Here is a 72,089-nt window from a genome sequence, read left to right on the forward strand (position 1 = left end):
TTAAGGCTGGTCTACACTGGCTCCAATTAAATGATTTCCAGTGTGGTTCACTTGGTAATGCCAATTCCCAAGGCAACATCATCATGACTAGTGACAGTTTACCTTATTTCCCTCTTCCTCATTGATTCTAATATTTTCTCCTTTATTGAATTTGTAGCTAAGAGCTACAGATTTAAATCTGTTTGGCTCTAAATTCCACTTTCTTTTCACAATACCACAATAATAAGAAGAACAATGATCTCACTAGTACTAGAAACCAACGTTTACTGAATATTTACTGGGTATAGGAACTGAACCATAAATTACCATAACAATAAATTATTTACCTATGTTATCTTATTTAATCCTAACAGCAAAGCTATTAATGGTAGATGACACTGTTGTAGATGAGGAAATAAGGCTTAGAGAAGTGAAGTAACCTGTGCAAAGGCACACGGCTAGGAGATGGCAGAGCCAGGATTCAAATGCACTTGTGTCTCTTTCAAGAGCCCACACCTCTTGCCAACACAAAGACTTTTTTTTTTTCCAGACTTCCCCTCCTTTAATGATTGGAACAATATGATTTACATTAGCTAATTGATAATTTAAATCTTGTGGCTTTTTGGTTTCTAAGTAAAAATAGCATCATAACAATATGGTAGCAGATTCTGGGCCATTCATTCATGTCATGGAAGCTTAGTGAATGCTGGTACAGAAAGACCAGGGCCAGGGAGCAGGTGTTCAGATAAACCAGACAGGCTTGATCCACCTGTGAGAGCTCTGCTGAGATGGGTAAGATCTCACAGGTGGGCTTTCTTCATTTGGTTCCCTTTGGCAACAGAACTTGAAAGAACCCATACATTTCTCTTTCATTGCAAATCCCTCTTATCTTAAAATTTTTGGTTCAAAATTTAGATATCCAAGAAGCATTCCATAATGACTGCAGCCACCTCCTTGTCCATACATTGACGATAGAGCAATGCTTATGTAATATCTATATGTAGCAACAATACAGGCAATATGAATTTTACAAATGTAAAAATTGCAAGCCAAAACCCAGGTGAGCAAAACTTACTTCATTTTTTATAACAGAACTTTGTTTCTGTTAGGAGTTGCCTTTCTAATAAGTGGTGTGAACTTGATCTTAGCCAATCAAGTTTTCTTTCCTTATCCTAGGGGTTGCATCTAACTTCTGAGAGAGGTGAATGGAGTTTCAAGGCATTGGATGGGGTGAAGATGGGGGACTGGGGGAAGCGTAGGTGTTTGTTCTGAGTTATCTTCTACCAGTACATTATCAGGTGAATTAACCATTCTAGCCTTTGGGAAGTCCTGTGCTGGTCAATGTTACTTCATCTCCCTGTGGGTATATGTACATCATTTCTGCTGTCAGGTCTTATCTCTGGATAAACTACCTGTATACAAGTCATTTGTTACCTGAGGCTCTGCTTTCCGGAGGAGCTAAGCTAAGACAAACCTTTAAAAATGAAAATTTCAAAGCTTGGGCAGGGTCTTTGTTTAGCTATGGGATCAGCATTGAGAGGTGTATGGTTTAATACTGGCTCTGTTTTTGGATTATAGGCTCAACAAGGCACAATTGGAAACGGGTGGTACTGGCAGTAGAATGAACAAACAGAACTTCTGTTTTCTTAGTGAGTTTTTGTGACATAGTAAGACTATGTAACAAATTACCCCAAAACTCAGTTGCTTACAATAAGCATTTATTCGTGTATTCACAAGTTGCCAAGATAACAAGTTCAGCTTATTTAGGCGGCATTTATCTGGGCAGCTCTGTTTCGTGCTGTGAGTTGGTTGGATTTGGTTCCAGAATGTGAGTCTGCTGCATATACATTTGTTCTGCAAACAGGCTGAAAGAGCAGTAGTTCCCTAAGCATGCTTTTCTCATAGCATGGGCTCGCTGAAAAGCAAGAGCCAAGCCAAACTGTTCAAGCCCATTTAAGGCTCTTGCTTGCATCCGTTCCATTAATATTCTACTGACAAAAGTGAATCACATGATCAAGGTCAATATTAATGGGCCAAGAAAGTACTGTCCACAGGGCAGACGGAATGGCGTGAATAACCATCATCATCATGTGTGCTAGTGCTATAGCCTTGCAAAATTATGAGGCAGTTTAGAAAACATTATTCTTCTTCCTTATGGGTTCAAATTTGTATTTAGGAATTAAGGTTTATCCTTGGGACAAAAGTGTATACTTGTGTTTGTACTTGAAGCTTGCACACGGTTAATCTAATAGCTACCAAACAGGCATTCAGAGGAAGACAGAGACATATCTTCAACCCTCCTGGTGGGACGATTTTAAAGATGGCTGAATGTGGAGGACGAAAGCTGGTTAGAACAATCCTTCAGGAATTCTTGAAAAAAATATGAGTATTTTAGTTTGACTGAATAATTACGACTTACTAGAAAGAAATGGAGTCTGAAGGAAACCAACACCGCTAGATAGGAAGGTCAGATTCTGAAATGGTGGGTGGAAATTACAGGGATGGGGATTTGAAGCAAGAGAGAAAAGTGGGTCTGAGGGCAGGATATCAAAGTTGGGAATTGGGGGCTTCTGGGAAGGATTTAATGCTTAGGTGCTATAATCTGGCCTATAAACAAAGTCATGTTTAGTGAACTCTTGCAAATCATCTCTCTCTTATAGTAGTAGTAAATCCGCTTAGGGTTTTTTTCTCAACACTTCAGTTAAGGCTCACTCATACAACTTTTTATGTTGTCAGAAAGTGAAAGATTGAGTTATAAACAAAAATGAAATATACCTATTCAAGTAGATTCTTAAGTTGCCTTTGAGAAAGCCCATTTTTCTAAAAAAGAATTAACATCTTCATGTAAACCTTCCACTGTTCTTTTTTGCAGTTTATTTGGGAAACACAATAAGAGGAGATCCTATTTTTGTTGGAAACATGAGCTTTTTTTCTTTTCGACTTAATGAGGAATCATTTATTCTTCTGATTTATAAGCATATTGTACATTTTCTGGTTAATACATCAAGTGTATAATGTGGGAGTTCCCTTAAGAATGCTAAGATCACACGTTAAACTCAGCTACACATTGTATTATTAGGCTATTAGACAAATGTCACTTTTAATATCACAACACATACATTTTTTTTTTTTTTTTTTTTACTGACAGAGGAACATTCCTTTCAAAAAATATTTTATTGGATGAAACTTTCTTATTCTCAGGAAAATTTTGGTTCTTTAATATATTATGCCTTTTAAAATTCTGTTTGATAAAAGCATTGGTACATTATAAATACCTGTAAAGAAAATATAGTTTAAAATTTTGAGGGGATTATATAAGTTTCCTCTTTTACATTTTCACAGAAATTAACACAGTCACTAAGAAAGACTAACAAAAATATTTTATGCCTAAACAATATATTCCAGGTTGGAAACATTCAAACATGACTTTATTTAAGTATTAAAGCTTCTCTAGAATGAACCTTTGGTGACAATCCAATGAGTTGGCTGGGGCTTTAACCAGGAAGAGAAACTATTAGAAGCATGAAAAAGAAAGCTTCATACAATTAGCACTAGCCTAAGAATGGGGAAAGGGTGAGTTTTCTGTTATTACTATTTATTGGCCTCTCTGGGCCTTAGCTTTGCTTTTTAGTTGAAAATTTATCTAATCACTCTCTGGTCCTTTTCAGCTTTAATACTTTTCCATGTGCTGCAATTTTCAAAATTCTATCCAACACTCTGTATCAAACAATATGTGAAACTTCCAAGGACAGAGTGATACTACAATTTTTTTAGGAGAACATCCTCAAAGCATCATGGATACTGTTCTAGAAATAACTGTATTCTGCACAAATTCATATAGAGTAGTCCAGGGGATGAAATTTTATCTTACTAACCACACTTCAAACTAAAGCGATAGACTAGTGTTCTCTTCCTGGTCTAGTTCATGTGTGGCCTGATGAAGTTCAAACTTTGTGGAAGAATTGCAGATAGCAAACCCAAAGAGAGAGTGCCAGCATCATGGGGGACCAGAGTCTTCGTGAGCATATAGAGAATGGGAAGCTAGGGGGGTGGCAGTTAATGAATTAGTACAGATGAGCATCCACATGAGGTGATAGTGAATGAATGCATCAAACTACATATCAGAGGTACTTTCGGGAGTCTGAAATAACATTTTGGGGACCAATAATTAAATCATGGCAAATTCTCATTATGATTGATTATCAGACAGATCCTGCCTGAAAGAAGTTGAGAATCTTTTTTTCCTAATGCATTTACACTTCATGCATGTTCATTTAGTGGAGGAGTGGGCAAAATAAAATGCTTCTCAAGTGCTGACAGTGAGGTGCCCCACGTAAGTGGCGTGGAGCAGGGTGCCTTGGGGACCTGGTACTCAAGTTTAGCTGTGCAGCTGCTACTCAGCTCCAGGCAACTGTTGCCATGAGGGAACATGGGCCTGAGAATCAGGCTTTATGTGAAATCTGACTATTCAGATTATCTGATTATTCAATAATCACTCACATTTTTAAAAACATTTTACATGCCAAATAAAATCTACCTGAGAGACAAATGTGGCCCATGGGCTGCCAGCTTGTGTCCTCTGAGTTGAAGCTTGGAAGCAATTTGGTGAGAATTTGGATACTGTCAGCTCTCAGATTGGGGAAGAACCGTTAGTGTCAAGGAATGAACACTCAGTTTCAAAGATCTAGAAAAACTTGTTCTTTTGAATACAATTTTGAAAACAAACAAAACCTCCCATTGGCTCTCCCTTTATGAATATTTCCCTGTTATTTTATTGGTTCTCTATGTTATGAGTGGTTTTCTGTTATTATTGCTAAAAAAAAAAAAAGATGACTAGCAATTTGGCAAGTCCCACATGTAAGTTTGTTCTAAGAAAGTAGTATAAATTAGTTCTCGCAGTACTTAATTTGTGGCTGAGAAAGGAGACAGGTGAGGAAAACCTTCAGAAGGGGAAATAGAGGAAGACCTAGAGCACACAGCATGGGTCTCAGTCACCTTTAGATACATACATGGCACACTAAGCAAAGAATAATGTCCTAAAAATGCTCCAACCAGAAAACGCAGATTTTACTGTCTGTTTCTGGATCTAAATAACCCAGCTTTTCCCCCAAATGACCAGATGATCACTCCTGAATAAGTACTACTCTGGAATAGAAAAGATAGGGTATGCATCTAATTGTGAACTCGTTTCATCAGAGACTTTCCAAAGCCTTCTTTGGCATCAAAGTTCAAAGAACTACAGAGCAAAGGCAGGGGACAAGCTATCAGAACAGCTTTCCTTCCTCTCATCCTTAGCGGGTTACTTTTCCAAATTAACCTATGGCCCTGGTTATTGTGAGAAATTAAATGAGAAGGCCCACAGAAGCATTTTAATGTGGTACGCGGACCACGTGCGAGCTGTGGCTCCGAAGGAACTGCCATTTTACTTGTGTAGGCAGGGAAGACGTGCTTTGAAAGCTCTGTGATCCATTCAAGAAGCTGGATTTCCTATTTGAGCTCATCCCTTCCAAATGTCCAGTTGGGGAAGTGAAAGAAAAGTACCACAAAGGATATTATAAGCATAAGACTCAATGACGGAAACAACCACTTCAGACACAGGCAAACGCTACGGGGAAGGAAGAAGCATGACTACTCCCAACTCAAGACCACAGACTTTTTTTTCTAATTTTCCTCCCTCAGAATGTCCACCAGAGCCTGCAGCAGCCGGTCGTCTCTGTGCCTGTAAGGTTTCGTGTTGTAGAAAACATCCACATAGTCATTGTACAGACTGTCCTCAGTGTGTTTAAGCTGGGAAGGTGTGTTCAGCTTTTTCAGGGCTTCGTAGAAATTTTCGTAAGGGATGCTGAGCTTTGTGCTTGGAGACTTCTTTGGTGATTGCTTTGGTGGTGAGGTTTTGCTGAATGCACTTTGTAGGAGCCGCAGCATGGCCTCCGACGGGGCTCCCTCCTCCTCCAGCTGGTCTCTTCTGTTGCTCACACTGCTGCCGCTGAGACTTTTGACAGTTGGGGCGTTCTCCTTCAGGCTGTCTTCTGCGGGATGATCCTGAAACACAGAATGCCACCAACAAAGGGAATTAGGCTCAGTATCGAGCGCCAGCCAGGCCAGCTGCCACACATGCCAACCGCCTGCTCCCGAGAGGCAGTTTGGTGGGTAGAGAGAGCACTAGGCTTGGAGTCACACTAACTCAGGTTTCAGTGCTCAGTTTTCCATTTACTGATGTGCTCTTGGCACCTTTTTAATCTCCCTGACTTTACCTATAACATGGGAATAAGAATACCTCCATTTCTGGTGGTTTTGAAGACTGAATGAGATTATGTATATACGAGTGTAAGTGGTCTCCTTCCCTATGACAAATGGAATGGAATTCATGCTAGAGAATTTAATAATTTTGAATTCATTAATTTTAATATCCAAATCCTAGATGAAAGAATAGGTGAATGAAACAATAGGGCTTCATCCTAGGGGGGAAATAAACACTTGACCACGCCCAGTCTCTTTCTTCCCCATCCATGTTTGACTCACTCCCTGCCTTAAAGTCAGGGGCAGCTTCACTCACTCTGTAGTCTACAATTCAAAAAAGGGCATGCCAAGAAGAACACAGCAGCACAGACCTCCCCCAAATCCGCCTTCTCCACCCCTCTTCTGTCATTCTGCACGGTGTTGTAGGACGTGTACACACGAGGCTGCTTCATGTGTTCTGGCTGAGAAGCGGTCCCGTGCAAAATAAGCTTCCAGTTCACGATCCTGCCTTCATTTTGCATTCTTCCGGACTGGGAAATAAGTACACATAATTTCAGAGTATGTTCTTTTTTTTTTTTTTCAGAGTATGTTCTGAGTGACGTAAAACAAGCTCCTTCAAAACAGCTGCAAAGGGTTTCATAGTTAAAATGTACTTTTAAAATTCTGTGCATTCCATGTGTAGAGCCTTGTGTACAAAGGAGTCAATCAATGGATTCACTCTTTCTATGAAAATTGACAGTTTACAGGCTGAAGGATTTAAACACTGATTAATTGCTTCATTTAATTAAAAAAGAACTCTTCTAAATGAACATCCTTTTCTGTATTGGGTGTGTTCTTGAAAAGTTGACTTGTAACTTCTAAGAATAGAATTATATTTACCAATTATCAACTTGCAGAAACATTCCACTGGGGAAAAAAATCAGCTTCTCTGGAGCATTATAAATAGCCTCCAGCATTAATCAGCCTGTAAAAACCATATATTTATGGGAACGGTAATACTTTTCAGAGGCTCAATAACTATGTTAAAAATAATGTGCTGAAATCTAAAATATCAACAAAAAAATCTAAAAGTGTAAAGTACAATTTGTAGACTTGATATAAAATAGAAAGCTACTTCTCAATAGCAGGAAGTATTTGTAAAGTTCCGTCATGTGACCCAGCAGGGCGGCATAGCAAAGCTGGTCTAGCATTTGACTATGTTTGTGAATACTGCTCATTCTGGTGGCTGAGTAGGTCACGTAGCTGGCTATATTCTGACAGGGGAACACTTGGATTGCCCCAGTCTGTCACAGTGTGTATCAGAATATCTTCTTTTCCTTATTCTATGGCCAGTGCCTAACATTTTTTATTTTTTTAAATCTATGCAGCCAAGTGGGCAGGACTTAAAACACTACACCTTTTCCTTACTTCTACTAAGGAGTGCCCAAAGTTCCTTAGGGCCCTGATGAACAATGACAACAACCTTCAAACTCCTTCAAAGTGTTTAAAAGTAAGCTTGTGTTTCTGCAGCCTTTCATTCATACTTACCATGTCTGTAATTCGCAAAGTCCAGGTGCCTACTGGGTTCTCTCCCCACGTATGCACAGACATGAAGTCCCAATTTTTAAAGCCATTAGGAGATGTATCCCGCTCTCTTTCAGCCAATAGAACTGTGTTGGTTCCTATTTTCATGCAACAAACATAAGTTAATGAAAGTCCTAACAGTTATGATAGTAGGACACACTCTCGCATCTGAAAATGAAAATGAAACCTGGAGAGACTCATCCTCCAAATTTTCTATTTGAGCATAAGACCAGGATAGAGATATTCACAATGAAAAAAAAATTATCCATAGTACTTTGCACATTGCCAGGAATATAATAAGTTCTCAATAAATATTGTGGAAAAATAAATGAGTGAGTATATTGATTAAGTTTTATTTGAATAAGGAGAACTCAGAAAACTACATTTACAAACTACATTAAAGAAGAGAGTCAAAGACCTAAAATACATTTTAATGGAACTATCATTTTGAAACTTAAGGGGGAATTTTGAAAATTTAATAGGTGCCTGAGTCTATAATCGAGTGTAGACATAAAAAATTAAGCTACATTAATTTAATAATCTCTTGTCATTAAAAAACTGGTAGTAGGAGTAACTCTAAATTTGCAAAACCAAGCTCTCTATAGATCAATAAATAATGTTTCTAATTGAAAGGGTCAAATGAACTATAGGGCCATCAATGAAAAAGCATCCCACCAATATTTCAGGTCAATTAACAGAGCCTACTCCAAACCTCTTAAGAAGTTCATACCCTGGAAGGTGATTATAGAGATAGAATATCTTTCCTCATACATCACCTGTAGAGATTGAATTTAGTCAGAGATTGAATCCTACTACAACATGAAAGAGTTTTGGGACAGCTTCTTTTGGTTGGATTATGGTTTGTGTTTACAAGTTCTTTCCCATCCAAGATCTCATCTGAATTAGTACCCTCTCAGGAAAGAGCAAATGTCCATATATCATATCATATTGCCTTAATCATATCATTATGGAAAATTTGTTAGTCTTCTCAACCCTCTTTCATGGATCAGAATTCTCAGTTTTTTAATTAGTCCTTTGGATGTGTCTGATTAATCTGTCAGCTTTATTAATTAATTATCAGAGTAGCTTTCACTAATGTGTTACCTGAGAGAAAAGAATGATAAATCAGTGACCTGGGTAAATGAACACAGTTTCAAAATGAGTAACTCCAGAAAGGTTTATTAACTGGCATTATTTGAATAGACCTCATTCTCTGCTTATCAAAGGACCAGTGGGAATGAGCAGGACAAAGTGCTGATAAAAAAAAAAAACAAAAAACAAAACCATATTTTTTTAAGACCTGAAAATATCTATTGGGAGATTTAGTCCTATAAATAAACAAAAACTCTAATTGATCTGAAATAATTCAATTTACACTTAAAACTTTTAAATAAATGGTTAAGAAGAAATTTTTGAAGTTTAAAGAAAATTTTACCAGCAGCAGAAGTGAGTGTGACATGAAGGTCTCCTCTTCGGGAATATTCAATTGTTGCTTCAAATTGTACATGTTCCAGGGACTTGATTGCATTTTCCTGTCCTTCACAAGCTCTTGTTGGGATTTCGATGATGACTTCCCCGTTTGCTTTCAGGGCTCTAAATATATTAAAGAATCATCAGTGAATAAAGTGTATCTCTTCTTCCTTGCAGTTTATGCAAATATGTACACATCAGTCCTGACTAGATACTCAACTAAACTGTTGTCTCTCCCTATTATGAGTGGAACCCAGTTCAAGATTAGCTATAATATAAAATGATTTTTAATCCATAGACAATGGTAAGGTTTTTACAGAAATAGAAAAAAAAGTTTTCTACAGTTTTTATGAAACCACAAAAGACCACAAATAGCCAAATCAATCCTGAGAAAGAAGAACAAAACTGGAGGCATCATAATTCCTGATTTCAAAATATATTAGAAAGGTACAATAATCAAAACATATGGCGCTGGCATAAAGACAGACATATAGGCCAATGGAACAGAATAGAAAACCCAGTTAAGTGTTCTGACCACAAGAAAAAGATAAGAAAATATGAATGGTAAAGAGCACAGACACTTGAATATAATGCTATTTTCTATGGAGTCAGATTCAGACAGGTTTGCCTGGAACCCATCACAAAGTGGTCTATTACTGCAATAGACCCTTTTAAGAAGATCTTCTGAAGAAATGATTTTATCTTCCTAATGCATGCCCCCCAAGCCTCCCATGCTTGGGTATTTTGTGTGAATGGATCTTCAGTATAATCATGGTTGCCACAATAGCATCAACAAAACAGTCATAGCAGATTCTGCTTCTGTGGCCAGATGTGGTTGGCCAGATATGGCCTATGTAAAAGCAATATGATAAAGGATCTTTCATGAAAGAAAAGCCATGATCACATAGCACTGTGGCATGAACTAAGGCGCTTGAGGAAAGAGATTTTAGATAATGCTGGTTGGCCAGAACTGTATTTCATCAATTCTAAAATGCATTTTTTAAACGCTTTAATATCTTTAAATTTGAGATGATTCTTAAAATTGATGAGTGATAATAGTATAATTAGCAATGGTTTTTCTTAGTGGTATATAAAACAGTGGTGCATCTTAAACTCACTGCTAGATGGTAGGTAGGCTATGAGAGGAAAGTGCAAATACGTAATGTTATTTGCAGATCTTTGATCTCTCAATAATTCCTCATGGAGGCACAGGGAACATGGCACATGCTACCTCCATCTACTTCAGAAGGGTGGGTGAGAAAAGTGATAGACATCATATCACATAGTGCCGTGGGCACACATTTGTTCATCATTCCTGAGACACTCACCTGGGCTCAAAGTCCTTGTCCTTTACAACACACTCTTTCTTCTCAGGCACACTCTTCCAGGTTCTTGGATCAGCTAAATCCACCAGAGCTTTGGCATTTAGCAACCCGAATCCAAATCGACTGTTCACCATCAAGCCAGCTCCATTCTTTTTCCATCCAGGGTTATTGGCCAACGGGTCATACTCAGAGGTCCACACCACCAAATGCTGCATATCTCGCCAGGTGAGATTTGGACTGGAGGGAAAGTGACCCAAAATATCTTTCAGGTACAAAATGAAGTTTCTTTGCACAAGCAAGTGCTAAAAATAAGCATCTCTATTCAGAGATTATGAAGTCCCTTTTGTAACTGTACTTATATAATTTTAGTGTTTATTACTATTGGTATGTCTTCCATTCAAAATTCAAAATGCAGCACTTAAAACTTCTCCCCATACTATGTAAGTTAAGCTCTTACTATGAGTAAAACTTTGTCTTCAGGATTGTAGAAGTGCAGGATTTGGCCCATGATTTCTAATTACTTAAATTTAAGTGGAGCAAAAATTAAAAATGACAGCATATCCCCTTTGTGTCTTCCAGTCTCCTGCTGCCCATTAACAGCCTCGGCCCTTTCAGCATTCTGTACCCACAGATAAGGCCTTGACTTCCTTCTTAAGAAGACTCAGATTTTAAAGACATGGGCTGGCCATCTACTCAGATACTCTTTGCCTCTTTTCTTTATATACCAAAAGTGTTGAGAAACTCTTAGCTGCTTGAGATCACTCTTAACCAGGCACTATGCTGAATATTGTGGGGATGATATTCAAGGAGGTGGTTTTTGTTTTTCAGGAGCTTAATCCAGTACAAGAACTAAGTCTTTTTATAACTATAATATATCTCTCAAATGCTGCGTTCATGACATAATGCATTGTAGGAATTTGGAGGAGAGTGAATTCTTTGGAGATGGGAAGACCTAGAGGGCTTTGCTGGGAGGATGTGTTTGAACAGAACTTTGAAGAGTGGGTAGAAAGTGAAGAAGTGGAGTGAGAGAAACGAGGATGAAGGAGTGGGGCAAAACCTGCGAGGGGGGAACTACAGGATGTGGTCAAAGTACAGTGAGTGGTCTGGTTTGCCGGAGCAGGGAGAGCTGATGGGGAGCACTGAGCCGGAAGGTGAGGGCTTTGACTGCCAGGAAAAGCTTATACTTCATCCTTTGGGCAACGGGGAATCGCCGAGGATTTTTGAGCAAGGAAATGCTTTAATCACAAGTCTTAATAAAATTAATTTAGCAACAATATAAAGATAAGTCAGAGATGTGTGGGGTTGTTGGGTCTACTGTAATGCTGATATAGCCTTTCCTGATCACCCTATTTAAAATTTCAATTCTCCCCACATATTCCTGAGCCCTCTTTTCCTTGTATCTGCCTACCTTTTCCTTTATATAGCACTTAACAACTTTGAACATGCTGGGCACCTCATTTGTTTTGTATATTAATAACGCTTGTCTCACCTGCTAGAATTAGCTATGAGAAGGGCTGAGATTTTAATCAGTCTTGTTTTTGATGTGTACCTAGCACTCAGAAATATTCTAGGCACAGAATATGTGCTGAGTAAATACTGAATGTGCCTAAGTGTCAACTAGCCCTAATACAATTTTAAAACTTATTGCTGTTAGTCATTAGTCTTTCAAGATCTCAAGATTTTCCTTAGCTTTGAGACCTACACTGTTTCTGTCAAAGCCAATCAAGCATTATTTAATACATAAATGCCCGAGTGTTTAGTCCTCAAGGTTTCTATCTTAGGTTGTGAAACAACCTTCAGAGGAATCTGGCTCAATTCGCTATTTCCTCCTTAGACCCAATACTATACTGGTTAAATTGTCCTGGGTGACAAGAAAGAGGCAATGTGCATTCCTACACACTGAGGAGCCTGGCTCCTGGTGAACAGCCCAGGCCTCCTCACAGGCATTGCAAAGGCTACGGGCAGGCCTCGCAGGGAAGCTCGCCCACGCCAGCCTGGGGGCACAGGATGGGCATCATGGTCTCTCCGGGGAGCTGGAGTCCAGCACTCAGGACTCCTTGGTCAAGCTCTTCCCATATTTACATTCCTAGCACCCCCAGGCCTTCATTCTTAAGTCTCCTTATCTGAGACCTGGGGCAGAGGTCTTCTTCAGGCTCTTCGGCTGAGGCTTCCTCACTGGGGAGTGGGGTAAACCTTGAAGGCAGTTTTTCCCCATTCGGACTCAGTACCCAGTACTTCTCCACTCCTAACTTTAACCCAAGCCCTACCCCAGAGTCCATAAAACTACCAGAGCCCTTTGTTGGGCTCATCCTCAACAGTGGGATGACCCCCATGAATGTGCTGCTCCACCTGACCCCTGACTGGGGCGTCATTCCACGGTGGGGGGGGGAAATGGACCGCAAGTCAGCATTTTCTCTGGGTTTAGACTCTGGCTTATGCCATCACAATAAGCAATCAAAGGCTTAACTCTTTCATTTTTGGTTTGTTGCTTTCATTGGCTGCTCTGACACTTAGCAGCTCAGCAGGCTTTCTCAGCTTAGTTGAGCTCCTGTCAACATACCACTTAACCCCAGAGAGTGACTTAGACTCCCGTTCAATGTTTCTCATGGGCTCCAAAGTGCTTGCACCATAACCACCTCATATGCTTGTAAATATTGAAAATTCCTCAGTTCCATCCTAAACCTACTGAGTGAAAATATCTCAGGGTAGGGCATGATTTTATATCTATATTTGAAAAAACTGTCTAGCTAGTTCTATGTTATAGCTAAAATAATGAGTTGAAGGAAAGAATACAAGCAGATATCTAAGACAATTAGAAGTCATTTGAAATCATGGGAGTCAGAACAGGGAGCAGTAGAAGGCACATTAAACTATATTCTACTACCAAAGACCTGTGTGACCTTATGCAAGTCACATTATCTCCCTTGACTCATCGATAAGAATTGAGGGTTGAATATAATAATCTCCAGAATTCCTTACTATTCAGACCTCCTGTCTACCCAATATCATAAATACCTCATTGCAGATCTTGTTTCCACATTGGCCATCCCACATTCAGGGACAATTAATTAGCTGAGCAGAAATGGTTATTTTCTTAATGTGGAAACATTCTGTCCTATAAAGCAGTTTATTGAAAGTCTTGCTTCCTTTCAGAGTTTTAAAGGAAATTTTAGGTAAATGCCTCTTATGAAGACGGTCAATGGGCAACACACCACTTTCCTATTTGGACTGTGAGTGTGAGCATGTGTATGGAGGTGGGATAAGGAAGTGGATTAAGGAGGCATAAGGCAGGGTCCTGATAATCACGGTAATCGTACGCAAAGCATAGAGACTTCCTCTAGTTCGATAGCAGAGCATTTATTTTACATTTAGTTGCAGGTTTTCTTGTTTTTTGTTTTCCTTGACTGATTCTTTGCAAAATATTCAAAGGAGCTTCATTGTCATGCAATCTGGAAATTGAAGCCTATTTTCTTAACAGAGTTATTCTTCATTTGTGTGATTGCATTTCATAAACGAAACGGGGCTGCTAATAATAATAGTGCATCTCATTCCTGACAGCCTTCCTCTGTTAATTAGTGCTCAACAGCATCCACAATAATTAAAAAAAAATTTTAAATGGCATTGGGTTGCTAATCAAGCCTGTGTTTATAGAAAATAAGGGTTGCGCAAATAAACATTGATATTAAGCATTGCTTCTAATGAGGAGATTGTAAGTAAAATAATCTAGAAACAAAATTCTAAAGTGAGAAAGTCTTAGAGGCTACATAGTTCAGCCTCTAATCACACCTACATCAGCCCAGTGTGTTGAAAATTTTCTAACCTGGAGACTTTCCAACATTTCACAACCCACTGAGTCAAGGATTTTTTTGATGTGATTTACCCAAAGGTTTCATGCATCATTGAAAGTTTACTTCCCTTCCTCCAGCCTTTAATGAAAACAGAAGACTAGTTCATCTGTTTGTTTAATATCTCCAAAGATGTAAAGGGATTCAATGTTTCACTACAGAATTTTTGCTCTCTATTAAAAATTATTGATTCCTTTGCTCTCTCCGTAGAAAACTGAGGTTATTGTCTGCCATCTTTCTTATGTATACTAACATAATAATGGTGCCACAGGCATTGATCCAAGAGACTCCTGTTTTGTTAATGCCTATTAAGCACTTGGATGGGCATCTTCACAATCACAGCTGGATGAGGTTGCAGGAAAAAAACGTTGTAAATTAGCTCTTTATAGCAGTTGTTTCTCAAAATTTGGGTAAGGTAACTATTAGCATTAAAACTGCCTAGGATACTTGTTAAAAATGGGGATTCCTAGGCCAAATACCAGAAACTTCTGCATCTGAGTTGCTGGCAATAAAGCCTGGGACTCTGCATACTAAATAAACTCCCAAGGTGATTATTATGGATGCTGGTGTTTGAGAAACACTCTTCTTGGTCAAGTAGTTCCCCTGTCACATTTGAATGAGAAACCCTTCTTTCTCTTTCCCTCTCCTCTTTCCATTCCCCTGTGCTCCAGCTACATGGTCTTTAATGCAGCACAGTAAGTAGCTAGCTTGTGACAAGAAGCCTTTTATGAGGAACTCATAAACACCTGAGAGTTAGGATGTTCCTTTATCAGCCTCAATCTGGACCTCTCACCACCAACCTCAGCAATTCATGTTGGATGATCTATATATGCTGACACCTTCAATTTCAATTTGGAGAATCTTAAATAAGGAAGACGTTTGAAAAAGAATAATCTGATCTGCCCCTTCCAATTTATAGATGGTAAATAATTGAGCCCTCGATTGGGATTAATTTGCCTACGAGTAAACTCACAGAGTTAGTCATATGCCTAGAACTGGAAGCCAGGTGTTCTTTGTACTTTTCGCTGCTTAGATTATTTTTCCTCATATTTGGTTTGGAGTTCCTGACGCCAATCTTAGCTCGTGCCCATAGACTTTGCCCGCTATCTATTCCCTTCCTGTTACAAGTGAAATCAGATTCTAAACACAGTTCTTCTGTTGAGCCCCGGGGTTTCAAGTCTCTCTGTTTCTAATTGAGCACCTGGATTTGCTCTTCCCTTCCAGACATCCCAGCTTGTCCAAGGAGGTAGGGTCTTGGTATGAGCCTTCCTAGGCCCATCTTGCTTAGCCACTGTGGCCATCTCATAGCTGAGATCCAGGGACTGAACCATAACTCCACAGGTGGCCCCAGGGCTCTTAGAGCTACTCTGAACTCTTTTGGACAAAGACTCAGCAACCAGGACTCTTCCACCTATGGCAGGAGTCAAGGTGTTCTACGCTTCTGTTACTGTAAACCTTTCCTACTGAATATAACTTGAGGATACTGCTTTGTTCCCTCTCTGAAGAATATGGTGTTCTTCTAGGATGTCATCCTTATTAGGAAGGATAGCAGTTTACAAGTTTAATCGCTTCCTCTATCATGCAACCATAGCACCTGCCTTGACATTTAAATATTTCTTTCCACACAACATTAGAAACTAGAAATGAGGAACAATAAAAGTTGTGGATATACAATGTAAACCAATTAGATGTTTTCCCTCTGTATTAAGTATTGGACTATTGGGTACCTATTATGAGGAAAAAATGTTGTTCCATCCCTTTTTAACATCAGACACAAAAATAAATTCCAGGGGAATTTAGGACTTCAGTATGGTAAAGGAAGCATAATAAAAGACATATAAAATAAACATTTATCTAATTTTGGGGTTGTAAAGATTTTCCTGAGTATAAAAACTAAGGAACAAGCCTTAAAGAAAGAAGACTGACAAATTGTATACATATTAACTTCATTACATTAAAAATTACATAGAAATAAAATGACAAGGTAAATGTCAAACTAACCAGGCATTAATAGCTTTTCTGAACTAAGACCATAAAACAAAATCAAGGTCATAAACAAGCTATCACACATGATAAAATGGCCAAAGGATATAAAGTGCTGAGCTTCGTTAGTAATTAAATAAAAGCATATGAAGACAAGATAACATTTTCATGTATCAAAATAGCAAACATTTTAAAAGGTAATAAAAGTCGCTTTAATAAAGGTGTAGGAAACTGGCACTTTCACACATATACTACTAGTGGAAATATAAAATGTTACAGTCTTTCTAGATAGTAACTTGGCAATATATATCTCAACCATTAAGACATACTTGCCCTTTAACCCAGAAATTCTATTCTGAATGTTTATCCTAAGGAAATTATCAGAGATGACAACCAATATTTATGGACAAGGGTATTTAAGCATGATTAAATATAAATAACATATTCATTTATATAATGGAATACTATGAAAAGATAAAAATCCTGGTTTTGATTCTCATGTCCCCTGACATGTTATAGCAGCTCTAAGACTGGGCTTATATAACCCGAATAAGGATGTTTTATAAACTTATCTTTCCTAATACCACCCACAGGAAATTATCTGAACAAAGTATTTCCTGGTGGGAATAAACAGAAGTGAGAAAGTCTTGCAGCTGAGTCAGAGGAGAATTGAGAGGAAAGCATGAGATTTTAAAGGTCAAGGAACATTGATTTAGACATAAGAAAGTGCTCTTAACATATAACAGGGTGCATTAAAAAATTACAAAATAATGCGTGGATTAAGATCCCAATTTTGTAAGATATGCGTGCATTAAATCTACATTGAGATGTTAACAGGAAGAGAGCTTGCTTTTATTCTTTTTTGTGGTTTTCTATCGTAACCATGTATTCAGCGAACAATACATACAGGTCATTAACAAGGAGAAGCAGCCTTAGTAAAGGAGATCAGAAGCTTTCTGGGCCTTACTTTGCTTCCAGCGCCAGAGCGAAGATGCCAGCGGCCAGGGGTGCCGAGGCCGAGGTACCCGTGTGGGTCTCCGTGCAGTCATTGTGCAGGTCAGCGCTCGTCTGGGTGGCACCAGGAAGGAAAGAAACGTGGGAGAACATGTGAAGCGTGCGCTTCTGTCCCCGGGGGTTACCCATACCGAGCACTGCATCTGCTGTGATCAGGAAACTGAGCTGATTCGATTCCCCTGCTTCCTCCTCTAAACCACAGGCGGATGCATGCCATCTGCTGATATTTTAGCTCACTCTCCTCTACATGCAACTTGTCTGTAATTCTGGCATCAGGATGCCTTTTCTGGGGATGCAGTACTCCCACTATGAATATTTTCTCCTCTGAGATTCCCAATCGAAATGCTGTCTGTGACAAAGGGGACTGTTTCAGAATCACTGTGAATCAAGCCGGCCCATTAATCATCGGGTCCATTGTGTTTGGTCTGGCATATTTAGAAACTCTGCCTCATGCAAAATCCCTTTTTGCCTTCGTATTGACATTTGACTCTCTCCAGCACAAGAACATAAAGTCATTCTAATTTGGGCCACTTGAACTACCTGCACAAAATTGGTGTAGTGTGTGGTCTGCATTCACTGTTGATATAATTGGATGCCCATGAGTTAATGTCTACATTTGCACATTGGTGAAAATGTGAGGTTTTCAAGTGGAATATGTACTAGACTTAGACCTGGGTCCAAATTCTAAAACTGCTATTCAATAGACGTGTCCCATGGGCAAGTCACTTGGTTTCCCCGTCTGTACAATGAGGTTGACATTTCCTGACTCCTACTCTGAGGCTGAAATGAGATCCTGTCTGCGAAAGCATTTTTTACACAATATTATTGCATGCAAAGAATTACCCAGACTCATTTTAGCTTAATTGAAGAGGTTGCCAAGACAAAGGGAAGAAACCCGAAAGACTTCCAGTCAGTCTGCCCTAAGGACCGCAGTGCTGCTGGTTGAACAAGTAGTTGGGCCAAAGGATCGCTAACAAGACACCCACTCAGGCTCCCGCACTGTGGTTTTAAGCTAGAGATTTCAATGTGTGGGAGAGAGGTGTAAAAAAATAATTTGTTCTATTATCACCTCCTTTGGCTTCCCACTTGGAGTCGCTGAGTTTCTCAGATTATGGTGGCTTTGCTCGTCAGAGGGTTGAGGAAGCAAGGTTGCCCTTTTTACCTGTTGACGCAAATGAACCCCCAGAGATGACTGCGCTGACGAAGAGGTTTGCGTAAGACAAGGCTATGTTAGCACAGCCATCTCAAATAGAATTCACCAGCTGTCCCTCCTAGGGCTGATTTACCTAAGGAGGGATCTTTGCAAAGATAGAAATGCTCCCTCCTACTTCAGCGCAGACTAGTTCACTGAGGTACAGTCTATGAAAGAGTGACTCTGAAATGCATTACAGGCCATTTTCTCAAAAGCAACAGTGGACGACAGCTTAGGGCTGGCTCTGAACACAAGTGGAAAACATGTCTGATATGCCACATTCAAAAGCTATAAAATATGTCTGTCATAAAGAACCCCTGGGTAGACCATCACTGTCTTATTATTTGTGTAATTGAAGATATGGGCATGAAAGGGAGGCCAGTGCTTTTAAGTAGAGACCACAGTTGTACTATCTAAATTGGAGTAGATTGGTAAAGCAGGCAGAGCTCTAGGATACTGATCCTGTTTGAAGAAGGCAGCAGTTCTAAGAATTTTGTTGAGATGCTGTTAATATGAATTTTACAAACACTTTAAGGTCTAATTATAATGGGGTCACCCACAGTCTAATTGGATCGCAACCTGTTATTTCATTGAGATTAAGATCTACATATTTTAGCTTGTTGGTTCTTTCTGTGTCAGGAGTTAAATTGGGGGCTTTACAATTTTAAATTAAAAGTGCCCTCTGTTCTCAAGGCCCCAGAATGGTCCTTCCTCACCATGCCCTTGAAGGGAAATCCAGTAATTGCCCTTGGCAGTCTGACTCATGGACGTGAAGGCACAGCCAAGCGTGGGCTGGAGATGCTCTCTGAGCATCTAACTTTCCTGAGCTGCTTATTTGGATGCTGAGAAGTTCACCTCAGGGGAAATTTAAGCTCTTATTTTCCTGCAGGTCGTTTGTTCTTAGGAGACATAGCTGGTGTGCGCTCTGTATTTTTATCATCTGCTAAAGGGCAAGCCAGACCATATCCCTGCTATTAAAAGATCAATAAGTACAGGGTGATAAAGCCCCTACAACCCCGAAATCTCCTTTAAGGCTCTTTTCAGGGAGGCATCACACAAGCCAAATCGACAATTGGAGTCTCGGCCCAATGTAATGACAGATTGGTGGCTTCTCGGGGCTGAGTTTAAAAATGACTGAGAGGCAACATCCTCTTGGCAGAGGCATCATTATCCCTTTGAGAGAAAACTTCCCAGTAGATGCCAGCCTTTTTAGTGAGTAAAACATGAGTCTCCCCAGCTGAGACACGAAGCTTAAACAAATCGATTTTACCAAAGGTACTGACCAAAGGATACTTTTGAATGCAAGCTACGCTCTTCTACCTAAGCAGAGAGCATTAAACAAAAGCAACAACATACGATTCTCTGGTCGGTGTAATCGCCGCTGCTGTAGGAGGTGGCCAGGGTGGAGGAGCACTTCTCAGCGTACCAGGGGGACAGGCCCTGCTGCGAGGCGCTGCTGATGGAGATGGTGTAGATGCTGTCTGTGTACCCATCACAGTCGCAGTTATCTCCCTGACGCCCCCCGTTCCCAGAAGCCCAGACGAAGATGGAGCCTTTTCCTTGTCTCCCCTAAAGGAAAAGCCAGAGGATATCACATCCATCATCATCTAGTGCGGTCACTGTCACCCCTCCCCCCACAATGAAATCCCCAACAGACACATGCATGGAGTTCTCAGAGACCGTGATCTATAGTCTCTTTCAACTCTAGGTCCTCCAGCATCAATACTGGAAGTCTCACAGGACTTCCTATTACAAGCCACAGGGTTCTGGCTCTGCCAGCCCTCCTTTATCTGGGCCCTCAATGGGATGGGGCTGAGCGAGTGCTTTTCTTTCCTTCTTTTTCTTTATTATGTGGCTTCATAGTCTGGCCATTGGAACGCGCTCATATTCTTTCACTCTTCCCTTGGCTTATAGCACTACCCTTGAATCTTTGAACTTCCTCTCTTTCTTTCTGCTTGAGTCTTCTGGCTGACTGATAGAATGGCAAAATCAGGCATTATTCAGATCTGCTTTGCAGCTGCCTTAAAAGGGACTCGTCAATTGAATGGAACTCGTCAAGGCTACTCTTTCTCCGATTTTTCAATTTGTGCTCTCCAAAGTTTCTTCTTTTGTTTCATCCTGTGCGGAACAAGGCCTTAGAATCTTGGCAGCAGTGCAGTAAACCCAAGCGACAGAGCAGCACAACCAAGGCACCCGTGTTCACCAGGCATGTGCAGAGCTATATTTATGAGTCCATTTTCAGAGCATTTGAAAGAAGCATAGGTAGTAGTTTACCTCGTGTAAAAATTTAAAAACAGCAGGAACATGAGAAAGTACATATCCAAGCATTCCGTAAGTAAATATCTTAATAGTAATAAATCTTTGTTGAATGTCAGATCCAAATAGGGAAAAAAATATCTCTGAAACTTTAACTTCCATCCCTCTGAAGAATGATATGGCTCTCTAAATGCATTTCAAGTCATAAGCAACTACAAGAAATTCACAACCATTCCTTTCCATATAAGCTAAAATTTCTTCCTTCTCCTCATACCCAAAAGGTCAGGTTCCATTTCAGGTAGGTCTATGTTAAGCATCTTACCTGTTGAACACCATATTCAAAAGCCTTCTGGGCTAGTCGACCAGGCCCCTCCACAGTTTTCCCATCATCATTAGGGCCCCAGCTCGCACTGTAAATATCCACATGTCCAGGATTGAAGCCAATGGAACTCGCTTCAATAGCATCGGTCACAATGCCATCCAGCATTCTTATGCCTGAACACCAACCCAAACAAACACATAAGTTGATGTCAGTATGTACATGTAGAAAGGCACAATGCTCTTAATATGCATTTTTTAAAAGACTCTGAAAAGAGTCAAAAACAGGGTAATCACTGGATATCCCATGACCCAGCTGCTAGCAGCACAAAGAAAGGTAAAGTCACTGCCTCTAGAAGCTTTCTTATCTGCCTTTTAGAGATAACTTGTATGCACTGTGCAGTGGCCATGGTTGTTGTGGATTACAAAATGTCTGCCTTCTCTCCACTCTGCCAATAACCTGAAGTTGACAGGAGAGCTTTTAGAAAGAGGCATCAAACAGCCCCGTCCTGACAGACCTGCCCATGACTCTGCCACAAATAGCTGTGGCCCAACCTGTGCCATATAAATGACTCTGTAGCAGAAACCACGCAGCTTGCAAAGGTCTGCCCACAATAGGAAGCTAACAAATAAGGAAAGAACTCTTGTTTCTAAGCACTGATTAAAAATAACCCAGAGGCCATTCTATTATGTGTTTGCTAAGAAACATTTTCAAGGAACATGCTTCCTTTTCTTCTCAATAATCTCAAGGATGAAATCATTGCCATGGATTTCACTCCTGAGGGGGATTCATTTTTCATCAGGAGGAGGCAGACGCGGTAGCTCTTTGTGCCTTCCAACAGGCTGTCGCCCATCATCAGGCTCAGGAAGGCAAAAGCGGTTCACACAGATCCAGGCAGTAACCTGGTTATTACTGGCTTCAGGCTAATAATGCAATGGATTACATAGCCTTAGATTTTCACACTATCATTTACTGTGGAGTATAGGTAAAAGAACATGTAATTGACATGATCAGTGAAAGTCATATTTGGGCTGGCCGAGTGGCGCGATGGTTAAGAGCTGGCTTGGGACGCCAGAGGGCCCCGGTTCGGATCCCACATATGAGGGCCAGTGACACTGCCCTCCACAGCTAAGATGCTGAACAACAGCTCAACCTGGAGCTGGGCTGCCCTGAGTCACCCGCGACGGCGTAGGCTGCAGCCCCTGTGGCAGTAGGTTGCCATGGGCTACCGTGTGTAGCCAGCAGCCAGTGTGAGCGGCCAGCAAGCCGCAGGGAGCGGCCGTCCAGAAGCAGGCGACTGATCTGCCTTGCTTGGAAAGAGCGCAATGATGGTGCCAACTTGGGCCAGTGAGGCAACGTCCTCCACAACTAGACTGAAGAACAAAAAATGAGCAACTTTTCTGTTCCCCTTCCCCCAATTCCCCAATAAAAATATTTTAAAAATAAAAGTAAAGAAAGTCATATTTGTTTTAAAAATGCATTTGAGAAAAAGAATCCCAGCTTTTTAACTTACTAGGTGCATGATCATGGGGCAAATCACTTAACCTCCTTGTGCCTCAGTTTCTTTAACTATAAAATGGGGATAACATCTCACATGCATTGAGGAGATAATATATGCCGCTACTTTTCTGCAGGCCTTAAACTTATGAACTCATCTATCCTTAGGACAACCATTTGAGGTGGGTTCTGTAATTCTCCCTATTTTATAGGTGGAAGGACTGAGGCCAGAGAGGGACCATGACTTGCCCAAGGCCACATAGCTTGACACTGGGGAGCCAGGACTGGAATCCCAGATCCAATACCCAAATGAATACACTGCCTATAATGTGTTGTAGAGTAAGTGATGGACATATAGTAGGTGCTTAAAAATGAAGGTTATTATAAAAAAATGCACTTGGGGCTAGGCTATCAAAGGATGGAGTAATGAAAAGAAAAAAAGCAAACAATCATGTAGACTTGGAATGAGAAGCCTTGTGTTTTACTTCCACACTGCCAGTTTCCTGGAGAATCTTGCTTCTGATACCTCCTCTATAAAATGAAGGGACCAGATGATTCTCTCACAAATTAGCTACTTAGCTGATCAAGACTTAAAGAGTGAATTCTTCTTCTAGGTGATTATACAATTTGTGCTTCTGCCTTCATTTTCTTTAAATTAACATGGCACTTTGCTGATGCTAGCATCAAAGTAATTAGGAATGACAAAATCTAAGAGAGTGCTATGTTAGTGTGAGGCATTATATATGCCAGGATGTATATTTATTTGATTTTTTTTTTTTTTTAGCTGAGCCTTCTTGCCACCTGTTGGCAGTTCAGCAGCAGCTCAGCTTGGGCTGGGCATCGAACTGCTGTTGCACAGACCTCACACTCTTGAGAGAGCTCTTAACCAACTGAGCCACTTGGCCGGCCCCTATTTATTTGGTTTTAAAAGAGGAATACAGTGTCTGTGAGCCCCTACAAATCCACTCTCCACCCTTCTCCATGGGAACAAGGACCGTATCAGTGGGCTATCTTATCTTCCCATGGGGCTCAGCCAGCTTATGACAGCAGCAAGGGGTAGGGATGAGGGGAGAGTGAGGTACTCATTCTGCTTGATCCTCCCTGCCTAGAAATAGTTCCGTTGTTGTGCTCAGGGCAATAGCCCCTCTCCAGTGGTTCTCGCCTATGGCCACAGCTTTCTCACTCCAGTTTCCACTGACTCCTTCTCCTTGATCCTCTAGACATCTACCCACATTCGTTAGCCTTTGTTGGTTTCCTTTTAACTCTTGTAAATAGTTCTTTTATTAAATGGCCATGATGGAACTTACCATGTTTCCCCATTAAGCCAATGACTAAAAAAAAACTAGGGATTCTAAATATTTGCTATTAAAGATAACCTTTGGCTTCTTTATGTAACAAATATATTCTTTTTATTTTTAAAAGCTGTTCCTTGCTATGAAATGAAGAACTACCGAATTGAGACTGAGAGGCAGGGAAAGTCTGCCTAAATTTACCTCCTCCTTCTGCTTCCTGGGCACTCAGTAACAAGCCTTTCTAAATCAGGACACAGAGAAAATTCGATAGGGCTGCAAAGCTGTTCAACTTTTCCATTTTCCCCCCACAGAGACGTATGGGCTATATTCAGCTATCATTTTCTAGAAATCCAGATCCATTGATTTGCTTGCAAATCACACTCCAGTCCTGCTGCCCATTTTGCATGGAGTTCATTTCTTCCAATGGTTGTTGAAAAGCCCCACTCCCCATCTCATTTATACCAGGTGACACTAGACTCATATCAGAAGTGCAAAACCACAGGAACAGCCCTCTGCGTTACCTCCGACCTTGGAATTGTATGCAACTCCGACCCCACACTTGCGATTATTTGCTTGCATGGCAATTTCTCCTGCACATCTGGTCCCATGTCTGAGGATTAAAAAGATAGAAATTATAAAACATAAATGAAGACAAACATTTGCTTTGTACATGAATCCATGGTACATGGATACATTAACTTTTTGTCGCCTTGTTCTTGGTTTCCTTCCCATCAGCATTCGATAAAGTTGTAGGTATCAGATGAAGGACACAGGTACAGGAGCTAGAGTTCAGACTCTAGCTTTTTCCACTAGTTAGTGGTATGACCTTGGGTAAGTTAGTTGTCCTCAAAGGGTTCTGACATCACCTGAGATGTTGTGTATAGAGTACTTAGAACAGTGGTTGATATATAGTAAGCACCCAGTACGTGTTAGCTATGGATATGATGATGAGCAACTCCGAATCTTGCAGAAACTGTTTCCAAATTAATGGCTTCTGCTCCATATTTTCTGGTAGTGAAGTGGCTCCTTGCTACCCCTCTAGTGACTTCCTTGGATTAGGTTATCCTGGACCGCAGTAGTAGGACACAATAGAAGAGTCCCTTTTCCCAAGTTCCTCTCCTCCTCTAACCGTACACCGCACTAAAACATCTGAGGGTTTTCTGGTACCAAGAGGAGGTGGAGATTTTAAGAAGACACTACAGGCTAATTGGGAAACCAGGGTGCTTCTGCACCTCCGATTAGAGCCAGTGGCCTGAACAAGGTTGCTTTTGCAGTCTGGTAATCTATGATTTCAGAGTATTTGGTGGGGGAGGGGGGAATCCAGCTCTAAAACAGACCAAGGTCCACCCTCAAAGCATTAATTCTGAAATTCTGGGGATAATAATTGTCTTTTCCCACCACCACCCTGACCTCCGGAGGGCCTGTAAGTCAAGAAAACTTGAATGTAAATGTGTTTATTTAATGACTTTATTCCATGATGGAAGCATCTGGGGCATTGTGAAGGCTGTTGGAGGAGCTGTTGACTAGATATGCTGACATAGAAAAAAAGAGAGGAAGGATTAGCTCTGAGCAAGTCTGTCAACCAGCTACTCTTAGACACCTCCACCCTAGACATCTATTAATGTAGCCTGGTAAGGAATATAAAAATCCAGAAGTGACTGGGTCACCCAAAATCATTCCGTTTCACTTATTCTTTTTCCTAAAGCACCAAAGATGATTTCCTGGTCTCCTTCCACTAAATGATGTTCTTGTTTCTTCCAAATATTGGATAGGAATCCTAAGTCAGAACAATATAATTATCTTTAATTCAAGGTCTTCCCTAGAGCAGCAGACATCTGATTCTTTTTTGTCTCCTAGAATTTCCCCCTTTTGGGAAGTGGCCCTCCCTCACTCCTTGTGATTCTCTCTATCATGAGGCTCCTTCTCCCAGACAGCTTTCAAGGATTAATGAAGATTCTGGGGAAGAGAATTATATTCTTTCTCTAGTCTTGAGCTTTAAGCTCCATGTGAGCCATGTGGATCTTGCTGCCAGGCAAGATTCTACTGATAGTGAAGCTAAGTTGAGGCGAGCATCACTGGTAGGTGGAGATATAGTGGCTGGTATCTTGATGACATATTATTTGAGCTCCTGATCTTGCAATGCTTGAAGCTAGACCATGCCTTGGGTGATGTTTTTGTTTTTTTTTTAAATCCCCATTTTACTTAATCTTTGAGTTAGGATTCTCTCACTCGGAACTGAAGCTATCCTGACCATTTTCTGAGAACTGTATGCACATTAAATACATAGAAGGCAGCTTCTTGAATGGATTAGTCCTCTTTGCCTTTCTAGAAGGAAAAATTCAGTTTTCATCCTCTGGGAAATGTACTCCTCCCCTAAGTCACCACTGCCTGTATTTCCATTTACACAGGATGGGAGACAGGGCTTAGGATAGCAAAATCTTCAGCCTGACCCAACAGAATCAACCCATGGGAAAACATCTCCAGCATTGTACTTCTGTCCTAAAAATAATGCAATGTGACACGACCTATTATCGCTCCTTATATACTAAGGACTGTTTTCTTGAAAGGTACAGCAGGATCATCCTACAAATAGGGGTTGATATTTTTTCCTTCTCTTAGCCTCACTTTCCACCTCCACACCTTGAGAAAAAGGGAAGACTTCATCAAAGCGGTTCTATGTAATTTTTTATAGACCTGTAGCTTTTTTATTTCCTTAAATCAGACTCTGAGATAAAAGAACCTTCTATTATCCTAGAACAATGGTAGTAACTGGCATTTAAACAAATTGATTTTTAAAAAATTATTCCACAAGATAGTTTAAAGACTTCTATTATGCTGGTTAAAATATCCTTGTCACACATGTTATTTAACTAGAAAAATAATCTGTAATTGGTATTGAAATACTGAATATAGATTCATGCCAGCTTAATAGTGAGTTACCTGCTGCACTTTTAAGGTTTTATTATTTAGTGATTCCTCTTTTGATTTGCAGATGAGAATTCAAATGTAGGTTCTATTAATGTCATTTACATAGTAATAAAGAACAGTAGAAACACAGATAGTTTGGAGCCATAATGCCCTGGAATTGGGAGAAAATAGGTCTCCAACTGCTCTAAGGACAAAATAAAATGGGACCATTCATTTTCTAAAGTTGAGGGATTTATTTTTGACAACATGGTTGAAGGATAACTCTATTGTTTATTATACCTTTGATAAATGATAGGGATGCCACCTTTTTGGTTGATAGTCCAGAGGACCCTAACAGTTGCTTATAGTGTAATATTTAAATAGCAGATTCTGAACTGGCTCAGAAAATTGACTTGTCTCTGCCTCTGCTCCTATCGCATGATATTATTCTTGTCATGCTGATTTCTCACTGAAAGGAGGTCTACCTTAGTCCTAAATGAGAAGCCTTGATCATCATCATCATTCATGTCATCATCATCATCATCGTCGTCTCATCATCATAGCAAACACTTACGTTTTCAATGTACCAGGCAGTATCCAAGCCAATTTGTATATAAGCTCATTTAATCCTCATATAACCCAAATGAAGTATAATCTCCTATTATCCCTTTTTAATAGATGATAAAACTGAGGCACAAAGAAGTTAAATAATTAAGTCAAGGTAGCTCAGCTACTAAGTGGCAGATCTAATACGTGACCTAAATCTAGCTGCAAAGTCTGCACTCTTCACGGTTTGGCTATGCCACAGTAGCTCTATGCTATGTGGCAGGTCCATGGCAGGCTGTGCTCTGAAGCTCAGCGTTTTCGGGCATAAAATAAGTATGATTATATGGGCGGCTTCCTTGGGGGCGTTTGGAGATCTGTGAGTTGGGAGAATTATATTGTAAATACTGTGATGTGAGAGTCCCCATTTTCATTAGCAGGGAAACTCTAGAGAATATCATTTCACCAAGTATTCACCTATCAATCATGCAGCCACCACGTAAGTGTTAACCTATGTTGGATCCTGGGGCCAGACCCAGGGTACACTGCCTAGGAAAGAGGCTAGCAGTCTCCTCGTGAGGCTGTCAGCAGATTTCTCTCTTACTCTTGACCAAGGGAGTGAGATGGGAGTTGTCATTTTTACTTAATTCCAAGAAAGGTGCCCCTTTCTTCCAAGCATTTATTGCCATTTCCTTAGGAAGTGCCTTTCAGGAGGGTAGAGAACAGGTGTCTTGTCACTCATTTTAGGAGACCCAATGAAAAATAGAGGCAAAGAGAGGTGATTTCCTCAAGGTCACCCTCTATACGGGTAATCAGCAAGGCCATGACTATCAGCCAGGCTAACATAACACGGTCATGCTCCAAAAGAACAGAAGTTCCTTCTGGTCCCTCACAGCCCTGACTAAGAGATATGGCTGAAAGTTGATCTGGGGGACCCTGCTGTAAGTTCCTGAGATATCCCACTTTCCTTCAAGGAAACTCCCTCATAGCTCCTGTTCCATTGTTACTGGAATGTTCTAACTTCTAGGGGATGTTTGCAGTTAACCCCTTTAAGAAATAAGCCCTAGAGGAAGTAAGTGGTATTGAAAAAAGCAGTAACTTGGAAGCCTCTCTTAGCCTCCCCTTCTCCTCAAGAAATAAATATACACCCAGAAATTGAGGCCAAGTCCAAGAGCCCCAGACTCCCTTCCTAGGGTTTGTTGGCCTTCTGGAGGGGCACCATCCAGAGAAACAACTTTAGGTCAATATTACTGCATTGAGCACATGGAGATTCTGAGAGAGAATAAAGAAGAAAGGGAGAGGGACAGTGAGAATGAGAGAGAGAAGGAAAGAGGGAGAAAGAGAAAACTTAATTGTCCAAGAGAGAGAAAGCCATCCAGAGAAAAGGGAAGCACTTTATGTGGCATCCACAAAGAGCTTTTCATTACTTGCTCTTTCTAGCCCCACTAGGGCTCGCAGCAAGCCCTAATTTTGCCTTGACTTTGATCTATTTTGGTGCAAGTCTCTTCTGGGTGGAGCAAATACAGAGGAAAAGCGTGCATGTCTCCTCGAAGTCTACAAGAGATATCATTATGCACACAGAGGAGTTCTCCTATGGGCATAGGCACTTGAGGCTATGTGCCTAGAGAGGGAAGCATTTTGGGGTTAGGAAAGAGGGTTAAACTGTCTCTGGCCTCTGGGTCTTTATTTGGCTTCTTGCTTTGGCAGGTCTGGCTCTTGGCCTCCCTCATCACCCTGTGGCTGCTATAGAAAGTTAATTCAGGACTCACAAGATTTCCTCTTTCTCTTTCCTTTAGCTTTAGAATATCCACCAGGAACTCTGGAACATGCTACTAACTAGTACAATTCCCCAGAGACTGTGTTGAATTTGAGCACGAGGCCTCAGGGTACCTTTCTCTTGTCTGATGTCTGGCCATGCTCTTCTAAAGGAACCGGCGAGCATGGTTATGGCCACCACAGGAAGGTATGAGGATTCATTATCTTGGTCATCTCTATTTCTTTTCATGCTAACATCGAGCATGCTGCTAATAGTCAAAGATTCATAGAGGAATTGGGGGTGGGGGTGGCCTCAAGATTTTTACTCTTTATATACCAAATATTCTTTCTAAAGCTATATCTATGCAGTAACAGTCTTACAATATAAGAAGAAAGTTTAATGGAAATATGGTTCTATAAGCCAAAGGGAAGATAAAAAAAAGATGCTTCAGTTTCTATTTTAAAAGCAACAAAAAATATTGTGGTATGGATGGTGTGCCTGAACATTTTCTGAGAGCTCAAATAAAAGCATTTTAAAGTATTTATTCCCCCCAGAATCCTCATTTACTTACTTGTTCTCATTTGTGGGATCATATCGGGGAAATGGATCATGGTCATTATCATTAAAATCATAGCTAGCCTCTGGGTCCTAAAGAAACAACAAAAATAACACGGTAGCATCATTTAAAAAGCAGCACTTCCTAAGCCTTCTACCCCTATTCCATTCCCATGCTGGCTGATAGCTTGAAAGTCTGCATTTCGGAGTTTCCGGGCCAGTGGCTAATCATTTATTAAACCCATAAACCAGGTAGAGACAGAAAAGCAAGCCAGCAAACAATTCTCAGTGAATGTTACCAAACTGATAGCTCACAGAAGCTCATAGAACATTAGAACCAGGAGGGATCAGTTTAGTTAGTTCAACCACCTCATTTTTCAGATGAGAAAATTGAGGCCCAGTGAAATTGAATGACTTGACGAAGTGATGCAGAGCTAGTTAGCGACACCTTAACACTCATCTCTCTAACGAGTATAGGTGTAAAGAAGTGGCTGTGGGATGGGCCATAGGTCCACAGTGATGTGCTTCAGCCTCCCCATTTGTACTAAATAAACGTGGAATTTAATTAAAGAGAGTGTACTTGAAATTCAAGATAAGCTTCCAGGTCCTACCCTCTTTCCAACCAGATCACTATACTGAAACATCTTCCACGTAGGAATTCTATCTCCACTGCTGCCACTTCTCTGTATTTTCCATATCTTTTAATAATTCCTACTTTCCAATAATCTTTTTTTTATCTCTTCTTCCCTTTTCCTTTGCACTTTAGCTGAGGAATGTTGGATGAATGGGAAGGATGAGAGAAAGATAAGGGACAATCTTAAAGGTGAAACACTGATCTAAAGACCTATTATTATATATTATATTAGATATTAGATATTATTAGATATTATAGAAAGCTTCATAAACAATTAAGTAAATGTTTTTCATTTACTTATTTCCCATTTCTAATAAGCCTTTCTTTCTTCAGCTTGTCATTTTTTGCACTGTGTAGTGTACACTTGGACTTGGCATGAAAGGAATCACACTCACGTAACTTCACAATGTGAGAGATACTGACCCATGAGGGATTTGAGGAGGAAGACCGTGAGAATGACATCAGGCATCAGGCTTGATTGTATTGCTTTAACACTGCCAATATCACATAGCAGAGGATCTGAATGGCTTTTAATAATTTAGTTGGTGTAGGTGCCCTTACCCTCCCCTACTGCACATGTGTTTGTACAGTCCTTACTGCCATTAAATTCTTCCCATGACAATTGATACAAGAAAGTTCATATAGGCTGGCAGGGGAGTTGAGGGAATTTGCAAAGTCTTGGTCCATCATTGCCAGGGCCAACATCAGAGCAGCCTCCTGCTTGAGGAAGGGAGAGCCCTAACTGTGTGTCCACGTAGACAGCCCTCTAAGTCATAAGTCATGAGAAGGCCCAGACTCACGTAATTGGCATAGATGTCTGTGTGATTCCACTCCAAGCCATCATCCAGTACAGTGATAACAACTCCTTTGCCTGTGATGCCTTTTTGCCAAACAGGTATCACATGGAGATCCAGCTTGGGCAGGGAGGCCATCATCCTTGTGTCTTGCTGGTAAGGAAAAACAAAGAAGCATTGGTGAAATCCTGATTTGAGTGTTGCAGAATGAGAGTTGTCACTACAGTCTGGAGACCCATCTTTCTTTTTCCTGGGGCCACTGTACTCCTTAGAAGAAGGCAATTAGGTGAAGTAAACAAAGCTGAGGGTAGGGCCAAGCGAATCCTGAGTGCTGCTCTTTTCCCAGTTGTTCTAATGGAAGATAACTCAAAACAATGACTCTCTTTGAGCTATATGGCATTGAAGAAGCTTGTCTGTAAGTTTCTTTCATTTATAATGACATGCTCGAGCTTTCTATCTACCTAAGCTTCGTTTGATGTCCTGTGTTTCCGTCTCCCCCCAAATCCTAAGCCTCAGTTGCCACAATGAACCCACTTTATATCATCTGGTTCAGTCATTTGTGGATATTTTTTATAACTTTTCTAAAATAACTTTTCTTGTAACTTTTTCTAAAAGCAGAACCTGGAATGCCCAGGAGGCTGTGGTCTCACCAGAACTTGCAATGTAATTGCCTATTTACAAATACGAGTGATTTAGGAAGCAAGTATCTGTGAGAGGAGATTTGGGGTTTTCTTTTCCAGAAAACCTTTCCGATAGTTACAGTGTCGGGGGAGAAGAGCTAGACAGCAAGAAACACCGAGATGAGCACATTCCCAAGCATTGGCCATGAATGCTGGTTTGAAACCCCTACCTTCCAAGACATGATGCTTCTACACTTACTCCAGATATGCTTAGGAAGACAAAAAGACAGCAAGCCCTCCTCTCACAGCAGCTAAAGGCCTGTGTTTCACTCTTACCTAGTAAAACCAAAGATCCACATCCTGGAAGGTCACATCAGCCCCAGTCTCTAGGTAACATAGCTCTCTGCCGAATTCTCCATCATTAAAAAAAAAAAAATCTATCGTGCAGATGTAACAAAATAAATAACCAAGGCCCCACACAGTCCTTCTGTACGTACTCACCAAGTACCACTGCTGACTCCACATTGGATCATTGAAGAGATTTCGTGCTGAGTCTCTTACAGTTGAACGTTTACGTCTCTCTTTTTCATACTGCTGTTCAGCCCATATCACCTGCAAAGAGTTTTACAGCAAGGAAATCAACAAATAGCCACTTCTGTGTAATCATCTTCCCTCTAACTGGATCCAGTACCCTCCCATCAGAGTTCAAGCAGTGCCACAGTGTTTTCGTTTGACTACAGATCAAACTGGCAGCTCAGTAAGAAGAAGGGATTGCCCACTGTGGGGGATGAACGTTTCCTCTATTACAGTAAAATGTGCTTTTAGGGGGGAGGAGAAGCAGTCAGTGAAGGGATAATTCCCTCGAATTGTTTACACTGTGATTACAGTGGAAGTAAAAGTTCAGCCTGCTTTCATCAGCAAACGGACCATAACATCCATTTTTATGTTGAGGTTCTGGGGCTCTGCAGCTGAAAATTTGTCCATTTTCATGGAATGAGTCAACAAGCTAAGATATCCCAGAGACTGCTGTTCTGGTGTTGTTACAGCTTAATTCCCTTTCTTCACACATAAAAGGTAGAAACTGCAAATGTTACACAAGGTAAGAAAGGTGCTATGTCTTTGCAAATCTGGAACTCTGGCTGCGCTGTGCCTCAGCTTCTTGCTTAAGAGTATTTAATCTGAGAAACAGATCCAGGGTGATGAATGAGCCCTACTGACCACAAACACTTACCACTAATTTGGTCTCATGCATTATGCAAAGAGATTTGACAGGACAAAAATTTCCTGCCCCGTATGGATGGCATAATTCTATGATTATACTTGAGGCTCTGAGAGGGTGAGGGGCTACCTTGTGGTTATATTCATTATGAAAGAATACCCTGCTCTTATTTTGCTGGGCAACATAACTATTTCCTACCCCAAGCATATCCTCTCTGTTGTATAAGTGATAGTCCAGTGTGTGGTCGGATGTTGTTACTGTGAGAATACTTATGAGTCAGACCCAGAAATAAAAACTGAAAAATAATTTGCAGCTAACGGATGAAACCATCCACTAAGACTGCTGCTGTGAATCTTTCAATTGGAAACTATACTGCAAACCTATTATAAATATTGGGAAGGACTTGAGAACTAGAAATTAGTCACTATAATTTATTTTTAAAGTGCCTGTGTTTTCAAGCTTAATTGTTTTGGCTTAAAATACCCTCAATGCTTGGAATATATTGCCTGCATCTGAGTCGGTCTTTGAAAGCTGGCTGCTAGGGAACAAGTACTAATTTTTGAGGGAGAGAGTAACTTACAGTTGGAGGTTTCATTAACAGTCTTATAGCGGATTGCTGCATTCAGAGGGCTAATTTGAAAGGATATTATTCTCCATCAAAAAAAAAAAGCAATAAAATGGCAATCCAAAGCAATTAAAAAAATGGAATATAAGAAGAGGCACTCTGCCATCTGATCAGATAAACATCCAACTGCTGGAAATAGTGTTACGATCAGTGTCATTGACTCCAAATCCCATCGTAATCTCTGGGATTTTGGAGCAGACCAAATGGAACAGAACAAATTGGTGGTATCTTTCTATTATATATATAATAGGTATCATGTACTTAATTGTAAATAACCCTTTTGATTTGGAGAGAGCATTAAAGATCACCTAATCCAACCTTCCACTGCAAGCTTCTCTGGGTTCTAGGATTTTTCCTTTAATTAAATTATTCTGGGGATAATTTTTATAGGATCATACAGACTTGCTTTTTTATGAAGTTATATTAGAGAGTAAATTCTTAGCCCTTCTTCTTCATTATGCCTTGCGATTTCTCCTCCAAATCAACTATTTGGAATTGGGGCATCTGTTCATTTTAGTGAGATTCTTGGAGTAATAATAATAGCTAAGTATAAGCCACTCTGTCCAACTTTCTGCTGTGAAGATGAGAAGGGAGGTCAGTTTGACTTCCTTGTGCATTAAGATCAGGTATGCATTTAGAAAACAATGAAATCTCTCTTTTGTTTTGTCCAAGGACTAAGCCTAGCCAGGGTCTGGAAAGTTGTCCTGCTTTTCAGAGCCCACAGACAATAAGCCATCTGTCTTGGGATGACAAAGGGAAGACTTCACTAGACAAGAAACTTTTAATGTAGTGTTCAGGGCCTCTGATTTGGTCTCCCACATCTACCCATTAACTTGAGTAAAAGCTAGCAATCGGTATGCATGAGCTGTGGGTTACTGTCAGTGGTCCTGACACAGCATTCTTTGTCTGAGCATGGGTTGCTTTTTTTACATCTGAACACTAGTAACCATCAAGCCCAGTCATTCGCTATCCTCATATTCTGTTTTATTCTTTTTAAAAATTCTATTAGTTGCAGAACAAATGAAATAGCAAATTATTTCATAGCGTTTATGAATTCCATGTATTTTCAGCAGTCCTATCACCTTTCTGTCCCTTATACTTTTTTTTCTGGGACGTTGAAAGGATGTGTTCTATCTCTCACAAAGCTCCCATAATTCTCTCGATTGTCCTAGGCAACAAAAATCATGATACAAATATCAGGCAAGCCAGGGTAAATTTCCATCAGTATGGCACATTTTCAAGGAAAGGCAACATTGTGTACACAAAATGCAATACTCCCAATGTAGTCAACATTTCTATTGATATGTTTGCTGACCTTGAAAACAGACTTCAAAAAGCAATAGGTACATTACATATACATTCAAATTGTCCCCACACTATTTATCTATATTTATTCTAGACATTTCCTGCCATTGCCTCATTGTTGAATATGTATACAAGCCAGGATAAAAAAGAGATCAAACACTTTAGATCAAACAATACAATACTTATGAAAACATTTGCCTCATAAAGACATGGATTTAAAGCTCCCTCATAACACTAGTTTCCTATATAACCAAACTAAATAGGAATGGCAGAATGTTTTTTTCTTTTTCAATTAGACTGAAATGTTATTAAAAGCAAGGTTCATATATTTCTTTGGCATCCCCACATCAGATATTAAAGTTCTTGGTACATAATAGGCATAAAATAAAAGGCTGTTGATTGATTGTATTGTCAAACATTTTCATTAATGCCGTCACTTTATTTCAATATTCACTTTCATGATCTTAGGCCACATTTCTGAGCTACTGTTGTATATGAGGTCTGAAAATTAAGTTCACGAGCTCATCCTAGAAACCGTGCTACAGATCTCATTGCTGAATATCACTATAGTCACCTTTGAAGTACTCCCCTTTGGGAAGCTATGCACCAATGCCAGTGCCTAGTCCACTCTTCGAAGCAATTTTGGAATTCTTTTTCTAGAATGGCCATCAGAGCTGTCATCATATTACCCTTGATGTCCTGAATGTCAGCAAAATGTCTTCCTTTCAATATTTCCTTTATCTCCAGGTAAAGAAAGAAGACATTGGGGGCCAGATCAGGTGAGTAGGGAGGGTATTCCAATACAGTTATTTGTTTACCGGCTACAAACTCCCTCACAGACAGTGCCGTGTAAGCTGGTGCATTGTTGTGATGCAAGAGCCATGAACTGTTGGCAAAAAGTTCAAGTCATCTAACTTTTTCACACAGCCTTTTCAGCACTTCCAAATATTAAACTTGGTTAACTGTCCAGTTGATACAAACTCATAATGAATAATCGACATCAAAAAAGGTTAGCAAAATCCGTGCAACAAGTTCGCAAACTTAATTGTCAGACCAGTACATAAATATCATTTATTTATAGTATGTTACATGCTAGATATATTATATAATAATAAATATATATATATATAGTTTAGTTAACCAATCCAATCCAATCACTATTATGTGCAGTTATAACCCTATGGAACTAACAAGAAACACTATAGATAAATGTGTTCACAGTAAAGAAGAATCGCATTTACATGTGCTTTTGCTCTTGGCAATCATAAAGAAAGCGGATAAGTCAGGTTACTGGTGCGAAGACAGAGGCACAACACTTACACGATCATCATCAGATAATCTCTTAGTGATATGAAGGGCACTCCTTCGAGACCTTCGAGGATGGTTTTTATGTTTGAATAAGTAGTGATTTTCAAGTGATCCAATCTATAAGAGAAAAAATTAAAATAACAATCCACTTTCCAAAAGAAGTATATATGGGTTGAATCCCAACTAAATTAGATACAGACATTTATTAAATCCATTCCTGGTACTTAAAGTTCACTTTTTTCTTCATGAGGAAGGTACAGGTAGAGCCTTCCCTCTCTTGTCAGTGTGTTGAGTGAGATGAGCCTCATGAGATTATCGCTTGGGCTCCCACTCTACTTGGCAGCTGGTGATGCTTCTGTTTCATACATTTCAGAAGAACTACATTTGTTTTTCTACATGTCAATATTGTGTAGGTAGACATTCCTTTTTTAAAACCTATTTGATCAAATTTATAATTGTGAAACAATAATTTGCGGAAAGCAAGAAAACACTTTGGGTACAATATAGGGTCAGTGCCACACTCAGCTAAAACAATTTGTTGTTGTTATAAAATGTAAGCATTGAATCCATTCTGATAATTGTTATAAGCTAGTAGTGCTCACTTCACTTTCCACTAGTTCAGGGGTTGGCAAACTTTTGACACAGAAGAGCAGCCAGGGCTCAGCAAACTGCATGTGGCTCACGAGCCACAGGCTCTGAAGTAAAATTGAAAATGAAAATAAAACTATCATAGTTTCATTTATAAAATTTTTAAAGGATATTATTCATATAATGGTGATTATATAAAAATATATTTATGGCTCGTGAATAATTTTTAAATTGTTGTGAGGGACAGGGTTGGCTCTTCCAGGGGTCGGCAAACTTTTGAGACTGAATGTACCCAAAGAGCGGTATGTGGCTCACAAGCCACAGTTTGCCGACCCCTGCACTAGTTTAAGGCTTTGGAGGAAAAGTCAGCACACCACATAAAAGACAGGTGCTCTATCTCAGAGGGTGTAAACTTTTCTGGGTGACTAGCAAAACCTTTGGTCCATTTAGAACTATGTTCATTATTCTTTTAAGCTAGTGTCCCTTTATTCAAAATTTTTCCTAATTTGAAGCTTCCAGATTCTCTAGATACCTTGTGTTTTTTTTAATTAAGAGAAACAATTGACAATGGGTTGTTTCAGAAGAATTGCATTCTTTACCTTGGTGGTTAGGGAGTAGATCTGTTTTAAGCTTTAGACGAAGAAAGAACAGTAGCCATAAGAAAAGATCACCAATGCATAGCTCTATTTCTATTATCAACTGGCTTTGCTTTTGGTTGCCCAACCCCCAATCCTAGCTTTATCCTGAGGCTTTAAGGAACTCAAGATAGTGATGCTAAATTAGTGTAAACCAAGGGAGAAATAAGCAGACCCAGGAAAGCATTATCAGTCTTTTACGAAGAATTGTTATTTTTAAAATATTTGTTAGTAATGCCATTTTAACTAGAAAAAGATAGAGAAAAATGTAGTATATGCAAATCATGTGTAAATATAGACGGTTTTCCCTACTATTTTTTAAAGTTTCTTGTGACTATGCCATCCTTCCACTAGATCCTATCAAGAACACTGACATATTGTTTTTTAGTTTGCGGATTTATGATTTTGAAAGGCAATTCCCATAATGAATGATCCAGTTTTGGATGTATTCCTGGGGCTAATAAGTGAGAAAAGGAAGAGGGATGTTTTTGCTCTCTCCTCCAATCTCCTTCCATATGGTTGCCAGTGCTATTTAGCGATCCAAAGGATATAGGATTAAGCCCCCAGTTCCCCTCTCCCACCATAGTACACAACAGATTTCCATGATGCCCAAAGTACACAACAGTACAATTCCACTCACTGCTCACTCTCTGTAGCTCCCCACAATTCCTTGCAGTTTCCAACTTACTATACTAAGCAGCTTTCTTTGTATCTCCCTGGTCTTCCACAAGCTGTTTCCTATGCCTGGAGTGCCCTCTCAAATCGCATCATGTTCTCCTGGCAACCTTTGACTCTTCCTAAACCCTGTGCAAACGTTTCCTCCGTCATGCTGTTTTCTTTCGCCCCTCCCCAAATTCCCTTCCATTTTCAATCCTTCAATCGACAAATCTTGAGACACCGGATACAACTTCTATTACTGCCAATTGCATGCAATTGCAATCATTTGTTTCTAAACCAGTCTCCTCCAGATTCTTGAGTCTTTGAAAGTTTCTTTTTTTTTCTCCTTCTGTTAGTTCTCAGCCCCCTAACACGGAGCCTGGCACGCAACAAGGTCTGAGCAAAAGCAAAAGTCTTGGTCTGCTCCTGGGACACGGAGAAGTCAATCTGTATTGACTTTCCTGCTTGGCATTTCAAAGGCAATTGTGGCTCATAAAGTTGGAGAAAGAAGCCTCTGGCAAAGGAAGGCGTATTCCCCAGCGTATTATATCTACGGAATCGCCGACGCCCACGCCGATTACTCATCTGTGACTTCAGCCGCGTCTCTACCACCACCTCCCGAAAAAACACGCGCCAAAATGTTTCACAACTCCCTCCTGCCCCGCTTCAATGCACACCAACTTTCAAGCAAGGGGTGAGGGCTTGATTCTAAATCAAGGAAAAGGAAAGCTTAGATTAAAACTCACCTCCTGGAGTTCCCCCGGTATGGCACAGCTAGGCAGCGCCCCACCCCCAACTACCCCCCTGGCAATGCCTTAAAGTCCCCTACCTCGGTCTCAACTATTAAACCCGGCTCGCACTTGAACAGGCAACAATTTCCATCACAAACTGAAACCCCAAGGGAAGCTATTACGCATTTGGCTGAGAAACAAGAAAGAAAGAAATCCTTTCCCCAGTCAGTTCTGCAGTTTGACCCTTCAGGGGGGACTGACCAAGCAAAGTTGTGAAGCTAGGACTTTGCAAGTTTCTGATGAAAACCTGGGGCTCCAGGTAGAGGCGTGGATAGTTGGTTTATGTATTTTTCCCACCTCTTGTCCCACCGGCTCCCCAGGCCACTCCACGGACCCCCCCAGCCCCTGGGTCCCTCGACCCGGCCAATGGCGCTCTCCCAACACCCTGGGCATGCCCCCAACGGTTGCCCACCGACATCCCCCAAGCCTGCTTAGACCCTTACATCAGAATTTGGATCTGATGCTGCCATATTGAAAAGAAGGAAACAGCCGGCTCTTGACGCAGACTGGCTGAATCCCAGGGGACAGAGCGCACTGCCTCTCCCGGGGGCGCCTGGTTGGTAAGAGCCTGCATGCATCTCAAGTTCGGTGAATAAGCGTGGAAGGATTTTTCTTCCAAACCGCGCGGGAACGGGTTTCAATTCCGGAGCGGACAACAGCAAGAATAAGCTCTACCCAGCTGCAGCGGCTTCGTTCTGCCTGGCTGCGCCCAGCCCAAACAATAAATAATGCAAGCCTCCTCTCTCTCCAAGCGCGTCAGGGGCGAGATCTGAAGCTCCTGCCCTTTGCCACCGAGCTCAGGAGAATGCGACCTGGGGCTCACATTTGGGAGATCGCGCTCCAGTCCCGCCAGTCCCCTTGGGCCCCAGAAAGTTTCTTGAAAGTGCAAACTCTTACCTGACCCAAAAGGTCATAGCCCAGCTCCTCGGCTATGGCCGAAGCCGCCTCTGGTCCCCCGGGGATCTCCGCCGCCCATTCGTTCACAAACTGCCTCTTCGCTTTTACACTGTTCAATGCACACCAAGTGCAAAAGAGAGCGAAAGCAGTACATTGCAGAGTCCAGGCTCTTCGCTCCATGGCTCACACACTTGCTTGCACAGAAGTGGGAAGGAGAAGCGGAAAAGAAGCAAGATAGGAGAAAAGCAAGAAAGACTCGCCCTTTCCACCTTCGAGCTCCGGACAGCTAGCTCCTCGCTCCCGGTTGCTCAGCAAGGAGATAGCAGGCACACGAGGAGAGGCTGGGCGGCGGCGAGCGCTGAGTGCAGCGCTTTGGTCGCCCGGCTGAGTGGAGCCCCAGCCCTTCCCAGCCGGAATGGAAATGAGTGTTTACACGTCAAATCGACGAAAGCCATCTCTTGACGTCAGATCTACCTGGACTAAGATCTGGATGGTATTCCCAGCAGGGTGGAGAAGCGGCTAAAATAAGCGGGGAGGGATTAAGAAAAGGAAGGAACAGATTGCTGGGATCAGTTAACTCTGTTGCTGTCTGATCTTAAATTCTGTAGCTGTGAGAAACACCTTCACTTCTCAAAGAGAAGTGCCCCGTTTGAATATAACCATCAAGAACCAAAGGCTGGCAGTGCAGCACACTTCCCCTCCTTTCTTTCCGTTTTCCTTATCTCTTGTGTGTGGAAAGGAGGGAAAAGGATTCTTATAATGGCCCTGTGGATATCAGCACCGGCTGTGAAGAACAGGGCTCTTAAGTCTTTCAGATCAAATGGAGGCTGGGAGGGCAGAGGGAAGCTTCTACTCCCCAGAAACTGATCTAAATTACCTAAGAAAAGGAGCACGCCTGGAATACAGTGTTAAAGCAATACTTTTTTAAAAAATGTATTTTTAACCATTCAAACCACCTGAGTTAACAAGTTTATTTCCTTCTCTTCTGTGCTTCTCAACCTCAGTAAAACATATCTAAAATTCTGTTCCAGATATTGCAGAGCCCAGTATCTCCCACTTTACAGTGCTTATCAGAAAAATGATTAATCACAGGATTTTTTTAAACAGAAAAATACTTTTTTATTCATGAACAAGGGCGGGGGGCTAGGGACTCAAATGCTATTGTGTTGATTTGGGGAGAGAAAGAACAGTTTTCATTAACTCTGAACTTTCCATTTTCCCTTCAGTAGAGCTCTTCACTTTGGTGTTGAACTGAAGCTGTGCTATTACGTTCCTTTAAAATGCACAAGGTCTCTTTGTGGAAGAATGCTTTTCCGTGGGAAGAGAATAAACAGACGTCTAAATGACACCCTCCCCCTTCTCCCCCTTCTCCCCTCCCCAAGGGAAATGAGGTTAGTCTACCGTGGCGGAGCCTGTTCGGATCCTGAGGGTTGAAGCTGGCGGGAAATGCCCGGGTGTGTAGAATTCAGCACCGGGGAATGGACAGCGCCACACGCACCTGTGGTGGGAGCTGCCCTTCCTTCTGCAGCCAAACGACCGGGGCCGCTCTCCTGCAACTGGCCAGAGCCAAGCTGTTTTTCTTTCGTCCTGAGCCTTCCCCCCCTTCTAAAATAGAAAATAGGAAATTGACCGCAAGGGAGAAGCGTGGTTAGGTTTGTGACTACGTATATCGAGCTCGTGGGAAACGGGTTGGACACAGCCCAAAAGTAAAATTGCAGGAGGTTAAAAGTCTCATCTGCAAAAGGCTTTTTTTTTTTTTCATTTTTTAAGCTCCCAACCGCCGGGGGGCGCAGCCTATTCTAGAGAAAGAAAAGAAAAGGTATAAGACTAAGAAGCCATATGAGTTTGTGGAGAAAGAAAGCGAAAGATATCCTTTACAGGGAGCATATGAAATTACACTGGGTGGAGGAGGAAGCTGAGTGCTAATTCTTCATTTGCCTCCATGTTTGCAGACATGAGGACTACGTTAATAATTTCTTTAAACAGAGAGCTTCTCGCCAAAAGCAAATGTCAATATTCATAAGCCCCACGATGCATTTAAGTGTACTACGACAACAGAACTCTCACATGAGATGTTGTGGATGGGACTCAGATTCAGAGCTCTTCTGTCTGCTCTGTAAATTCACATCGTGTGAGTGTAGATGGCTGGGTGAGCTGTCTTTTCCCTTCATGCCTTAGCCTGAGTTGTGGCCTCAAGCTCTCTAGGGTGTTTCATTCTCTCAGCAGGAGATGCTAACTGAATGCTAGTAAGGCAGAAGAAACTTGTGGCAAATGTTTAGTAGTGGTGGGTATGGTTGGAGCAGGAATATGTTTGCTCCTTTCTGATTATTGTTCAAGTAAATCAGTTCAGCAGAGTGTTGGCAGTGAGGCTAGTGTCTCATTAATGAGACATTTGTCTTAAATGGAGCACTGTACAAGCCTGGAATAAACATTTGGTTGGTGTACTTACAGGGCAAACTACATTCTCAAAGTAAGATAATAGTCCCATCCAAACAATATATATCAGTTATTTATTCAGAAATTGTCCAAGTTTTATCTGATGGACCTTATTTGCACAATATCTGGGATGCAGAAGAAATGAATGCCTGCTAAGGCTAGGGGGGCAAATATATGTATAATTCATCTTCACGTTGTCATATAAAGGGCTAGTTCTGCTGTGTTAATCATAGGAAGAACCCCCAGGCTCGTCAGTGTTGTATTTTATATCATCAATTAGAAGAGCAAATAATCACCCTTAAGTTCATTTTAATAGTATTGTATTTGTCTGATTAATTTATACAGAAAACAGGATAGTTCAGAAACTGAAGAGGACTGTATTTCTATTATGAATTATCAAGTGAATGTGATGTCTTTCATGACTGCTCCCAACTGCCCAGTGGTACAATTAATTATATATTAAGTTGTCTTGGAGACTAATAGAAGCAAGGCTAGTAAGAGCAGGAAGCAAGAATATGTTCAGAGATCTAAAGATCTTGAGGTCAAGAAAAAGAATGTTTCTAGCCCTTCAAAATAACATTCCAAGACTTTCATAAAATATAGGAGAAGGAGTGAGGAAATAACTTAGCTTTAATTTTTTCCAGTTATTATATAGACTCACCTGTTTCCTCTGGGTAATAGTAACTCTATATTTTAAAAAGTCTGTAATTAATTATCCTGTAATTAAACCAGAAGATATTTGGTTTCTGACACTTTAACTCAGGAGACGTCTAGTAAAAATCTAGTTTCCTGGCTTCTTTTAAAAACTGGAAAGTATGTGTCTGAATTCCCTTACAGCAACAGTCATCACACCATTCTCAGACACTGAGACAGTGTGAATTTCTGCAATTATGTTTACTCCCACCACTTTCTTTTTTCTTATGGTAGAAATCAGGTATCTTTAACTCTATCAAAAGTGGGAAAACAAAACATAGCAGACAGAATCAGGTGCTTGAAGACCATTTGCTCTCATGCTTGACTTAATCCGCTCCATTATGGTATCTGCCTGTCTCTTCTGAGCATTTGTGTCTGCAGCCCTGTCCCTACAGCCCCCCCTGCAGACTCTTTGTCGTAGTGCTCAGACCTGGCCACGCTGTAGCCATAGCTTACTCATGGCAAGAAAGAGTCAAAGACCCGGGGTGGGGGCGCCAGTATCTTGTGCAAACTTGTATTGGCCAGGTCTAGGTTGTTACATCCCGGGGAGAAGCTAGCAGGCAGTAGTAGTTCATTCCTAGCCCATGCCCTTGGGGAAGAGATGGACTTGTTGATGGGTGTTGGGAGGGATGTTAGCAAGACAAAGGGGTGAATTTAAGGCTACTCACATTCTGCTAACTCTCCAGTCCAGATTAATCAGGAATCTAGGGTGGGGCCACACCTGCACCTGGGGGATGTGGGGAGGGGGCACTGGGAAAACGGAGGGGGGGGATGGATGTGAGAAAGTGCAATGGCTGTTGATCCAGTTTCTCCTTTCCTGGGGCTCTGTTGTTGTACAAAGCAGAAGCAGAGGCTTTCATTTTATTTGCAAGTTGAGTTGACAGTTGACTGGAAAACTGACATCATTTGACAAACTGGCCCAAACTCTAGATGGACACTATGTCAGAAAGCAGTAAGCACAGAAATAAGAGCAGATTCTGGACCCAGACTGCCTGAGCTTGAATTCCAGTTTGGCCACTTATTAACTGGGGGCTTTGGACATGTTTCTAACCCTTCTTTGCTGTAGTTTCCTCACCTGTAAAATGGGTTTGTGATAGTAACTTGCCTGATGCAGTTATTAAATATAATATACCTATAACATTGTCTAGTGCAAGTAAATGATCATTATTTTTATTGAGAAAATAGCACCCTGGATACACCACAGTTTGTTACGATGAAAGTGTTTTCAAGCGGGCAGAAGGTTGTTGGATGGGGAGATGATTTCAGAGCCTAAACCTGCTTAGCTCTAGCACCCAGTTCTTGCATCTCTCTTCTCTTTTCCTACTCACTAGTTTCCAACATGCTCCCCCTTTCCTCTTTTATTTCTCTCATGGTCTAGCATATTCTTGGTTGATTTTTCCCGTAAGTCTGCTGAGAGACGTGGACAGATGTGATTAGCTGTAGTTCACTGAAATGCAGAATGGTAACGAAATTTACCCATGGCTCACACAGCTGACTTCCCACGTTTGACTTTGGTACCAGAGCCTTCTTTTTTTAGCAGTTGGCATATGATTTGATGGCAGAGGATAAACCATGACTGAGTTAAGGGTAATGGGAAGACCTAGAGGGTTGCTTCCTCTAAACCCGTTCTCTAGAAATGGCATCTTAAGAAAATAAGGTAGTATGCTGACTCAATATTGTTAAGTATGCTGGAAATGTTATTGTGTGAAAGCATGAATCAGTGTGTCCAACTGGCAATATCAGGAGTGGTGGTCAGATCTTGAGGCACACGGAAAATAGTCAAAGGGGCCACCTTTTTAAAAATTTTGCTTGCTTCCCCTCCTTGTTCTCCTGATACTAGAACCAGCCTGTGATTCTACCCATGCAATGGGTAACGCAATTATTTCATATCTATTACCTAACTTCATGTGGGAATGTTTAGATCCAGCCCATGTGTACCATGACTATGGGGCAATAACGATAACTGACATTTACATGGTGCTTTATACTTTTCACAAAGATTTCACATCTACTGGCTTCTCGCTACACTGTTATTACTAATCCCATCTCACAGACAGCTAACTTAAGTGTAAGGTAGGTGAGGCCACCAGAGTTTGCATAGTTAATCTGACAGAGCTAAAACTAGAACCCAGGGCTTCAGTGCTTCTATCTCTATTTGCATGGGGTAGTTGATGTTGAATAGTTTGAGCAGTTGAGGGAGTGAGTCCTTGCTGCCCTTATTAGCATTGTTAATTAGCACAATTTAACCTAAAGCCTCAGCTTTCTCATCTGTGAAGGAAGGGAAATAATATTGACTATTTATGAGAATTGAAGGGGACTAAACCCTGTAAATCAGTTAGAACAGGGCTTGGCACACGTTAAGTGCTCAGGAAAGGCTACCTGTCATGATTATTGGCCTGTCTTCTGTTGTCACCTTGGCTTTGCATCAGAGAGAACCGTCTATGGTTTCAGATTAATCCCAGAAGCACTAGGTCCCTGAGTTTATATTATCTTAAAATATTATTACCCTTTTTTGCCTAGGTAAGACTGGAAGCTTGAAAAATAAATGAGTTAAATTGGACAGCACTGCTGGAATTAGTACCCAGCACATGGTAGGCCAATCATTTTCAAATGGTTATTATGCATAAAACTCACTTGGGGTGCTTGTTTAAAATTCAAATTTCTGAGCTTCCCTCTTCCCATTATGATTCTGGGGTAGAATGGGGCTTAGGAATCTGCAAATTTTAGCACATACACTTGGAGGTCATAAGAAACTGAAAGGCCCTTCACGAGTGTTGGCTCCTACCCCACTACTGCGGCTGCTTCTCCTCCTCCTTCTCCTCCTCTCCTTCTTGTTATTTTTTTTTCTTTTTCTTTTTCTTTTCTTCTTTTATTTTTTTAGCATTTCCAATAGACTGCTTGAGGTTATTTTCCACTGTTAGGCTAGCTCTATTATTATCTCTTTAGAGAAAATGCCACTGAGCTTGGAGGAAAAATACAGAGTAATTACTGAAAGAAAAAGTATATATAAGTTCCCTGGAGCCAATTAGGAAGACAGTCATTAGGTTGAAGTGATAATTTGCTCACACATTGCTATAGGACACTGACCCTCTCACAAAGAGTAAAGTAACCCATGTTTATTTCCAGAGCTTATTAATGTTGGGCCCAAATTTAATGCCCTGACAGTAAGTTTTAAAGTCTTTCCTATAAAGATGCATGACTACATATAGGATCATTATCCACACAATCTAATAGAAATCTGACTTATATTGGCCTTTTGCAAGTGAGCTAGGTAGTCCAAGAAAGATGTTATCAGTCCCTACTCCCCAGCCCAACCCCCAACTTATTGCATTTAAGTCCTGGGAAACTAGAGAAGAGAGCTACGTGCCAAATATGAAACCACTGAAACTAAGAAAGTACAGTCATCTGTTTGGGAACTACATCTACATAACTTCAAAGAAAGTAGGTATTTTGCAATTACTAACTTTTAAAGAAATATAATCAATTTAAAGTGTTACTCAGCCCAAATTATAGATATGATTATCAGTGGTTGTCAATTTTTTGCTGCAAGTTAGAATCATTTGCATAGCTTTTAAACAATTCTGACACCACGGACCTATAGCCAGAGATTATGATTGCACTGGTGTGGCATGGAGTATTCTTAGGTGTTTCTACTGAGCACCAACGCAGGAATAACTGTTAATATGCATGGATCAGATTTATGTGACAATTCTGTGCACCCCTCTGCAAAGCATAAGCATAGATTAAGACTAGATGTAAAATGAAGCAGAAAATGTTTAGACTTTACTCTCAATTCATGCCTGTTTTTGGAAAAGTGAAATGTTAGGTCTAGGATTTCTTTTTCATTGTCCCCATTCTCCATTTCACTTTGCTAGTGTATACTTGATCTTGTCAAAATACTCTCAGCGCTTCATAACATATAGAACCTCAAGGACATTCCAAATGAATCTTAGCACTATAACAAATGAAGGTAAGAAGCGAGTTCAGCCTGCTGGTCAGTGATTGCTCTTGGCTGAATCAGAATAATCATGAAGCAGCCACAGGAATTGACAGTTCATGTATCCCACCTCACCCTTTCTGGAGCTTGTAAAGACTAGCTGGAGAGATTTACATAAAGAGGATGTTCTCTGCACCAGACTGCATTTCTGGCTTAGGCCTTTTCAGTTCTCCTGGAAAATAGGCGCATTAAGATCATGATTTACCAGGAAGTCTTGTGTAACCAGCTTTTCACATTGTCGGTACTAGGCATGAAACTCACTTAATTTAGAAAGATCATAGTAGAGTTCACATACTTGCTGTCTGCCTAGATGGTCTGGCATTTGGGAATACACTTCTCCTGTTTTCTAGGTTTTAAAGTTTAAACACTTTTTAGAAATGGAATTATTTTCTGATTTTATCGCAAAATCTGCTGGTCTACATAATTTCAATCTCCTCTTTCAAACATTTCCACCGAATCATTGTATTTAATAGATAACAATGATCTTTTCCTCTTTCACTTACAATCCTTTTTCTTTTTTGCTATTATTTCTGGGAAATTTTTCCTGAATGTATATTCCAGCCATTCTACTGAGTTTTTCATTTTTGCCATTACGGTGTTCATCTCCAAGAGATCTTTTTTCATTTTTGAATGTTCCTTTGTATTTGTCCTTGTTCTCCTCTCATGGTTGAAATAATTTTTCATGTACAGTATTTGAGATTATTCATGCCAGTATTCTTCCTTTTTTGAAGTTTTCCTTCTCCTGTACAGCTCACCAAGTTGTTTTTTCCTGTTTGGTTTCAGTTTCATCTGTCCTGACAGAGGCATCCCCCAGATCTCTGGTGATCCTTGTGTCTGGACCTCATGTAAGAGTGAGGCAAGGAAAGGCCGATTGGCACTTGTGATCATTCCAATGGGGTTGACAACTGCCAGCTTTGCAGTAGGATGGTCTAGCTAGATAATTGAGTTGAAAACTGATGCCAGAGTCTTTAAGCCTTTCCTCTTGGGTTGATCAGGTCCCACAGAGAAGACTCCCCAACTTCCTACCTGGAGGGAGACAGGTGAGCTGCCAGAGGGAAAAGAACCCTGGGGAACTCAGCCTCCTATATGCTTCACTTCATTCCACATGAAGCCTCCACCTTGAATTATCCCGGTGTCCCTGGTTAATCCCTGTTTCACTCTCTCCAGGGAAGAAACCTTCCATGTTTGGCTAGGGTGGCAAATGCGTGGTTTCCTGGCAGTGGGGAGTGATGCGGGGATGTAGGGGTATGATTGCTTCTGAGGCAGACTTTCAATAATCTTTTTGTTGTTGTTTTAGCATCTCTTTTAATCCCAGCTTCCAGAGCTATTTGGTGCTGCAAAATCCTAAGCCTCAAGGAAATTCTGAGATGTAGACAAGGTTAGTTCTTAGCTTTCCCTGCTGCTGGCTTAAGATTCAGTTTTCTTGGGGCAGCTAAATGATGTGTTTTTCTGCTTCCATAATTTTATGGCTATTGCTTCCACTCCTGTCATCCCCATTTCATGAGTTTATGCCTTTAAAAAGTTTTTGAGAGGGTTTGGGAGGGAGGAACGTAGACTATATATTGGGTTGTCGGAGTAGTCATGACGTATTTTTTCTATGTTTTTCATTGCAAAAATTCGTCATGACTTTTCTGACAACCAACCCAATATTTAATCAACTAACTTTACCTGCAAGTATAGCAGACAAACAAATAGACACAATCTAAATGACCTCAATATTTGATTAGTTAAATAAATCATAGAGCACTTATACAATGGAAAACTATTCAATTATTAAAAATGATGCAAATCAATAGTTATTGACATGGAAATATATCCATTTCCATGTGGAAAAGGACAGGTTAATAACATTAATACTAGTAGCTGACTAAGTACTTTCTCTGTCCCCACCCTTCTGCTAAGTGCCCTAATGGATTTTTTTCATATAATTTCACACAACAAAAGTTCTCTAAGGAAGCTACGGTTAGTGTCCGTTTTACACACCAGGAAACTAAGGTTTAGCGAAATTAAGCCATTTGTCCAAGGCCACACTGTCTTTGGCCCAGATTTGAGAAGACTGTAACTGGGTTCAAAAATGATGGAAATAGAACTCATAGGCACTAATGAGTTCTATTCACAAGCTGTATGAAGCATCAAAAGGGTGTGAGAGCAATACTGACAAGGATGCTTCTGACCAAGAATAGTCTCCTCTCCTTCGTCCCCCAGGGACACGACAGTAGTCAGCAGCTTGTGCAGGCGATAAACCTGACAGATCTGAGAGGCCCAGCGCCAAGAGCGGTCAGGCTAGTTTTGTCTCCTTTCCCAGAAACAACCTATTCTAGCCAGGAAGGTAATCATTTGGCGACACGGCAATCCTGACACCATGCTTTGTCCATGTTGTGGGTCAAGAGATGCTTACTGTGACACACTTGTGTGGTTTACTTTATTTTACAACTGAATTGTGGAACTCTTCCATTGATGGGCATTGAGCAGCTCTCCATAAGTGGGTCTGGCTGGCTACAGCATTTTATAGAATTAATAAGCAAAGTTTAGAGTATATGATTCCATTTCTGTAAAATACAAAGAATCATGTATCCATAACCTGCTTGAAATTCTGTTTTACAATCTCAAGGAGCGTGTCTCTGGCTCTCCTTGGGGGCCGCATTGGTGTCCTGGACACAGTGTTACCAGTTTCCCCATTCCTGTGGATTGTCCTCTGTAGGCCTGAGCTCCACCATGAAAGCATTTACTAATGTCTGTGGAGGAGGGGACTCTTCCTTTCCTGTTGAAAAAACTGCCTTGGCCACTGGTGCCTAGACTGAGCACACATACAACTTTCTGGTGGTAAATGCAAAACACGCCGAGTGAGGTTGGTGGAGAATTGAAAAACAAAGGCTTTGTGTAGCTGCCTTACCTGGCAGGAGAAAACTGGCCTCATGACCCAGACATTCAGTGGGTCCCTTTGAATTCTCACTAGACCTCTAAGGGCTGCCGCTTTTAATCATTTCTGTTTCTTCAACCTTACCTTTCCTCTCTACTTCTTATTGTCCACCCCTCTTTTAAACTCTTTTCTCCTCACCGAGATTTCCATTCTCTCTATTTTGGGAACATTTCGTCTTCTTACTCTGGAATGCTCAAGTTCCCAGTTTGGTCTTTGTGTTATGAGGGTCCTCAGCCTTCTGCATTTTTTTGCAGATCCCAGGCATTCTCGTTTCTGCCCTTTCTGGTGCTGGGTTAGGAGGAAGGATGAACACAGGTCCCATTGCTGTGTGTGAAGCCAGGGCAGACGTGGGGGATTCTGGGGCTCTATTTGGAATTGCAATTTTGTGTCTAAAAGAACATCAGAGAACTCTTAGGATTATCTCCCTGACCAAACCCCTCATTGGGTCTACATAAGAAACCCATCTTCCCATTGTTAACTCAACTTTATTTTGGTACAAGAATTGTCTGTTCATGACCCTGGGTTGCATTACAAACTGTCCTACCATTAACATGACTTTGAAGGGTACCGTGGCCAGTTGCTTCTCTGTAATTTCTGGGCTCTCTTCTTTGCTTGAGAAAAGAGATTGGACAGGCACATCACTCATATGAGTGTGGCAGGAAGAAATTTTGAGATATTAGCCAGAGTTACCCAACTCCTCTCCTATTCAGCCAGTAGCAAGCATTGCTTCAGAGAGGATGTGGGGTTTTATACCAAGAATACAAAAAAGAAAATAAGCAGTCAATGCCCAGCTTTTCAATCTTTAAAAATAAAATTTAAACCTCACTGCAGAGAAGGTAATTTATAAAGTTCAGAGTATTGATATTCAAGATCCAGTTTCTTTTGAGCTACAAGAGGCCAAACCCCAAAGGAAGTCAGGCATAAGTTTGTGCCATAAACAATAGAGTTGAAAGAGAATAGGTAAAGAACCATGCTTTCCTATCCTGGAGACTAGATCAAGGTTGCTAGGCTAGGGGAAAAGGGTTACCTCGAAGAAAAAGCAACAGTGGATTATGTGCAGGGAACTTTAGCTCCTGTGCCCATCAGATCAACATCTAGGAGAGAGAAGGGGTGACTGAGCTTTCTGTCATTTGGGGGATTTGAGAATAGAGTCATCATTCTAAGTATGTGACAACCAGAATAGCACAAGGATTGGCCAATTAGAAGAGATTCCCAATCAATCAAAACGACCCTTCTGATGCATTTTGGCTGAAGAACAGGCCTGGAGAGAGGGGAGTAATGCCTGACTCCCATCTGAGATTCAGGGTGATGGCGGCCTCGCATATGTGTTTCACAGGACAGTGGCAAGTGCGGAATAAAATGAGCCAGGGCATGAAAAAGCATGAGACACCCTTTTGAGTTTCTCTCAGGCTTCCGGTAATATGGTGACAGCTGAAAGTGTGCAGCCTTAAGGGGGCGTGGAAGGGGCTGAGAGCACCAGTGGACCCTGAGAAGCTGGGACCCATGTTAGGACTCAGAAGTAGTGTGCATAAGAGCCAATTTTCAAAGGGTAGGAAAGACAACTTAAATAGCAGCAGAGAGCAAAGAATGCCTATTGGCCACATACACTCAACCAGCACACACCTGCACAAACCCTCTTTGGAATTTTAATGTCATTCGGGGAAGAAAATAAAGAAGGGCAAAACCTTAAAAGTGTCTAAGTTTGAAATTAAAATAACTGAGCAATAATTGTACTGAGCTTACTTGAGAAAATTTTATCAAGTTTTCTGTTTTTAGAAGGAAAGGTGATTTATGCTGTAAATTACATTTATTTATAGAAAAAGAAAAGTGTATTCTACACAGTGGATGCTTACTCAGGTGTGGTGTGTGTGTGTGTGTGTGCACGCGCACACATGCATATATGTATGTAAAACTTAGATGTCAGCTGAGGGTCCCTGTCCTTAGAGATTCGAATTAAATCAGCTCAAATGCTGTTCACTGTGTGGTGAGCCCCAATGTCCTTTCCAATATCTCCAGAAAATATGCAACAGGAAGTAGAACCCTGCTCGGCTGGAATAGCACACTTCTTCATCAGTGATTTCTTAAACATTGTAAGTGGTGGAGATGTCATTTTGGATGGAATTCTCACATGTAAAAAAAGATAAAGCCAGGGCCATTCTGGCTGAGCAGAGATGAGGGACCAGGAATCGGAATCAGCTCAGGATATCTGTCTCAAGTATTTTCATGGAATTGAAGGGCCCTTATAAAAAAAAGCCATTTTGAAAACTATTGCTCAACTCATTGCCACACTGGGTGTGTTACAGAAAGTGTAATAATGGGTATGTGGGCTATAAATTTTAAAGGCCTAGGATTAACTCCAAATGGAACAGGAAATTTGTGCATGAAGTGCTTCTAATTATGTCCTCGGGCTTTTGACTTTTTCTAAATCTTTGCCTTGCTGGATTTAAAAGAGAACTGTTTTACTCTGGCATATACAGACTATCCTGTCAGCTGTTCAAAAAGTAAGTTGCGGGCCGGCTGAGTGGCACAATAGTTGGGAACTGGCTTGGGACGCCAGAGGGCACCGGTTCGGATCCCATATATGAGGGCCAGTGACACTGCCCTCCACAGCTGAGATGCTGAACAACAGCTCAACCTGGAGCTGTGCTGCTGTTAGTCGCGGGCGACAGCATAGGCTGCAGCCCCTGTGGCAGTGGATTGCCATGGGCTACCGTATGTAGCCAGCAGCCAGCATGAGCGGCCAGCAGCCAGTGTGAGCAGTTGTCCAGAAGCCAGTGACTGATCTGCCTCACCAGGGAAGAGCGCAATGATGGTGCCAACTTGGGCCAGTGAAGCAACATCCTCTAAAGATTGAAGAACAAAACGACAGCAACTTGCCTGTTCCCCTTTCCCCTATTCCCCAGCACTGTTCCCATCCCCCAATTCCCCAATAAAAATCTTTAAAAAAAAAAGTAATTTGCTATATTTCTTTCATTCATTCATTCATTCATTCATTCAATATATGTTTTTATGCTTTTACCAAGTACCAAGCACTGTGCCAGCTGCTAGAAACACAATTGTTACAGATGCTTGGAACTATGAGATGCTTCTGCTGTTTGCCACCTTTTTTTGGATCAAAACAAGCTGTGGATATTTGCATGTGTCTCTGTCAGTGTTTAAACTCTTGAAGCTCTTTGTGGGTTTAGTCCTTTTCAGGAAGATCAACCCCAAGCCTCTAAATACCAAGAGCTTGTTCAAATTGTCATATGCACGTCAGGGAGGCTGCTGGTCAGAGACACTGGGACACAGGATCACATCACTGATCAGAAAAGGTAGGCAAGAGGAGAACTTCAGAGGCATTTCTGTTTGCTGGGGAATTGGAGCATATTCCATTACAAACTACAACTATTCCCTAAACCTAGACTCCCTGGATACAGGGTGAAGAAAAATAGCGCCTTTGAAAATATGTGATGTTTTATTTGTTTCGCTATCTACATAATTAGACCAACCACTTCTGCTGGGCGTGTTGTGAAAAACAACGGCCCTCTGCCTTCCTCAGTCGCTCCCATTCCCAGCTCTTCTACTTTCTTAGCTTTCAGTATTTTACCTTACTTTATTTCTATAGCTCTAAATATTTCCCTTTTCTTTGATGTTCTTCAGCTTTAGGCATTACCTAGCCTAAAAGCATCTCGCTCTCTTTAACCACCATTGTGCTCTAGCCACACACAATAACTTCCATCTCTTCATACAGTTATATCACCACCCTACTAAAACACGTAGTCAGTGTTTTTTATGATTAGACCATGTAAAGTCTATTCACCCCTGAGGCATAATGTCTACTGTGATTACTTTTCTCTTTTATACACTTAGTCATGTGTGTTCTTTACTTAGTTTTCTATGTATTTGTCACCAATTCATCTCTGAATTCTCACCCATTTGTCTGACTCTCCTGTTACGTTGAAATGTATCAACGGATCCATCCATCTCATCTTCCTGGGGACATTCTCCCAGAGCCTGCTGGCTTCTCCTCCCTGGACAGGACTCCTCATGTACCTCTGCGCTCCTTCATCATCAGGGATTCCCTGCCCCACCCTTTTGCGTTTGAGCCCATTTCCTGGATCCTATATTTTTTTACCCTCTTTGGACTTTCCCTTTTTATAGAGCACTCCTCTTAATAGAATCCTGGAAAAGGGTACATATCTGAAAATGCCTTAAATCTACCCTCACGTTTAATCAAGAATTTAGTAGGATGTGTATTCCATGTTGGAAAAATAACTTTTCTTGGAATATTGTTTCATTTCTCCAAGGTCTTACTGTAGCCAGAAGTTTTGTCCAGAAGTTCAAAGTTATTATGAATCCTGTTTTCTTTATTTTCTTTCTGAGATCTTAAATTCCCCACAGTATTCTAAAATTGCACCATGGTGTACCTCAGGGCAGGTCTATTTCATCCAATGTGTTGGACATTTAGTGTATCTTTCAATCTGGAAGCTCATGTCGCTCAAGAAACCTGAAGGACCATCTGGAAACTCATTTGTTTGATCATTATTGCAAGTTCTCTGTTTTTGGAATTTCTGTTATTTGGATGCTGGACCTTGTGAACTGGTCATTTTTCTAGGCAGGGATTGTTTCCTATTCATATTTTTATCTTGCAGAGTTTCAGGCATCTTATCCTTAGCAGTTGCTCAGTAAATGACAGTTAAATCAGACTAAATTGAATGTGTTCTTATTAAGAAAATTCTAATCTGAGGCCCTCCCTCTACACCATCTTCATTTACTGACATTCTGCCCATCCTCCAAAACCTGACCTAAGTCCTCTCCTCTGATTATTCCACAATTTCCTTACAGCACTCTAGGGCATCTATCATTTCCTTCTGTGATATGGTTTTCATTGCTTATATGAATTCTATATAATCTTAGATTGTAAGCCCCGGGAAGCCAGGGACCTAGTCTTAGGCACCCTTGTGTACCACCTACCACCTTACCTCCAAGAATCTAACTCAGTGCTGAGCACTTCCTAGTTCTTAATAAATGTCTGTTACATGAATGAATAAATGAAAGAAAGGCAATTGATGACTCTTTAAAAATCCTGTCACAGAAATTCCAAGTAGCTAAGGAATGACTTCAGTCAGTCAAGAAACATGATCCCAAATAGTTATAAGGAAAAGCAAAAACAAAAACAAAAACCCAGACAAACCTGTTTATTTCAGTTAAGGGAGAATGAATACAGAAAAAATGGGCCTGCAAGATATGATGAAAAGTAGTTCCTCAAAGTCATTGTTTCTGAACCGCAAAACACAACAGAAACAACAATTTAGAAAATGTCAATTGAATATTTGTTTTCTGTTAATTTTCACCATAATGTGTATACATAAATTGAACTTTGAATCCTACTGGTATTGACTCAGGCAGAGTCATTAATTGTCTTTAAGGAAAATATGTAAACAATACAATTTATAATTGGTTTACAAAATTATTTTCCAGATTAACTTTATTTTGCTACTACCTATGTGTGGTAAAGCTTAACAGAATGCTTCTAGAGGCCTGCAAGTAAAGGAAACTGTGAATTTGAATTCAATTTAAGGGAATTGAATTTCTTTATAAAATCAAGAGTGGAACAGTGTAAAAAAGAAAATGGAAATTGTGGATATATCACAATAATGTGTTAATGTAGCTGCAGGTGGTATTTGGGGGATCATGCAAAGCACCGTTAGAGGAGATTCAAGGGTGGTTTTCTATCCACCATCACAGTCTGAGCCACTGCCTGTTGGCAAGGTGCAGCTGATGGGTGCATGAGTAATTGCTTCCCAAGTGTACATGGGGTATGATTCATGAACCTTTCAGGTACCTAGACTCAGTCACAAGTTTTGGTATGTTGATCTAATCAGAAGAAATGCTGTGCCATCAAGTGAAAACCTTAAAGCTAAAAATAATCCTTTGATATGCAGAACACCCTTGAAACAAGGATGGATAAAGTGGTACTACAGCTATAACCATGCTGCAAAAGAGAGAAGAATTTAGAAAACCATCTAGGTGAATCAACATAACAACAGAGCAATTCAAACTGGCCTTCGTTAGGTCTCATGAGCAGACGTTTTGATCTGCAATGCCTGCACAATTTTCTCAAGATTTCTCTTAATTTGTATCTATAGAAAAGATTTTTTTTAAAAACTTTGCCTACCTCTCCAAATATAATTGTTTTTTTCTCAACTGCAATATAAGGCCTTAAGAGCTGTTATAGCCTATCTGTGTGTTATAAATTACTGAGACCCTACTATGTGACAGCTATATGATGTGTTACCTCATTAATCCTGATAACATCCCTATGAGAAAGGTATTATCAGATCCATATTACAGACAAAGAAACCAAAGCCAGAGAGATGAAGTAACCTGCCAAGGTCTGAAACTAGTCAGCTCCTAAGCTTGGATTTGAACCCAGGTCCAAAGTGAATTTCCCTTTAAAAATACTATATTGCTACTTCTGTGTCATTATAATACAAAAGTGGTGTTGGTGATTAACTGTCAATGATTCCAGCACTATGATTTTATTACCCAGGAATTCAGCCATCTTACCATGTCCAAATCCTTGTAACTAGAAGAAGCAATTTTGTGGGTGTCTGGCAGAGGTAGGGGTACAGTCATGGTTATAGACATCACGTTGGCGATTACAAGGTGTCTGTCCTATACCTACTTTTGTGCAGAGCGTAATGGAACACACAAAACACTGGGAGATCAGTCCTTTCCATGGTAAACTAAATAGACATTGTTTCTTAGGAAAATCCCCCTATTTCCCAAGTGTTTCACCAGTGGCAATTGAAATGGTTTTAGGTGGTTCACCAACACCAGAATTAAAGAGTGCTGAAACTTGAAGAGATGTATTTCCTGTTTTAACCTCGCAATGCCATCAAGAATGGCTCAGTTTGGTGCTAGAATGCTTTTAGAATTCCTGCTAATCTCGTTTGCCAATAAAGTGAAAGCAGACATTTGACTCAGAAGCTTTGGCAAGTAACAGAGCATTTATTTTATTGGTATCCTCTATGTATGATAATTATGCTGTTTCCATTTGTGATAGCCATATAAATTGTCCTTTCTAAGTGGTTTTAGGCTAAAAAAAGTGAGTCAATTGAAATAAAGATATAAGAAAATAATAATACAGGCACAATAATACATGTTAAGTAATAATTCAAGGATATGGCAAGAAAGCCACCCCTGGATCCAGAATGACTGAAATATGACCAAACAGAGCTGGCAGGGTCTTCGGCCGCCCATCCGGCAGCATGTCGTAGAGTAGGCTCTGTCCTGGCTCGCTGTCAGAGAACGCGGTCTCCAACTTCTGGAAAGAATAAACAGAAGTGGAAAATTCTTTCCAATAGAAGAGAAATTGTGCATTAAAAAATGACTCATATAAGCCTCATTTTCAGAGATGAGGTGGGATCAGAAATAAGCAGAGTGGCCAATAGGTGACTTTCATTCAAGGAAAACTATAGCCTCTGGAAATAAGACTGAGTTGTTTGTAAAAAGATACAGATAATAAACCTTGACGCCATTGTTCTAGTAATTAAAAGGGTTTCATTTGAGATGAAACTAGAATAAGAAGGTAATATATCTTCAACTTAGTTGTAACAACTAAGCCACATCTTGCCTCCCTGTATAAACTTTTAGATGCAGATACAGACAGCTTAACGACGGCTCTCCTGCCCAGCTCCAGCTGAGAGTGTACACGCCACATACAACAAACATCCCAGAGCCGAAGCTTGATGATTTGTATCCCATCATGTGGCTTTAAACACCTTCTACAGGCTGACATGCTGATGCCAGCTCTGTGTGGCTGGGGTTTTTGTCTCTCTGCTACTGAAACATGTGGAAAGCAGGCCTATTTACTGATGGAATTAACGAAGTCTGTCACTTAAGCTACCAATTCTATATAATCATTCCAGAAAGGAGTCCTTCTTTAGAATGTTTTTCACTTTCCTCCAATTTCTAAAACAGACTTTCTATAGCGTGACTCAGTATTACCTCCATGTGTCAGCGTTGTCACTATGAAAATTAAATAAAGCACAGCTGTACAGACACTGACCCCCTTAGGTGCTAGGGAGCCCCTTGAAGCTGTTTCCCCACCTCTTATGGCTCCAGGTGGATAAACCTTCCAAACTCTTGCCACTACTGTTAATATATTCCTTTCTCTACCCTTGTTGCAAGACTGTCAACTATCATTATTGTTCACTGTCAAAGTGCCTGCTTTTAGCAGCTTCCTTTAAAACTTCTGAACCATTTTCTTCTTCATTCCCAGTTCGATCAGTCTAGTGGAAGTTTCCTGATAAATGACCTCTGAATAAGTGAGGTGCTGGTGTAAATAATAAATAAATATAGCTTAATAATATTTTAAAGCTCATTTTTTACAGTTTGCATTTAATCCTGTGCCAAACTATTTCCCAAGGTAAAACCTCTTTTACCCAGATATGTCATGTCAAAGATAATGGGCCTTCCTGTTTCAATCTCCATGAGTTCTGCTGATTCATTTCATTTTGCCATAGTTCATTTATTCATTTAATTAAAGTTTTGATTAAAAATTTTACCTCCACCAAGAGAGGTAGGAGGTTAACTCCCACAAGTGAGTTTAGTTAAATACGAAACCATCCCAGATCCTTTCTTGAAAGCAAGTGTTGATGGTTATTATGGACCTAGTACATATCAGGTGGGTACCTGAAACTAAATAGCACTGAAAATAAAACAAAAACCCCTCCCATAGCCCACAGCACCCTACAGGATTTGATTCGCCAGCCTCCCTTCTAATCTCATGCTCTCTCCTCTGAGATCTCGCAGCCACCTTGGCCTCCTTTCATTAATAATAGTGCTTCAAAAACGCCAGGCTCCTGTCAGCTTCAGGATGTCTGTCATGCTGTTACCTTAGCTCACAACCCCCAGTCTCTGGCTTTTCACATAGCTGAACTGTCACCTCCTCAGAGAGGCCTCCTTTGAGCAACTTACTTAGATTATATTTTCCCTTCATATATAGGCTCTCTTGTTGAAAACACTCTTTTTCTCCATAGCTTTGACCACATCTATAATTATTTACCTGTTGATTTGTTATTTTCTTCTTCCTCTTCCCTTGTACTTTAAGGTCCATGAGGCAAACCCTCTGTCTGGTTAGAGGCTGTCATGTCTCCATCTTCTGGCATGGCAGGCCTTGAACAAATGTTGATGAAAGGAAGGAAGGAGAAGGCCACTGGGTTCCTGGTGACCGTGGAAAGGGAGGCTAGGCGGGGAAGTGACATTGAATACAGAGCAAGCTCACTGTGCAGATACAACTGATGACAACAGTTCCTTATGGGCGCAAAACAGAAGACATAAATGAGTGAAGAGAGCTAGCATAAGATGACAGAAGGGTACCTTCCCTCATTCTTGGTGTTCAGAGGATGCCAGAGAGCAAGGGCACATCTGGTGACCTGGAAAGAGGATAAATCAGTCCCCTACAGTTAGCTCAGCCAGTATTTGCCATGAAGGAATGAGGCCAATATGGTCATACCTTGATTTTTTCAAGAGAATCTAGAAATATACATATTTACAAGAATTCTAGTGATTTAAATGCTGGTCACTAAATTGAAATTTTTAAAAGTTTGTGGAAGCCAGTATCTAGTGAGCCAAACATACCTACCTGGGCTGCCATTTTGTGATCCAGGCTCTCAGGAAAATCTTTATTTCCTTACAGGTTTTCCTGTAGGCAAAATCTCTTTTAAAAGTATGTAGGGATATGTAAAAACCCCCCAGCACTCACTCCCATCACTTGAAAATCTAGATGGCTTAACATTCAACTTTTCCAAGATAATCAAGACTATTGTTCTGTGATCTGTCTTGCAAATTCATCTTGGTTTTAAAATCTCTCCTTAATATGCCTTATTTCAGTCATTAATTTACTCAAAAATTTGAGGGCCTACTCTGCACTAGGTACTAGGGATAAAATTGTAAGCGATATAGATACGTGTTTGCTTCCTTGAGCTTCTGTCTTACAAGGGATTTAGAGATGTAGACAGCAGTTATGATGCTGCTTACCACCCAGAGCTTATTGGTGCTCTCCTTGATTGCTCCTCCATTATTCCTCATACCAAGTCAACCCTCACAGCTGATTAATTCTATTGGGTCTTTGGAAATGTCATGATGTATTTTGTCTATGTTTTTCAAAGGCCATTTATTTATATAAAGAACAAAGATCAATCAATGATATATTGCCCATTTTGCTCGATAACCTTTTGCCATCTTTCAGTGAGCTTCATAATTCCTCGTTTGTAGAAGGACCTGTCTTTATTTGCGAAAAACTGAACAAGGTGCTGATTTACAGCCTCATCTGAATTTAACATTATACCACACAAGGAGTTTTTTTGTTTTTTTTTTAAGATTTGTATTGGGGAATTGGGGGATGGGAACAGAGAAGCTGCTGTCGTTTTGTTCTTCAGTCTAGTTGTGGAGGACGTTGCTTCACTAGCCCAAGTTGGCACCATCATTGCGCTCTTCCTGGGTGAGACAGATCAGTCGCCGGCTTCTGGATGGCCGCTCACTGCGGCTGCTGGCCACACACGGTAGCCTATGGCAGCCCACTGCAGCAGGGGCTGCAGCCTATGCCATCGCTGGCGACTCACGGCAGCCTAGCTCCAGATTGAGCTGTTGTTCAGCATCTTAGCTGTAGAGGGCAGTGTCACTGGCCCTCATATGTGGGATCCGAACCAGGGCCCTCTGGCGTCCCAAGCCAGTTCTTAACCAATGCGCCACTCGGCCGGCCCCACACAAGGAGTTTTGAAGAGAGCAAAACAACTGGAAGTCTGATGGCACAAGGTCATGTGAGTATGGTGAGTGTGGCAATACATCCCATCCAAGCTCTAATAATTTTTGACGGGTGATCAAACTTGTGTGTGGTCTCGCGTTGTCGCGATGGAACACAACTCCTTTACATTTAACAAGCTCTGGACATTTCTGGATGATGGATTCATTCAAACTGTCCAACTGCCGACAGTACATATTCGAATTGATTGTTTGGTTCCTTGGTAGGAGCTCGAAAAACACAACACCTTTAAAATCCCACCACACTGAGAGCATAATGTTCCTCTGATGAATGTCTGCTTTCAATGTCGTTTGAGGCACATCATCACGTCGGGACCAAGACTGTTTGTGCCCCACGTTGTTGTAAACAATCTACTTCTCATCACCAGTTATCAGTCACTTCAAAAAAGGATCTTTTTCCTCACATTTAATGAGATATTGCAGATATTTATACGTGCCATCAAATGAACTTCTTTGAGTTCATGCAGAACCCAAATATCGAGCTTGCTTATGTATCCTAGCTTCTTCAGGTAGTCGTGAACACTTGAATGATGGATGTTCAATGCTTCTGCAATCTCTCGTATCACGTAATGTGGGTTTGACTCAATCAATGCCTTTATTGTGTCGTCATCAACCTTGGTGGGCCTCCGTGACCGAGGAGCCTTGTTGAGATCAAAATCACCAGCATGGAATTTCATGAACCATCATTGGCACTGATGTTCTTATAGAGCATTGTCACCATAAACTTTATGCAACTTTTTATAAAGTTGATGCACATTCTTCCCTTTATGGGAGTAAAACAGTAAAATATGGCAAAAAATGCACAGTTTGGTCTTCCATCTTCAACTTGTTGTAAAATCTCCAAAACTCAACCAAATTGTTTAATTTTTGTTTAGAATGGAGCTAGAACTGTCAGCTGTCAAATGACATAGCAATAACATAGATGCAAATGACTCTAGTACTTCCAAAAATTAAAGTTAACTAGTGTGCCATCTGTTGCAAATATGTGTCACGACTTTTTCGAAGACCCAATATCTCAGATCTCTCAAAGCTCTCCGTTCCTCTTTGCTTCATTCCCATTGCTACTGCTCTAGGCCAAGGCAACAAAATTTTTATTGAAACTACCAAAACAACATTCCAATGCATTTTCCTCTTTCTGTCCTTTGATTGCCTGTCACAATCTGCCCTCAACACAACAGCCAGCATGATCTTGTTAAAAAATGAGTCAGATCATGTCACTCCACTCATTCAAAATTCTCCAATAACTTTGCATGTCATTCACAGTAAAGCTGGAGTTCTGACATGGCCCCTCCAGGCCTAGATCTGACCACATTTCCTCCTTATCTCCCACCACATCCCGCCTTACCTATGTTGCTCCAGCCACCCTGACCTCAGACACTCCAAACACGCACCAACCTCAGAGCCTTTGCCCTTGTTCTCTCTGCCTGGCAGTCTTCTCTCTCCCACACAGACACATGACTTGCTCTCTTACTTTCTTCAGGTCTCTCTGCTCAAATTTGACGTTATCAGTGAGGCCTGCCCTAAACACTTTACAGAAAGTACCACTCAGCCCCCTTATCATGCTTTACTTTTCTCCATAACACTTGTCACTATCATACATACTACTTATTTACTTGTTTATTAACCTATGTTTGCTACTCTCCACTAGAATTTAAGCTGTAAGAGGACTGGGACTAATTTTGTATTCCCAGCACCCAGAACAGTACTTGGCACTATATGTACTCCATAAATGTTTGTCAATGGATAACTGACAGGAAGATACAGGATGCTGTGGAAATGTCTGACTCAGACTTGGCACATCACGGAAGGCTTCCTGGAAGAGGGCATATTTATTGTTAGCCCTGAAGGATAGGCAGGAGATGCCAGGCTGTAGTTGGATGGTGTGTGTGTGTGTGTGTGTGTGTGTGTGTGTGTATGAAGGACACAAATGACAGCATGATGGCTTCAGTGATTTGAGAGAAGTTTCTATATTGCTGTAGCCAAAACAAATGAAATAAGACAGACATAAAGCAATAAGAAGAGCTTGAAATTGAAAACCCGGGGTACTGACAGTCTTGAAGGTGAAAAGAATGCTGGACTAGTGTTGCCAGGTCTTCTGATTTTTTTCAAGAGAAACTAGATTTTGAAAGATTGGTTCAAATATATAAAAACATTATATAGACAAGATAAAACATCCATATATTAGGTGAAGCTCCTGATAATTCCCTTTCAGCCTTAGGCCTCCAAAATAATATATAAACTTTTGGCTCTCCTTAAGCCCTCCTCTACTATGTTTGTAACTTTACCTTTAATTATTCCCATGCCGAGTCCAATCCTTTGATGTATGCATTGTCTTTCAAACTGAACACAAGTGTTCCTACCAGCAAGATTTTGCACAAGCAAGTCCCTAGGAATTCCCAATATTTTTTCTCTTCTGTCTCTCCTTGAACTCAGTATGGATCAGTGGCTGTCCTGTCCTGGAAGCCACTCCTCCAAGCACAGGGATTGTGTTGGGACGTGCACCTAACGAGGTCCACCTAGACAGCCAGCTGCAACCTTTTCCCTGGGCTGGGTTTATAACTCATTTGTGCAACTTATAGTTGGGATTTAAAACTTAGTGAATGTCATCTTATGTGACTGATTTTGCTCTGGAAAATTGATTTAAAATGATATATATTTACATTAAGGGAAATTGTCAGGGTATGCCTTCTTGTTCCCTGTTCTCATGGGTTAACAGCTTGTCCAGCCTGTTGTCAGTAAACTATGGACCGAGATCCATGTCTGCCGAGTCACCTATTCGTTTACAGTCTGAGAGCTAAGAATGGTCATTACATTTTCTAATAGTTGAAACATTGAAAGAATAATAATATTTTGTGACATGTGAAAATCTCATGATATTCAGATTTCAGCATCCATAAACAAAATTGTATCTGAATGCAGCCACACTCATCTGTGTGTGTGGCTGCTCTCTATTAGCAGAACTGAGTAGTTGCAAACGATACAGTATGGCCTAGAAAGCCTAAAATATTTGCTATCTGCCCCTTTATAGAAGTTTAGATCTAGAGAAGTAATTACTAGACTGTGGGATTTCATGGGTCAGTAAAATTAAAGGGTTGGAGAGGAGGGTTAACACACACAGAGCTACCAACTTTTAGTTTATTGCCAAGGAAAGACATTTAAACAAACATCGCTGTCATCACCAGAGTATAATAAAAGAAAGTATATTATTGTACAAAGAACTAGGAATGGACATACTCTCAGATCAAAGAGAATATTGTGAGTTTAAGAGCATGGGGCCTGAGAGTTAAACCTAACTGGTTTGGGTCCAGAGTCCAGTTTCTTTATCTGTGGGAAACTGGCCCATTACTTAGTGCGTTTAATCTTTAATTTCTTTGATCTAAGGGTTGTCATGAAAATCTTCAGAATTAATCCTTTTTTAGTATTATGTCAATAAACTGAAGAGATTCTAGGGTATCCCATTTTTCCCATGTTATCTTTACCCAGCTCACACCGCTAGATCTCACCCTACATGAGAATGTATCTCATTTTTTGGCATTTATTATTCATCACATTTATTTATGCATTCCAAGTACCAAATTAGCTTTAATATCCTTGAAGGTAGAGACTACAATGTGTAATTTTCCCACCATTTAGTGCCTAATGTGATACCAAGAATATAGTCAGTGCTCCTATACTGTATGTAATTAGTCCCCTTGATTAGGCAGTCTCTTGGCTCTTAGCATGGTGGTCTGTTTTCCTTTTTCCATAGAAAATACTGAGGCTGAGAAAGAAATAAAATCATCCATCTTTTCTACTTACCAGAAATAAATGGCTGCTTTCCAGGTCTGATTAGTGTGGTCCATTGTTGGCAACACAAACATGGCAGAATGCCTCCTTGTATCTCTTTTAATATAATTAATTTCTCTTATAGTCACATAATATGATATAGATTCCAAGTTCAGGAGCATTTTGCCCGTCCACCATGTGGCACAAAATCAAGTAAGGCCCCTATCAAAATGGGTAACTAGGTTAGTCAAGCCTGTGTTCATCCAGGAATAACATTGAGAGGACAATTAATTAGTAGTCGAAATATATAATTTGCTGGCTTAGGAAAAATGGGCCATGAAAATATTTAAGCAATTAAAAAAATATTTAAGTAATTACAGGATTCAACTACTTAAGCTTTAATTCGGCAGAGGACCAAAGAGCCCTCAGGACTCCTGTTGGAGCTTTCTCTCTCCCTGTCTCCTGGAGCTAGCCCTTCAAAGTAATTAAGAAATAATTTCAGAGTAGCCACACATGTAGGCAATAAGACCTAATATAGGAAACACCTGTTTTTACTTCAATTCTGGCCTGCTTACTAATAGGGTATATTTGTCTTGGGACATTGTGTTTGCTTGTGTAATTGTGCATAGCACATTTTCAGATTTTGCTACAGATGGATCCTGAAAGCAGGTTTGAGTGACTGTGTCAGGGTAAGCAAGACACAAAAAGCCTTCCTCATCTTCTGTACAAACAGACAGAAGCGGAATGAGGCCTCGCCCTGCCCTCTGCCCACATCATGCAGGGCAAACAGGAAGCAGCCTGTGAGCAGCTTTGGTCTTTCCAGTCTTAGCAACCAGGTTTCCTTTGTTTGGTTAACAATTCCAGACCCATCCAACCAAAAGGAGTGGAAAAGGTGCAGGTCAACAGCTAGACACAAGGGCTGACAGGTAGCCCTGAGGTCACAGAAGGAGAAGAGGTGCTGATGCAGGAGGAGGCCATGCTTCAAGGCCCAGGGTCCTGCACATTAGCTGCACTTTAACAAGTATTTTCATGATGTAGCCCAGAAGAAGGATGTTCTCAGTGTCACAAAAGAATGGGAAGAGTTGCCTGAGGACATGGAGAACACAGAGACAGAAGTGCAAGGAGATCAAGATTAGAGGAGAAGTAAAACTCTGGTTTACAGTGCCAGGTCAGAATGAAAAGTCATATTCAATGGCTTTGCATGTACGTATGAATGGAAATGAAGTGGAGAGCAGAGGCAACGGAGTAGGAAAGTCATGCTTGCAGAAAGTAGCCTCGTATTTATGGCAAAAGTATTTTTAGGCTTGAATTATCTCACATTTCCCTCAATTTTATACTCTGTTTTGGGTGGATCGAAATGCATAAAAATATTAACTGTATTCATGACGTCTATATAAACTGCATGTCCTTAGGCCTAATATTTAGTAGCTTGATTGAGGTACAAATTCATGTACTGTAAAATTCACCCTTTTAAAGTGTACAATTCAGTGGGGCTTTTTCATATATTCCCAGAGTTGTGCACAAAGTTGTGTAAATATCACCACTAACTGGACAATTTTACCAGCCCCCTTCTCCCCCCAAAAAACACCCATGCCCATTAGTAACCACTCTCCATCCTCCCCGCCCCCAGCCCCTTCAACTACTAACCTGCTTTCTGTCTACGAATTTGTGTATTGTGGACATTTCATATTAGTGGAGCCATACAATATGTGGCCTTTTGTGTCTAACTTCTTTCACTCAGTATAATGTTTTCAAGATTTCTCCATATTGTAGCATAGACCATTGCTTCATTCCTTTTTATGCCTGAATAATATTCCCTTGTATGGATATCCCAAATTTTGTTTATTTGTCAGTTGATAGACATTTGGATTGTTTTCATTTTGGGGCTACTATGAATAATGCTGCTATGAATAATGCTACTGTTTGTGTGCAAGTTCTCATGTGGATGTGCATTTTCTATTATCTTGGTTACATAGAAGTGGAATTGCTAGATCATGTGGTAACTAACTATATGTTTAACTTTCTGAGAAATTACCCAGAATTGTTTTCCAAAATGACAGCCCCATTTCCATTCCCTCCAGGAAGGAAGAATTCCAATTTCTCCACATGCTCACCCACACTTGTTATTGTCCATCTTTTTTGTTATAGCCATCCTAATGAAGTGGATCAATACAATGCTGCTGAGTGGCCCTCCAGAGTGGCCCAGCACAGGTGAAAAAGGACTGGGTCTTTCATTTGGCTTTACCTTCTGAGCCATATTATTTTGTAGTTGCAAACCAAATTAATTAAATTAAGAATATACACTTTATCCTGATTTAGGACTGATTTTACCTCCTTAACCATTAATATCCACTAGTGGCTATTACTTAATGGAGGTCATGTTTTAACAATTATCATGGGCATCATACATGCATGGCTTTATTTGCAAAGTCAAGTTTTGTGTGTTAAGTGCTAATGTACAACAAGTGATTAAGCTAATGACCAGACTGGAGTAGATAAACACTCCATTTGATGGGGTGTGACCAGCTCTGACTATACCTGGTTACTAACCAAACAGAGCAGCTCAGGTAGAAAGCCCTATTGATGGCTGATTAGACTTTTTCCTAATAGAGGTACAATGAAGCGGTACAGCCTAAGATATGGCAAAGAGCCCCGGCCTAGGCATCAAGGGATCTGGATTCCAGTTCTCTGAGTGAACTGTACCTAACCTCCTTCCCCAGAATGCCTTCTTCCTACCAGGTTAGATACGTCTGCTGTCTGCTTACCATAGTCTCCTCATACTTAACCTAAGTGTGCACTTGAAAGGTTTTACATTATGGCTTCCTTAACTGACTGCCATTGGCCCCTAGATTTTAAGTTCAGTGACTACAGGGAATCCTTACTGTTGTGTCTACCATTTATTTCATTTTCAGCACTTTAGTCCAGGTCTTGACAGAAAGAAGCTGATTATTAAATTTTGTAGAGATCTTGTACAAGTCACTAAACTGCAACTTCAACTTAACATCAATATGGAGTATTATCACTTACCTAATTAATCTCTCTCTACAGATAAGTTTCTTACCTGTAAAATATAAAACGGGGATAGTAGTAGTACCTACATCATTGTGCTGTTATAAGGACTAAATTAAATACAATTTAAGACATTTAAATGTCTAATAAATATTATTATTTTGATTCTCACCCCCAAGTATAAGTTTCTCAATAAAAATTTAGAAAGGTTGAATGAGAGTCTCCCTAACATGCCTCCCAGTGCCAATATTGACAGCATGTTGCTGGCATGATAATGTATATTTGTGCTGTTTATGAATATCCCATTCCTTGGGCAGGTGGTATGGTGTCTACCTATATGTAGCAGCTTGATAACCCAATTTCATTCACGGAGACAAAATTACTTTTCAAAACTGTTATTTTTCTCTAAATCATTTGTGATTTGAAACTCAGCTTTATTTTTCTCTTGTACACTGATGGTCTATAATGAAATACTAAGGTGGGTTTAGAAAAGTTTCAGAAAATGTCGTGTCTTTTTTAGTGAAATCAGATCCAGTTTGATTGCCTTTTAATTTAGGAAAGGTCATCATCATGAACCATTTCAAATTCCCAAAGTAACTTTCAGAGTACATTATAGGAAACACACCAGCCCTTTCTGGTTTTCTAACTACCCTGAAATTCCAAACTTGAATTCCTGAACTTACCCAGGAGGGAAACACAGTATTAGTTACTGCTCTTCTGGAAGTATATTCTTGAAAATAATAAACCTTCAGTTAGAGAAAATGGTTGTTACTCAGATTCAGTCCATACATAGTGATATTGATTTGTGTTAAAGGACTATCTAACTGGCTTTGTCAGTCATATTTGGATTAGTGGAGCATAGGTGATAATACCCCAATTAAGCTCCATGGGTAAATTTCACTCCCTAAATCTGTCTTTGTGTCTCTCCCTCCTCTTCCACCTCCCTACCCAAGAGTAAACATTCCATATCTCTTCTTTACCTTTCTTAGTTTTACCTTCTATGATCACTTGACTTTTGTTTTACCTATATCTCTTATTCTTGTTCTGAACCTTTTGCCTCTTATCCTTTCTTTTTTAACATGAGGATTCAGAAAGTGATAGGGAAAATACAGAGGAAAAGGTAGAAGATGAGAAGAAGAACCTGGAAGAGGATGTAGAAGCAATGATAACTCTGACTGAGGGGGTCTAAATGAAAGACAGGACAGGCTACCAAAATAGTTTGAGAAACATATGATACATTTTCTGGGAAGAACAGGGCAAAAGGGTTTAAAGAAGAAGTACTCAGGTTAGACACTTTTACTGACATTGAAAAAGAACTGCAGAAAAAGTTCTGGTAAAAGAAAGATGATCTCTGGCTTCTTAATAAACTCATTTCATCTTTGAAATAAACAATTATAGACAAAGTATTTTCCTAGCTTCTTTCCCTCCCACTATTACTTAGGGGCTCTTTTGTTCAGCCCAAAATGGCAGTATTTACTGTCTCTGATGCATTCGAATAATGTTTTATATAAACAGTAGTTATTTAATTGAATTCAAGGACCAGGCCATATATACGTGTGTGTGTGTGTGTGTGTGTGTGAGTGCGTGTTTATGTGTGTGTGTGTGTGTGTGTGTGTGTGTGTGTATATATATATATATATATATATATATATATATATATATATATATATATATATAAAAAGTTTAGGTTTCGCATAGTCCACTCTTATGTGATAATNTATATATATATACAGTGTTTTGGAAAAAGTTTAGGTTTCGCATAGTCCACTCTTATGTGATAATGTCACTGTACTTGAGATTTCCATAGCTAATTCCACTCAGGTCAAAGAGCATCTAGCCAAAATACCACTGAGAAAATCACATATTACATGACTTTGAGCCATTTATAATCCAGTTTTTTAATACCCATAAATAAATCTTGATTCAAATGACAGAATGACAGAAAGAGGGAAGTTTTTTTTTTAATTTCCTTGTTCAAATATCCCTCTTCTTGTGAAATACAGCACAATAGAAATTGTCTATTCCAATGTAAAGTGAATAAGCCTCATTACATAGCTTCATGTATGTTAGAAACACCTGTGTAGTCATTACATAAGTCAAGAAACACAACATTGCCAGCTGTGGATTTATAGGAATCTTGACATCTGCTAAGGTCTGAATGTTTATGTTCCCACAAATTCATGTCCTAACCCCCAATGGTGATGGTACTGGTAGGTAAGGCCCTTGGGAGGTGGTTAGAGTGGAGCCCTTATGAATGGATTGGCATTCTCATGACGGATCCCACAGACCTCCCTACCCCCCTTCTGCCATGTAAGGATACAACACGAAAGAAGGCCCATGCCCAACCGTACTGGCACCCTGATCTCAGCTTCCCAGCCTCCAGAACTGTGAGAAATAGATTTCTGTTTTTTATAAACTCTTTATTCTGTGCTATTTTGTTATAGAAACCCAGACAGGCTAAGATAACATCCAATAGAGCAATGCCCCCCCACCCCCACCCCGTTTGTTCTTCAGGGGTGGCTTAATTTTTCTCCATCATTTCTTGCTCCTTTTACATTTTAGGAATAGGTTTTTTCAAGTTCTAACAAAAATTCTGCTGGGATTTTCATTAGGGTTGCTTGGATGTATAGATCAATACTCAGAACATAGTATATTTATTAATTATTTAGGTCTTTTTTTATAGCAATCTCTATAGAAGTTTGGCATATGGTTTGGCAGATTTATTTCTAGGTATCTGATCTTATAAAGATTATTTCATAAAATTTTATAATTATATGTGCAGAAGTCTTGGACATACTTTGATAGATTTTTCCCTAGGTATTTGATATGTGATAATATTGTAAATTGTCTCCATCTAAATTTTACTCTTTTTATATTGTCATTTAAAAAGAAAATTGATTTTTGTGTATTGATTTTCTATCCTGCAAACTTGCCCAGCTGTCTTTTCATTCTAATAATGTAACTGTAGATTCCTTTATATTTTTAATGTACAAAACCATACATCTATAAATAAGAATTTTTCTCTTTCTTTTTAATCCTTACACTTTTTTTTATTGGCTTACAATACCAAGTAGAACTTCTAGTGCAATGTGCAATAGAAGTGTTGATGGCAGAGAATTTTCAATATTTTTCCTATTAAGCATAATATATGTTAAAGGTGTTTATAGATCATTTTTGTCCAATTAAGGACATTTTTTTCTGTTTGCTATGGAATTTTGTATTTTAATCATGATGGATATTGAATTTTGTCAAGATCTTAGTGCTAAGGTGCTCGTGGTTACTGTCATCTCATTTCTTCTAGGACTTTTTAGTGGACAGAGCTAGGAAACATAGGTATGGATGCACTCACACATATACATGAATCTACATCTAGATCTGTGTGTGTGTGAACGTGTGTGTGTGTGCATGTGTGTGCATGTGTGTGTGTGCATGTGTGTGTGTGCCTGTGTGTGTGTTTACTCATGAGCTTATAACTGATACCTCTATTTTCAGTCCAACACCACAGGGTCCATTCTAGCCTTTCTCCTTTCCTTATTTGTAATTCCCCTCCTCCAACAAAAGAAACCAGATCTCATTTTCCCGAATGTATGTACTAATTTTCTCAATTCTAGAATACACATAAAATCGTTCTAGAATTTCTAATCCAATGCCCTGTGAAAAACAAATTTACTAACTGGAGTACTCTGTTTGAATACAGTTCTTTTTGTCCTTAGCCTTAGAGTTCCTGTGAAAATATTGTCTTACAAAGTTACTTATGTTCCTAATTCCCTCCCCCACTACCTCCTTCAGTGTGATTATGTTGTTGATTTGTATTACAATTAGGTACATTTGTTACTATTTGTATTCCATTTGGGGTTTCTTTCACATTGTATATGAATATAATTTTTTTATCTTGAAATAAAGTTAATCATCATGAAACATTATCATGGTTCTAAAAGTCAGAACTATACAAAAGGGTACACTCAAAGCAGTGGCATTCTGATCATCCCTATGTCCTGTTCCAATTCTCCCATTCTTTCCGCCCCATTCTGACCCATCCTTTGTAGGTAACCTATTTCCTTATTTTCTGTTTTATCATTCCTGTATTTTTTTGCATTATTGAGCAGACAATTATATTTTATCTCCTATCCCATTTCTCTTACAAGATAGCTTACCATATAGATACTCTTGCATTTCATTTTTTTATATTTAATGATATATCCTGGAAATCACTCCATATCAGTTTATAAATATCTTCCTTGTCCTTTTTATTACTGCCGCATAGTCCTCCATGATTTATTCAAGAACTCTCCTTTATATATTTATAATGTCTCTAGTATTTTGCAATGCAACAAAGAATAAGCTTGGATATGTATGCTTTTGTATTGTGGTGGTATAAATTCCTAGAAGTAGAATCACTTGGTCAAAAGGAAAATGCTGCATAGCTTTGTTAGAAATTACCAAATTCTCCTAGAATGCATGTACCAGTTTGCATTGCATGAACAATATATGAGACTGTTTCCCCACAGCCTTGCCAAAAGTGTGTGTTGTCATACATGCTAATAGTTGCTGATCTGATATCTGATATGTTTTCTCAGTATTTCAATTTTTATTTAATTATTAGTAATTTTGAACATCTTTTCATATACTTAAGGGCTATTTTCTATCATTT

At 40.3% G+C, this 72,089-nt stretch overlaps 1 protein-coding gene across 1 annotated transcript; it reads right to left on the minus strand.

Moving 5' to 3' along the window:
- Nucleotides 1-2,920: 2,920 nt before the first annotated feature.
- Nucleotides 2,921-40,408, minus strand: PCSK1 (proprotein convertase subtilisin/kexin type 1). Its single transcript, XM_019656288.1, has 14 exons — nt 39,810-40,408; nt 36,254-36,358; nt 32,286-32,396; nt 31,171-31,317; nt 29,753-29,829; nt 24,497-24,585; nt 21,190-21,362; nt 19,968-20,180; nt 17,373-17,473; nt 10,581-10,814; nt 9,218-9,375; nt 7,747-7,880; nt 6,591-6,749; nt 2,921-6,021 (listed from the first exon to the last, which is right to left on the minus strand). Exons 1-14 carry the CDS (start codon nt 39,987-39,989, stop codon nt 5,641-5,643), a joined length of 2,262 nt encoding a protein of 753 aa, XP_019511833.1. The 5' UTR covers nt 39,990-40,408; the 3' UTR covers nt 2,921-5,640.
- Nucleotides 40,409-72,089: the final 31,681 nt, after the last annotated feature.

Source organism: Hipposideros armiger, unplaced genomic scaffold (genome assembly GCF_001890085.2).
Source record: "Hipposideros armiger isolate ML-2016 unplaced genomic scaffold, ASM189008v1 scaffold_257, whole genome shotgun sequence".
Classification (NCBI taxonomy): Eukaryota; Metazoa; Chordata; class Mammalia; order Chiroptera; family Hipposideridae; genus Hipposideros; species Hipposideros armiger.

What these genes read in the sequence shown, in the direction of transcription:
- PCSK1 (XM_019656288.1), bottom strand. Translation starts at nt 39,989, where the DNA reads ATGGAGCGAAGAGCCTGGACTCTGCAATGTACTGCTTTCGCTCTCTTT. An exon ending in CAGACATCTATGCCAATTAC is followed by an intron (nt 29,830 to 31,170) that starts GTGAGTCTGGGC and finishes TTGTTTCTTTAG; the next exon opens with GACCCAGAGGCTAGCTATGA. An exon ending in GATCCCACAAATGAGAACAA is followed by an intron (nt 24,586 to 29,752) that starts GTAAGTAAATGA and finishes TTTAATCCTCAG; the next exon opens with ACATGGGACCAGATGTGCAG.